Here is a 70,999-nt window from a genome sequence, read left to right as displayed (position 1 = left end):
CAGACCCCTCACCTCACCAGCGCTGGCTTCTATGGCTCTATTCACCTTTTCCCAGTGTGGGGGTACAGGGGGCATTTCCTATCACTTCGATTTAATCTATAAAATGGCTGGAGAGGTTAAACGTCCTTCCAGGAATTTCTGCCTCGCTCTGCGCTGTCTTGGTTATAGTAAGGGTCTTTCCCTCTACGCACGGGGTCCTGCCTTCCCTGGGAATGTGGGAGGGCCGGGACCTCTGCAGCTGTCACCCCGGGTTTCCGTGGTCACCCTTTCTCTGTGGTCCTCGGGGCTCGGACAGCAGAGCGCTAGGCCGGGGAGCGGCCGCCTCTCTGAGCGCCCATCCCATCCCTCCCCTTCCCTTCCCATCCCTTCCCGAGTCAGCACTTCTCCGCGCCCCGTTCAAAGCAGATGTGGGTCCACCTCAGTCTCCGCGGGTCTGAGAAGCGCTCACCCTCACATTTACACACTGGTTTGGCTGAACTTGAAATTTATGTTTGAAGTCATTTTCTTTAATCCTCTGAAAACATCTCTTTGTTGCTTCTGGTTCTCAGCATTTTGTTGGGCAATCTGGTAATCTGGGGCTGGCGCTCTCAGAGGTTAACGACCTTTTCTGAGAATATCTAGAACCTTCTTTCTCTTTGATGTTCTTACCTTTCTTTTTAATGTGAATGTGCTTGTCCTCTGCCTGCCCTTTGTGTCTGAGACCTCGTCTTCCCTGGGGATGAAGAAATTCTCACCGTCTAGGTCTGGAGATACTGACTCCTTCCTGTCTCTGCCTCTGCGACTCCGACCCTCTCTGTCTGTTTCCCGCCTTTCTGCCCTGTCCTGACACCCCGGCGGGCGCCCTGCCTGCCCTCATCTCCCACCTCACCAGGGTGTTCCTGGCGTTGTGAAGCCCATCTGTTAGCCAGCCGGGCAGCTGTTGTGAGTTTCCAACCCAGCACGTCCGCGCCTTCTCGTTCCTGCTCCGAACTCCGGTGTCCCCTCCTCTGGGATGCTCTTACGGGGGTTGGAAAGCCTGGAAAACCTCCTTTCCATCCCGCCTTGCCTTGCCTGTCAATTCCAGACTGCCTGGTGGACAGTGGTGCACGGGGTGGGCTTTCGTGCGGCCTCATCTCCCCCTGTGCATTGACACTCGCGCAGGGGGGTGGTATTGGTGGTGGTGGCCGTGGGAGTAGCAGTGGCCGTGGGGGCGGCTGTGGGGGTGGGCATCAGCCCTGAGGCCACAAATGAGCACCCAAGGGCAGGGCTGCAGCCTGAGAAGGAGACATGCCGGTGGGGGGGTGGATTGCTGGCTGCAGCTGGTGGGATCTCATGCCCTTGCCCTGGGTTGCCATGTCCCCAGAGCCTGGCTGCCATCACTCTGCTGTCTCTGGTGGCCAGCAGAGTGTCTGCTGTCTGACACTAGGGCTCAGCACTGAAGGGCTCTGGGAGCATTTGACTGGCATGTGGTAGTTTTGTGGAAAGGAGGCGGCTGGGCTTTGACATTGATGGGAGGCATTTGCTGTGCCCGTGGCAGGAGGGCCGAGGCCCAGAAGGGAGGCAGGGCCATCTGGAAGGGCGTGGGGATTTGCAGACCCAGAGGCACCCTTCTCTGGGCTGGCAGGAGATCCAGCCATGATACCTGCTGTCTCCCTGAGGGCTGGGCAAGGTCTGCTTCCTGCGATGGCCGTCGGGGGCCAGGGAGGGTGCGGACAGCCAGGCCAGCCTGGATGTGGCTCCCTCAGGGCTCGCAGACCTGCCCGGTGTGTCTAGTACTCTCCCCAAAAGTGAACCCACCACCCTGGGAGGGAAACCTTTGTAATGTTGTCATGTTTGTTGGAGTCCAAAGTAGGTTCAAGAATGATTTTTGGCATCTCTCCTCAACCCTCAGTGCCGAGCTGACTGTGCTCCCTCTCAGTTCTTCCAATCTTCTCCCCTTCGACCTCTGAGTCAGCATGGAAAGTCCCAGCCTCCCATGTTTGGACCCACCACAGTGGCTCAGAGGATGCTGGACTCCTTGTCACCAGCAGGTGCGGCCCAGGATGCAGGGTGCTGAGTTACTAAACCCCCTTCAATCTGGACTCCAGCCATGCTGGGGGTGTCTTATGCCATCTTAATCCTGACATCCCCCCCATCTTCCCAAATGTCTCCGGAGGGAGATTCTGATCAGCTGCGAGTCTCAGTGACTGAAAAGCTCCCATAGAGCACGGCGATTCCAGTGACCTCTGACCTATGCCAACGCCGTGCAGGCTTCCTGGGAGGATGGAAGACGGGGTCTGCCCTGGAGTCCCCAGTCGTCCTGGGATGTAAGATCGCTTACAGTGCCATGCACACCACAGTGGAGGCCGACCCATGCCCCGAGCTGCTGGTGCCTGGGGGAGGGTCGGAGGTCAGGGGTCGGGGGTCAGAGGTGCTGCCATGCCAGCAGATGGCTGTGGCGGAGGCTGGGACACCTGGGACTCCCGGGGCAGAAGAAAATGGTTACAAATGGTTTCCTGTCATAAAGCAAGGACATGTATTTGATTTAAAGGACAAACGTTTGCTGTCCTTGGTGTTTCTCTAAGTCCCACGAGGAACTAGAGATTGTGAATTGAAGCGATCTGGCTACTAGCTGCACCGCGCACCTGCCCCGGAGGCGGGATGATGGCCCGGACAGGACTCGTACAGCCGGGTCTCAGCCATCCACTGGCTGTGGTAACCGTGACGGTGTCTTTGGTCCTCGGCAGCAAGGAGGCGGCCCGCCAGTCTAACCCGGGACAGGCCATGCCCATCACCCAAAGCGCAGGGGCTGAGGGCTCCAGCTGCCTGCCCGCCACAGCCACCTCCATGGGACCCAAGTGGGCATCTGGCCTCTGCTTGCGTGCTAGCATGCCTTCCTCGTCAGCAGGCTCATTACCTCACATGGGACCGGTCCCATTACAGGGGGTGCTCCCCATGTTGGCACTAAGGAGCCCAACCCACAGTCAGCCTGAGTGGTGCAGCCTGACGCAGTCATCTGGTCACCAGCTTCCGGCAGAGTTTGCGTGGCCCCCTTAGGGATGTAGAGAGGAGGGGAAATCCCCAAGAATTAAAAAGGGTTGTTCTAAGGAGAGGGGGCAGCTGATTGCTAAGCCCTAGACCAGACCTTTCCTCAGCGGCAGGGTCTCTGGATTTAGCCGTCACGAGCCGTGCACTGATGGAAGGTGGCAAGTGACATCTCCTTAGCGCCATCTCTTCCTGGCTTCCAAGCAGCAGCGGCTCCCCTGCCAGTCCCTGTTCACCACCCGGGAGCCGCAAGGAAGATGTGCGTGTTCTGCTGAGAATGGCTCCCAGCCTCTGGCTTCCCGTCCCGGAGTGACGGGCTCGCCAGCATGTGTGGCGATCGGCCGGCGTCCAGCCCACAAAGGAGCAGCCACGGCGGACGTGTGGCAGGAGAGACAGCTTAGCGCGGAATGAGCAGATTTCAGCAGAGGCAGCAACTGACATAGGACAGACGTGGCTTGTCTTCATCAAGGGCTCTGGAGAAAGAAATCCAGCCTGGGATCAGGTTCTAACAAGATGCAGACAGTTCGCACACGACCATCAACGAGAGGCGCTTGACATACCGTCTTGCAAACGGTGGCTGGCGATGACAAGGCTCGTCTACAGACCGGCCAACGGGGCTGGGGGTGCGCAGGCGGTCCCCAGGAGCCACGCTCGTGCTGCTGCGATTCATTTTTTCCAAAGACGCTGCATTGACTAAAACGATCTCACTCGTAAGCTGCTATTAACATGCCACAGTTCCCACATTCTTTTTACAAAAATAATTTAAAACAAATGTGTCAGCAGCGGGAGCCCATGAGAGTGTTTGCACATTCTGGTGTGGAAGCATGTGGAAGGTTCTGGTGCCATCCAGCTCTGGTTGCCTTGTGCGTATGTGAAATGCAGTCAACAGGCAGCGTGCAGTTCCAACTCCAGCACAGTTACCAAGACCGTCACCTGCTTGTTTTCCCTGGGCCGCCACCACCACCGTTAGGTGTCCTGCATGCAGACCTACCACGCGTCAGTGTCCTGTTGCTGACCTGACAGATTGCTGGTGGCTTGAACAGCACACATGTATTATCTTACAGTTTTGGATGTGTCCCCAGGGTTGTCTTCCTTCTGGAGGTTCTGAGGGTGAATCTGTTACCTTGCTTTTTCCAACTTCTGGAGGCTGCCGCGGTCCTTGGCTCGTGGCCGCTCCTGCACCTTCCAGTCCCTCTCTGTCACCTCTGCTTCCATTTCCACGCCTCTTTCCCTGACTCTGACCCTCCCACCCCTGCTTTCCTTTATCAGGATTCATGTGATGACGTTGGGCCCACCCAGATAATCTGGGATAATCTCCCCATCTCAAGATCCTTGCCTCAGTCACACCTACAAAGTCCTTTGCCATATAAGGTCACATATTCATAGGTTCTGGAGATTAGGGCATGGGTGTCTTTGTAGAAGCTGTTATTCTGCCAACTATGGGTGGTACGGGCAATGGGTACACTGGAATCTCGTCTTTGTAGCCACGGGGCTGCAAAATGCTATGAGCGTCTTGGTACTGTGAGATGCCCTGACCCTAAAATGGATCTGTGTGCTGTGCACTGATGATGGGAATATAAATTGGTACAGCCACTATGAAAAGCAGTATGTGGGTTCCTCGAAAAACTAAAAATAGAACTACCACATGATCCAGCAATCCCACTTCTGGGTATGTATCTGAAGGAAACAAAGTCACTCTCTTGAAGAGATATCTACACACTCATGCTCATTTCAGCATTATTTACAAGAGCCAAGATATGGAGACCATCTAAGCATCTGGCAATAGATTACTGGATAAAGAACATGTCACAGACACATACACACACACATACATACATACATACATACATACACGCACACACACACAGAAATAGTATTCAGCCATAAAAAGAAGAAAATTTGGCCATTTGTAAAACATGGATGGACCTTGATGGTATTATGCTAAATGAAGTAAGTCAGAGAGAGATAAATACTATGTGATCTCGCTTATGTGTAGGATCTAAAAAAACTGAATTCATAGAATCAGAGAACAGACTGGTGGTTGTCAGAGGCGGGGGCGGGGGTGGGGAAAATGGGTGAAGGTGGTCGGAAAGTCCAAACTTCTAGTTATAAGATAAATAAATCCTGGGGATTATTGTACAGCATGGTGACTGTAGTTAACAATACTGTATTGTATCTTTGAAAGTTGCTAAGAAAATGGATCTTAAAAGTTTAAATTTCAAGAAAAAAATTTGTTGTTGTGTGAGGTGAGGTGTGTTAACTAAACTGATTGTAGCGGTCATATGTATACACATATATATGTGGTCATTATGGTATACACCTTAAACGAATATAATGTCAATTATATCTCAATAAAGCTGGAAAAAAAAACCCAAGAAACACCTCAAATCAACAACCCAACTTTACAATTCAAGGAACTAGGAAAAGAAAATGAAATTAAACCCAAGCTAGTAGAAGGAGGGAGATACTAAAGATCATAGCAGAGATAAATGAAATGGAGAATAGAAAAATCATAGAGGAAATAAATAATATCAAAAGTTAGGTTTTTGAAAAGATCCTAAAAACCAGCCTTTAACTAGATGGACTGAAAGGAAAAGACAGCTACTCAAATAAAAAATGAAGGTAGAGACACTATTACCGGTGCTACAGAAAGGAAAGGGATGAGAAAAGAGAACTATAAACGCTGGGCACCAGCAAACTGGATAACTGGGTTATGTATTCCTAGAAGCACATATTCCTAGAAGCACAAAACCTACCAAGACTAAATCACCAAGAAACAGAAAATCTGAATAGACCTGTAACTAGCAGGGAGTTGAATCAGTAATAAAAAAAATCTCCTGACAGAAAAGCCCTGGACCGGGTGGCTTCACTGGTGAATCTTGACAAACATTCAGAGAAGAAATAACGCCGCTCCTCCTTGAACTTTTCCCAAAAGCTGAAGAGGAGGGAATAAGTCCTCTTGTACAAGAGGCTAGTGTTACCCTAATACCAAAGCCAGGCAAGGCGACTACAATAAGGGCAACTACAAACCAGTATCCCCAATGAGCACGGATACAAGAAACCCAGCAAAATCCTAGCAAACGGAATTCAGCAGCACAGTAGAAGGACTGTCCACCAGGACCAAGCTGGTTTTGTTCCTGGAATGCAAGGATGGTTCAGCATGCAAAACCAGTCAGTCGATACACCACGTTAGCGGGATGAAGGGGGGGAAGTCACATGCTCATCTTAATTGATGCAGAAAAAGCCTTTGACAAAATTCAACACCTAGTCGACAAACTAGGAATAGGAGGGCACTACCTCCACAAATTAAGCCCACTCTGGACACCACACTCAGTGGTGAAACACTGGAAGCTTTTCCTTTAAGATCTGGAGAAGACAAGGATGCCCATTTTTGCCACTTCTGTTTAACAAAGTATTGGAAGTTTTAGCCAGAGCAAGTAGGCAAGAAAAAGTGAGAATAAAAGACATCCAAATTGAAAACGAAGAAGTAAAATGATCTCTCTTCACAGATGATATGGTTTTATACACTGAAAACCCAAAGCTTCCACAAAAAGCCTGTCAGAGCTAATAAGTGAATCCAGCAAAGTAGCAGGAGACACAATCAACACACAGAAATCATTTCTATATGTTCGTAATGAACAATCTGAAAAGGAAATTACAAAACAATCCATTTTTAATAGCATCAAAAAGAATAAAACAATTAGGAATTAACTTAACCAAGAACGTGAAAGACTTGTGTAATGAAAATTATAAAACGTTTCAGAAAGAAAATTTAAAAAGACATAAATAAATGGAAACACGCTACTTTCATGCACTGGAAGGCTTACAATAGTTAGGATGCCACTACTACCCAAAGTGACCCACAATTTTAATGCAATCTTTGTCAAAATCTCAATGACTTCTTTACAGAAATAGAAAAACTCAACCTAAAATTAGTGTGGAATCTCAAGGAACGTAGAATAAATAATCAAAGCAATCCTGAAAAAGAACAAAGCTGGAAGACACACTGATTTGTTTCAAAGTAGTGTGGTATTGGCAAAAAGACAGAATATAGACCAGTGGAATAGGACATAGACCAGAAATCAGCTCTCTCCTACACGGTCAAATGAATTTTGACAGGCTGCCAAGACCATTTAATGGGGAATGGAAAGTCTTTCCAGCAAATGGTGCTGGAAACACTGGCTATCCATAAAAGAGTGATGCTGGACCCTTACCTCACACCACACACAAAAATTATCCCTCCTAGTTCTGTGGGTAGGGCAGACTCAGCTTCCTCGTGGGGTCTTCTCATGTGTCTGTGTCCTGGTAGCAGCGGGGGATGGCCCCTCTGAAGTCTCAGTCAGGCCAGTACATCCAAGGTGGCTCCTCTCACATGCCTGGTGCCTTGTCCTCATGGGATGGCAGGGTTCACCTGAGTTTGCATGGAGGTCTCAGGGCAGTAGGCTCTAAGAATGAGTGTTCCAAGAGCCCTGAGTGCAAGCTACAAGATTTCTTGTGACAAGCTTGGAAGTCCCAGGACATATCTTGGTCAAACAGGTCACTTGGGCCAGCTCCGATCCCATGGACTGGCACTTAGGCCCCAACTCTCTGTGGGAAGAGCATCAAAGAGAATTATCTCAAATTCACCACATGTCCCAATCCATGTCCTAGTCCACCCCTGGCCCCACTGTGTAGCAGCCCTGTGGGCTGGACGGCGGTCCCCCTCCAGCTCCCAGTCAGGCTGTAGAGGCCTGAGCTAGCCCCATCACATAACTCCTCCGGCCACAGGGACGGGCAGAGGGTCCGGCATTCAGTGCACGGTCTGCGTGTTTGTGCGTAGAAATAGGAGCCCTCATCCTCTTGCTTCAGACCAGGGCTGCTCATGACGCAAGCCACATGTGTGCGTCAACCTTCTCTAGGAGTCATACTGAAACAAGTAAAAGGAAATAGATAAAATTAATTTTAGCATTTTATTTAACTCAATATACCCAAACTCTTATCATTTCAACAAGTAACTGGTTAAAACATCACGACTGAAGTGTCTTACATTCTTTTCTATGTCTTCAACTCTGGGGGTGTATTTTATACTTACCACACCTCTCAGTTTCGACAAGCCGCCGTCCAAGTGTCCAGCAGTCACAGGAGACCTAGGGCTGCCCTGTGGGACTGTGCATCTCTTTGGGATGTGGGGGCAAGGCAAGGGCTGGTGTCACACTCCGGGAAACCAGCCTGGAGGTGCCGCTGTCCCCGAGGAAGAACAGAGCAGGGAGCGTGTCTGAGAAGCCAAGGAGAGTTCTCTACCATCCATGCCTGAAGCCTACTTTCCTCCTGGAAGTTTTGGCAAATTCCTAGCCGGGCCCTGGCTGTCCGCCCCGCTTCTGTCTGGTGCTGTGGGAGGGTCTCAAGGAAGGGCCCCTTGAAGGGCATCATCAGGGTCCAGCTGGCTTTGGAGAGGCTTCAAGTTAAACTTTGGGGCTCCGTGGCCGACAGCTCACCTCCGTCTCTGGGTCCGGGGACAGACCGACTCGGCTGGAGGCTGGAATCGCTCTGCGCCTGCTTGCCGACGTCCCTCCTCAGCGTTGGTTACGGACTCCCTCTTGTGTGATCACGCTTATACTTTCTATACAATTTTGACCGGCTTTTATCATTTTACTCTGTTTTTCCTGCCATCACAAACTTGGGAAACATGGTTCCTATGATGCATGGAAGCCACACAGGGGCTTCCAAAGGGAAGGGACAGCTGCGGCAGGCCTCGTATCAGAGGGCAAGTGAGGGGCAGGTGTCCAGGGCTCTGAGGACAGCCATCTGGGGCACGCTGGCCCTGCGGCCTGGGTCACCATGTCATGCCTTTCCTGGAAGAGACGGTGGCGGTGAGCTCTTGGAGGTGACGTGTGCAGGGCCATTTGGTAAAACCAGAGTGTCTCGGGGCAGCCGGCCAGTCTAGACAAGGGTGGGGTGGCCCAGACCCATGGCCCGGGGAGACGGGGTGGGGGTGTGGGGTGGGGGCTGGGACTGGGGCGAGTCAGCCCAGGGGAAAGGCAACTCTGAGGCCACACCCGAGCAGGGGATGCTGCGGCCTCCTGGAACCGAGGCCGAGGGGGTGCTCAGCTGTACCGGGTCCTGGCCTGTGGCCACCTCTCACCACCTGGGTTTGGGGTAACAGGTGGCTTCTGGCATCTGCTAGCCCTCTCTGAGACCAGCTGCCCTTCCCACCTTTCCATCCAGACCTGTGTCCTCACTGGATGGGGGCCGGTGCTCACTAGCAAGGTCCCAACCCCTTTCCTGGGCAGAAGGAGGCCCCTGTGCTCGCAGAGATGTTGGCCCTCTGCCCTCTGTCTTCCCTTCACTGATGCAGACACGTGTGCAGGGGAGGTGACAGTGTCCCCAGTCAGGAGGGCTCTGTGCGCCCCTCACTGGCCTGGGGGGTTGACCAGAAGGCCGAGGCGCCACAAACCTGCTTGTGTCCTGGTTTGCTCACCCTGCTGCTCCTTCACTGAAGGAGACCCCCCTCCCCCGATGTCCTGGCATCCCTGACACACATGCTCTGAGTTTTCCACGTGCCCTGGGTGCCATCTGCAACGCCGACCCTGGACATGTGGTCCAGGAACCAGGAGCTCAAGGCAGGATTCAGCCTTACACAGGATCAAGGGTTAGGGAGGGGTCCCAGGGTCAGAGCACTGCCAGCCTGGGCGGCAGGGGCTGTGGGGCCACACCTGGGAAGGAGAGAGGGTCTGTGGACCCAGACCCTGGGACAGTTCTCCCCAGAGCCTGACGGGGAGGGGACTGGATCTCAGCTCCTGTGTGGGAGTGCCCCCAGCCCCGGCTCCCGGACAGGCCTGTGCCTGGAAGGGGCGCTTGGGGGAAGTTCCATGAGCACGACGGTGAAGTTTAAGACCAGGGTCCAGAGTCACTGTGATGATCAGACATTAAGGCATCGTGGAGAAGGGAAGTGGTGTGTCTGTGGTGGTGGGTGGCCGGCACGGGTGGGCTCCTGCCCTGGACCACATCCTCATGTCTCTGTCACCTGGGACAGCAGGAGCGTGGCCTCGCAGGACCCTGTGAGGGTCTCAGGATGTGGCTCAGGGTCACGGAACTCTCGTCCCTAATCCCCAGGCCAGACCACCCCGGGGTCTCCATCTGCTTTTCCATCAAGCAGAGGGTGGGGACCCCTGGTCCCACTTCCCCAGGCTTAGAGGCCATCCAGGGGCTGCAGCCCTGCTGTGCCTGGTGCACGGTGCTTGTGGGGCGCTGGGTGGTGGCCTGGGGTGGGGACCCGCTCTTGGGTTTGGCCCCCTCCTTCAGGGGCTGGCTTGCGAAGGAGTGCTCGCCCTGTCCTTGAAGGCCACACCCAAGAGTGGACGTAAGGGGCGCCTGAGGCCTGCATCCCAGGCCCTGCCCTCTGTTGCTGGAACAGTGTTCCACTGTCACCCTGGCACTGGTCTCACCCTGCGGGAAAGACTCCTCCATCCTGGGGTCAGGCAGCTCGGAAAGGTCATGCTTGTCTTTGGGCGTGGGTCCCCGCCCTACACACACAGAGTCCCATTCACCCTGTGCACAGCCCTGACTCGGGGGTGGGGGGGGAAGGCTGGCACCCACCGGGGAGGGGCCATCTCACCACACCCCCAGCCAGGGGAGTGCTGACGAGGGGTCCCTTTGACCACACTGTGGTGAGGCGGATGCCGCCCGGGGACCAGGTTCCTGCCCCTCCCCAAAGTGATGAGGGCCCAGCATGGCCCTGCCCCTGGAGTAGGGAGCTGTATGGGCCGGAGGGGAGAAGCCACGCGGGAAGGGCCGTGTCGGAGGCCCTTGCCCGCAGGCAGCGCTGACCACCACCGAGGGAGCCCAGTTTCCCCGGGCCTCCCGGGCCTCCTGGCAGGGACTGGCCCCTCCCCACACTGGGCCCTAAGCTCCTGGCCTGAGACCTCTGGCGGAGACTGGCTCCACCGTGCCCACTGCCCACACTGGCTCCGGGGACGGCCGGTCACTGCTGCGCTCACAGGGGCGCTCCGGTCGTCCTGAGCGCATCGAGGAAGTGCAGGTGAGTGTGACCCGGCTTCACACACACACCCGGGCCACACCAGCCGTCTTCATCTCAGCTGCCACGGCCTGTGAGAAGGAGGCACGGCACTGCCTCCCAGAGGGGCCGCCCTCGGCCTCGTTCCTGTATATCCAGGAGGCACAGTTGAGTTCAGCTCGTAAATACCCACCTTTCAATCCAGGAGTGCACGCAGACCGTCCCCCATGAGCTGCTGCACGCATGTGCACACACCCAGACACCCCGGCAGGGGAGGGCAGGCTCTCCCCGGGGGAGGGCGCGCACCAGCCGCTGCTCCCGGGCCGAGGCCTCTGCACCCCGCCCAGGGGCCTTAGCCATCCGTTCCAGCCCCTGTTACACTGGAAGGAAGGGTGACACCGCAGTCATCTTGATGTCTATTGGCTCGATTGTGACAACGCTGGGGGCACTTGTCCCCTTTGAGGCCACCCGGTAAGCCCCTGGTCTGTCCCCTGTCTGCCCCTGCTTCGTGGCCTGGGGCTGGGGTGACAGCCACGTCATTGCAGCCTCTGCCAGGCGGAATGTGCCAGCCACACCGGAGACTCCACACGCCGGCTCTTCTAAGCCTTACAAACTCCCGTCAAGCTGGAGCTCTCCGTTTTGTCAGTTAGCAGATGGGGAAACTGAGGCTCCAGGTTATGAGGGGTTTGCCTGGAGTTGTGGGGCTGGGAGGGGTGAGGGACAGCATGGACATGCCCACAGGGGGATGCACACACCCACACCCCAAAGCCCCCGCTCCTTGATGGCTCCCCATCGAGGGAGGCAGCCAGTTCACACCACAGTGAGGGTGCCCGTGAGCCCCCCACCCTCTTGTGGCGCTCTTGCCGCTCCGTGACCCCAACTGCCTCAAGCTTTGCCTGGTGATGCTTCTTCCTGTTGCTTTCCTCTGCCGTGGACTATAAATTTTTTTCTTATCCAGTAATACCCCATTGCCTGTCTTTGGAATCCACCCTGAGGTTGAGATAGAACAGGTCCTAACCCAGGAACGCCCCACAGACGTTAGACACAGAGGCGGGGGATCCCGCACACACCCTCCTCCAGCAGCCTTCATCCTCTGCTCCCCCGACGTGGGCTCCGTGACATTTCGATGCCACCCACATCAGAGACTTCCGGGGGCCGCTGGGAGGCTGCTGTCCGGAGTGGGGGCCTGAGCCGTGTGCGCGGCCGGATGCTGACCGGCGTCCTGCTGCACCGTAACCCACAGGACGGCACACGTGGTTTTCGGCTTTCCTCGGCTGTCTGGGCTCAGACTGTGGGCCTTCAGTGCCCATAAATTCCTCAGTCCCGTGATTAAATTTGCTACTGCTCTCTCGGGGCAACTGCAGAAGTAGGAGGAACTGAGCCAGAGCAGGGACGAGGGTCCGAGTCACAGAGTTCCACAAGCCGGTGTCTTCTAGCTACAGAAGCTGACCGTCTCCCAGGTCTGGACGCCAGAGTTCTGACGTGAAGGTGCAGGCCGGGCCGTGCTCCCTCCAGAGGCTCAGGGAGGCTCCTTCCTGCCTTGTCCAGCTCCTGGGGGCTCCAGGCGCCCCCGGGCTTGTGACCGGCTTCACTCCCGTGTCTGGCTCCGTCTCCACGTGGCCTCTCCCTGGGTGTGAGTCCAGGACGATTTCATCTTAGGACCCTTTACTTGATTACATCTGCAAACATCCTTTCTCCAAATAAGGTCACACTCCCAGGTTGTGGCAGTGAGGACCTGGACACGTATTTTGGGGGCCTCTGTTCGACACACTTCAACCGCCAACCCATGCACGCCCACTGGGATGGGGACAGTGCACAGGGTCCAGGGTAAGACTTGACATCCCAGGGAGGCCCCAGCGGCTTTCAGAGCAGCCCTCGGCACGGGTCCACGCTGGGAGGAGCCCCGCACAGTACAGCCACCTGAGTGGGCCGAGCAGGGGCACCACGCTTTGAACACTATCAGAAAACGAGAGGGGCGCCTTGGTGGCACAGCAGTTAAGCGTCTGCCTTCGGCTCAGGGTGTGATCCCGGCGTTCTGATCAAGCCCCACATCAGGCTACTCTGCTATGAGCCTGCTTCTTCCTCTCCCACTCCCCCTGCTTGTGTTCCCTCTCTGGCTGGCTGTCTCTCTTTCTGTCAAGTAAACAAATAAAATCTTTAAAAAAAAAGAAAAGAAAACGAGAGAAGAAAGTGACTTTAACAGGGAGGGGCATAATATTCCCACAGGTGGTGAAAGACGGCAGGGGGCGTTCCCATGAGACAGACTCGGATTGCAGCCTACTGTTTAAAAATGCCCTAAGGGCGTTAGGACGATGACACAAACCACACCAGGTAGACAGACTTCTCAGTGAGAAACGTCCAGAAGTCAGGCGACACAATTCGAGAGAGAATTAGGAATAGGGGGAGAAAATCGCTTCCGAAGCCAAGACCTCACTGGAAGAAACACAGTGTGGTAAACACAGCAAATGATGTCTGAACGAAACACAGAAGGGAGAAGTAAAAGCAAATTAAAATTAAGAAAAGTAAAAGGAACAAGACGAGAGAAATGGACAGACGTTGTTGTTGGTAAGATGGTTCGGGACACGCACAGGAAGTCCCCTGAACTCACGCAGCTGCTGACAAGGAACTCACAGAACCAGAAACACGGTGCAGAAACTCTTCTAAATCGGAAAGAGAGAAACGCCTTGTCTCTCCAGCACGCCACGCGCCCGAAAATGTCAACCCAGCACAAACAGCTGAAGACATAGTCGAACAGTTACTAGGTTTGAAAGAAAAGGAAGACGGTATTTTAGCAACTGAGCAAAGGCTCATGTAAATCACAAGGGAAACAAGATTAGTGTGTCGTCAGAGGTTAGACAGCTACGCTGCGCTAGGGAACGCGGAGGAAAGAAACCGTGAGCCGGAGACCGTCATCCGGGCATCCACCCTGGGTGCCCGTCACCCCGCGCACAGGCTGCCGTGACGGACGGGCACCGACCTGGGAGGATTGCTCTCATGAGTCGGGAAACAAGAATCGCAGTGCTCGAGGCCATCAGCGCCAGGACTGCAGGTGAGATCAAACGCGCCGTTAGCTGTGGAAGGAAAAGTGCGGCTTGAGAGCAAGTGGGCAGGTGCACGGCGGACAGGCTGGATTACTGAGAAGGCGGGGAGATCTGTGGGGTGGGCGTTCGCACACACTGGGAGCCGTCGTCCGCAGTCCTCGCGGGCAGGGCACTGGGGGTACTGTCAGACCGCAGGGCGTGTGCGTAATGACACTGAAATACTATCTCCCACAAAACGGAGTTAGTGAACTTTAGAGAAGTAACTGGTTTGCTGGTTCTGGGTCTGAGCGCAGAGATGTGTGACGCAAGCCCGGGGCACAGTCGTGCAGGTGACAGCGAAGAAGCCGTCAGGACACCCGGCTCGTGTCAGCAGGGCCCAGGCGCCAACCTGAAGAACCCCCACAGCCAAGGCTGAAACTACTGGAGCTTCAGGAAGTATAGAGTAGAGAGAAACCTGTAAAATCCATTCCAGCCCCTGGGCTCTTTATATTGGCACGCAGTGTTATCTCCTGCTGTGCGACAGCTCGCCTCGCCTCCCACCCGATCCCCCAGGATGTCGAGTGAACATGTAGGAGCCAACACTCAGCTCACCTGAGGAAGGCGTGCTCCGGCTGTCACCCCAACGCAGGGAGCGGGGAGGGAGCCAGCCTTCTTCCTACCCACCCGTCAGTCTGTTTGTCCTAAAACACCAGGACAGTCTTAAAAGCTCTCTCTGGAGGTGGCCGCGTGTCAGTGCTGGGCCAGCCGGGGCTCCGGTGAGTAACCAACCTGGGGTAAGAAGCCCGAAGATCACAGTCACCTCTCCTATGTCCACTCTGTCACTCCAACTTACATTTGGTGGCTCGCACAAAGACACCAGCTTGCAGGGTCTCAGAAAAGGCAGGAGCTTCCTCCTGGGTGGGCAGCCCCGAGTGGACACGGCCAGCCCTTGGTGACAGGGATAAGCGGGTTCTGTCTTGCTCCTTTGCCGTCCTGGGTGTCCCCCGCGTGGTCTGAGGCAGCTCATTCCCAGGCCCATGAGCGCGAGTGGGCACAGCCGCAGGAAAGAGAGAGAGGGCCAGAGGGGGTGCGCCTTGTCTGGGAGGGTACGCTCTGGGCGGTTCACACCCACTTCTGCTCACATCCCCGGGGACAGAATGGAGTCACACGGCCACACCAGTGCCAAGGGAGCTGGGGAGCCAGTATTTATTCTGGGTGGCCGTGTCTAGCTGATGGCACTTAATTACCAAGGGAGAGGAGGAGGACGCAGTTCGGGCACACCCATGTATCTCTGCGGCCTGCCCCAGCGGGGCAGACAGTATGAAGACTGGAGACACGATTGTCTCCTTGTCCATCCAAATGCAAGTCCCTCCCGAAGGAAGGATCAGATGTCCTGTGCTGTCCTGACTTTGAGTGTGCCTCGGGACTTCTTTGGTCAACAAAATGTGGGCGGAAGAGAGGTATTCCCTTCTGAGAGATGTTTATGAGTCGGAGCCTGGGGCCCCTGGGCCTCTTTCCTCTTGGCCTCTGAGACTAGCCATGTTTCTAATGGAGGCAGCGTTCCCAGGCTGGCTGCCAGGAAGGTGATGCAGACCAGACCCTCTGACGGCCCACGGCGGACCCTGACACGAGTGAGAAATGGCTCTTGGCTGTGGCAAGATGCCGGCACGTCCTGTCAACTGGGGCTCCACTCAGCCTTCCAGGGCTAATCCACGTGACTCGTACTTCTGTGAGTGTCTACGAGCGTGTGTGAATGTGTTTACGGAGTTGAGAGCGTAAATTAGAGATAGTTCAGAATTGTGCTTTACCAGTTAATTGACCTCAGGGTTTTTCCCATTTCAGTCAAGGTCTAGTACCCACGTCAGTGGCTTGGGGACACATTGGTTCCCAGGTACGTCGTGACGACGTGCGTATAGATCGCAGTTGAGCTTTCGTTGTTTTCTGCAGCGATGAGAAGATTATCTTTGTATAGACATCTTTGAATTCCTTATTATTTATTTAAATTAATCTTTGGAGATGGAATTTCTGGTAGAGGGCATATACACCATTTAAGGCTCTTCACGCACACAGTTGCCGACTTGCTTTCTAGAAATGCTATATTGATTCATCCTCTCACTGGCAAAATATTAGTGTGTGTCTTACCCCATTTCTAAAAGTCTTGGCAAATTTGATACACAAAATGTGCTATTTTGGTCTTTTGTTTGTATTCGTTGACTAACACTGAGTTTAAATAGATTTTAGAACTATATCTAATGACCATTTGCGGGTCTTCTATCGTGAATTTTTTGTTTTCTCTGTCCATTTGTTTCTATTAAAGTCCTAGTGTTGTAAAAAAGTAAGGAATTACTCACATCGCAAATCAATGTATTGAAAGAGTTGAGATGGATCGAGGGGCAGAGAACTACCAGCTTGTGCACAAGCCCCCTTGCCTTGCTCCTGAGGTGACAAGTTTTTAATTTTTTCATTCTAATTTTTTGCTTCAGGTTTCTAGTTAAGTTCCAGTTAGTTAACGCAGAGTGTGATATTAGTCTCAGGAGTAGAATTCAGTGATTCACTGAGATGACAACTTTTACTCTTGGGATCCTTCTGCTTTTTGTCTGTCTGGTGATTAGCCTTGGACTCCCCACGACATGCCCGGCATCTGGAACGATACACTCCCGTCTGTCTCCCTGTGATGGCAGCAAAGAATTCAGCCCCTTGCGCCCTCTGATTGCAACATCCTTATGTTCCGGTGCTCAGCTCTCTCCTTGATCATCTTCTCCCCAGTCGTCACTGTCATTTCTCAAGTCCCCACTTTGTGCGATGACCATCTTGGTCTTAGCTCCCCTGCCCTGCTGTCCAGCTCTTTCCACTCTTTCCTACTCCCAGCCTTTGTCGTCTGGCATTTGACTGTCCCCTTGTCAGGGTGGATGGCATTTGCATTCCGTTCTGAAATCGTGATAAAGTCTTTTCTACTTTACCCTCAAGCTCAAAATCTAAAATCTAAAAACCAACACTGTTCACTTTATTGTGATTATGTAGATACTTATCTCAAAGCCAAAAAATTATTTATTTCAGAGTTAAGATCCCATTTCCTTTAACAGTCCAGCTATTTGGTATTCCTAGAATTATTAGTTGCCCCACCACCACTGTCTTTACCATTCAGTGAGTTGTGTAAGAATCTCAAGGATGGTAACTGATCTTTGAAATGCCCCTTCTCCATGATATTTCCTCCTGGAGCCCGTGTCTGCTCACTTCAGTCTTGGGGTGATGGCCCCATAGCTGGAGTCATGGCATCTTCAGCTTTCCTCCCTGGGTGGCACCAGCTGTGTCATGGATCTTCTCTCTCTCGGTTGCACTTGACGCCTTCATTTTTCAAGAACACATTCTTAACACAAGCAAAGAAAAGAAATAAATTAGACTTCATCACAATTAAAAACTTACATGTGCCAAAGCACACTGAAAGTGAAAAGACAACCTACAGAGTGGGAGAAACTATTTGCAAGTCACATATCTGATAAGGGCCTAGTATCTAGACTCTATTAGGAACACTCACAACTCGACAGTTAAGAGATAAGCAACACAATTAGAAATGACAAAGGATCTAGACAGACATTTCTCCAAGGAAGTCTATAGATGGGCAATAAGTACCTAGAAACATATTCAACATCGTCAGTCGTTAGAGGAAAGCAAATTAAACCCACAGCGAGATGCCACTTCACATCCGCTGGGATGGTTAGAATTGAAATGTCGATACTAAGTGTTGTCGAGGACGTGGAGAAACTGGAACTCTCGTGCATGCTGCTGGGAGGCAAAATGGTGCAGGGACTTTGGAAGACAGTCTGGTATCTCCACAAACCTAACCATGGAATTACCACATGACCCAGAAATTCTGTTCTTAGATACACAGCTGGGAAAATTGGAAATGTACGTCCACACAGAACGTTCGTGGCAGCATGATCCTAAAACCCCAAAGTGGAAACAACCCAAACGAACAGCCCCAGAGAGATGGTTAAACAAGACGTATACCATGCAGTGGAATGTTCTCCAGCTACAGAAAGCAGTGACGTGTCGATGCACGTTGCGACAAGGATGGACCTGGGAAAGATTACGCGGAGTAAAAAAGACAGAAAGGCTGCATATTGTGAGACTCCATTGATTTGAAACGTCCGGAACAGGGAAATCCATAGAAATGGAAAGGAGACTAGCGGTTGTCAGGGGCTGGGGTACAGAAACCTGGGGAGTGACTGCTGTTGGTTACGGGGTTTCAGTTTGGGGTGATCAAAGGTTCTAGAATCAGAGTGGTGGTGGTTGCATAACCTTGAGAATCGACACTTTACAACAGGGCTTCGCGGTATGTTAATTACCTTGATGATACCGACAGGTGCCCTTGTGTGGTTTCTGGGGAATGTCTCTGTTCTCCACTAACGTTGCTTATTGATTGGTTGCCACCCAGGGCGTACCTCCCAGAATGTCTCCCTGGTTAGTGTTTCCCAGGACATGCTCAAAGTTTAGTGCCAAGTGGGAGAGCACACGCAGCTTCCAAAACAAGGTTTTCAGCTGATGCTTGTTCACACAGGGAAGTTGCTGTGCTATCCTCGAAATGCAATTCGATATCTTAAGCAAAACATGTGTGGCAAAAGCGTTGAATCCCACGGCCCACACCAGGTAGAATGTCGGATGTCAGCACAGGGACGGGAGAGATGTTGCCTGCACTCGGATGCCCCCCAGCGCACCTGGCAACCACGTGTCACCAGCAGGTGGAGGGTTTGTGGTGTGGACGTGGTGTCTAACGTGTTGTATTCACACATAATTTGTCATAAGCAGAGGGAGTCTGTCATGTTTTATTTCATTTTAGGAAATTAGTGGGGGTTTGGGTTGATATGTAATGTATTATAATTCTCTTTTTTAAAATAATAGAAAATGGGCTCCCAGGGGGTATTTTCCTGCAGAATAGGTGTTTTCGGGGCTGGATAATTCATGTGGCATGTGAGGTGTTCCCGGCTGGGCTGGATATAGGATTCCAGGTTCAACATGATTATCCTCTGGTTCTTGGCAGGTGTCAGTCTGTTGTCTTCTAGAATCCAGGGCTGCTTATGACAAGCTGGATGCCAGTCTGAATTCTCCTCTGGCTGAGGGACCTAATCTCTGAATGCTTTTGGACGTTTCCTTTCCCCTTGCTGTTTGGACATTAGCCTCGGCCATCTCGGAGGGTTACCCGGGGCAGGCTGCTGAACTTCCCTTGTGAGCTGCGGATGAAATCACTACCCCTCCGGGGTGAGGACGGACCGGACGACACGCCCCAGGGGTCTGCCTGGCCGTGCGGTCTGGCTTGGTCACTGCTCCCCACTTTGGAGGTGACCCCACCTGGCCTGCTGGGGATGGTCTGGCTGGCCTGCCACTGAGTCCCTCTCCAGAGTTCCTGACTTCTGTAAAGCCCACAAGCGTGTCCATGGCCAGGGCTGGGGCTGCGGCCAGCTCTGTGCTCCCTCGAGCAGCAGCCACAAGAGCCCCGACTGGGGGCACAATCTCCAGTTCCACGTTTGGTCCTCCCAGCGTGCCATCACAGCCGAGTCAAGCTCCACTGGGAGCTCACTGAGCGTGAAGCTGGGGGAGGTTCTCAGAGCTGGCCCCCAGCAGCTGAACCAGCTTCCCCAGCCTCTGGTGCCCCGCCCTTCCTCCCTGATCTCCATGACCCCCATTCTGCTGTCACAGCGAGAAGCCCCCTGCCCACACGCTTTAGTGTGCAGGTGGGGGGACCCTCCCGCCGCCTCTCAGCCCGGCTGCCTGCAGTTCCATCTTCTCCAAGTGCCCTTGTCCGCTCTGAACGCTCGGGCGGGGATGGTGCCGGCCACACCTCTGTGTCCCCAGGGGCTGGCCACAACCGAGGACCTACAGACACAGTCAGCCTGGTCTTCCTGCACCGCCACCTCCTCCTCCTTGTGATGAAATGGCGCCCGGATGCCACCCGTGTTGTTGGCGCGCAGTTTGGTTTAAGGCAGTATCTAGGGCCACTATTCGAGCCGGGGCTGGAGGTGGTAAGGTGCCGACCTCAGGCCCAAAATTGAGGGGGGGCATCAAAAACCTCAGGATTCAAGACAAATGCGATTTTAACGCACAATTTCAGAAGACCAGACGCAAAGCATACATGATGAACAAAATACCAAAATTTTTAACAAGGTAGGATTTAGGCAGAGCCGCGTGCCAAGCCTCACGGCTGCCGACACAAGAGGACAAGCCAGGAGCAGAGACCCTGCCTTTCTTTAGGGGTGCCTTTCTTTAGGGGTGCCCAGTTGAGAAATGGGGTGGTTGGTGTGGCAAGGTACCCCAGATGTCTCTGCAAGGAGAGGCCAGGGGAGCCTTCCAGTTCTGGGTGTGCCACTGAGCCCAGGAGCGGCTCTGGGGTGTTGGCAGCACCACCACCAGGCCCGGGTGGCCCGTCTCCATGGGTTTTGTCCACCACACATATTTCTGGAGCCAACGCTGGATTATCGACGGTTGGGTAAGTTGGGATGACAGCATCTTTCTGTATCTCTACCCTGGTCTCCTCTTCTGCCTGTAAGGGTCTAAGGGTGATGAGCAAAGAAGGGGACATTCAGAGGCGCTCTGCTTTGGCGTGGCGGGACCTTCCGCGGACGCTCAGCGTGCTGGGCCGAGTTAGCTGAGACGCTGCTGCACCCCGGGGCAGGAGGAAGGGGGTTCGACTCCCCATTCTGGCACTCACCGCGTATCGCCACGGACCCCTCCTGCCGAAAACACCACCCCAGGCAAACCAGACTCATGGGAGCCCTGGATTCCGGCTCCTGTGCTCTCCACCCGACCCTCAGTCTTCTCGTGCCACATAACCAGAAAGTCTAAGTAGCAGGGACATCTCATGAGTGGAGGCTCAGGTTCTGTAGGCCAAGTCAGACCGAGGGAATTCGAGGGAACCAGGAGACCAGGTGCGCAGACTCGGGATGGGAGGAGGCCGTGTGGAGTGACACTGGAGGGGCCCGGGGAGCCGGGTGCTGCTGCTGGATGGACGCCGGGCCGGGGGCCCCTCCTGCGGGGGGAACAGCTTCAGTCTGCAGAAGAAGACACTTCTGTGGTTTCAAGCTACCCCACGTGTGGCAATTTGTTAGGGCAGCCCCAGGAAACTAACACAACCGGAGTAAAATGTCAACACTTTTCTGAGGACCGGCGAAAATGCTATAAAAATAGCAAGAAAGTGTTAAAAGAGGAGAGTAATCATCTTTTTTCTGATTGCTTCCTTGAACATCAGCGCTGCTGGAGAGCTTCGTAGACCCAGTGGGGGGTGATTATGGCTCAGCTTCCCCCTCCCACATCCACCCCGCACAGATGTCCCAACCCCCAAGGCAGCCCCGGATGGCACACACAAGTGCTGGGTGCGTTATCTCTGCCCGCGTCCGAGATTCTCCTCGAAGAACCCCGTGTCAAGGTGGGTACTGGGACCCTGGACCCATAGGTGGACCTTCCAGAGGGCAAAGCAGTTCTCCAGCGCATTCCTGTTTTGTGACTTTCTTTGGTGAAACACATGAGATCGTTTCAAGTGAAAAGAGGCAGCTGCTGTTACTTTAAAATGAAAAAGCAAAATTCAACAATGCCCGCCACGTGGTCTTCTCTGCTTCACCGTCGACACTGTCCTACTTCCACGACAGAGGGACTGAGAAGGCCAACTTGGGTTTTCTTTCCCATCACCCAAATTCCCAGAGAAGTGTTTTGTTAAACACCAGCTCTCTCCCTCAGCAGGGAGGTTAATAATGCTGGTGTTAATAATGTCTAATTTATACCCATCAGTTGTGTCGCATTCCTGGCAACATCATCGAACAATGAAGATGTTGGAATGCGACAGGCTCCCACCGTCCTGGAGCCACGGAGCCACGGACCCCGTCCTGCAGGTGTCCGTGCCTCCCTGCCGTAGTGCCCCCCAGCACCTGCCTGTGGCATTGAGGGGCTTCACCTGCTGAGCCCCGAGCGGGAGCTCCGTGATGCAGAACGGCCATGACCCTGCAGGCCTCATGGAGCCTTCTTTCCACACCAGGTTCCACAGACGCGCTCTGAAAACGAGCAATGGTTTCCACGGGCACGGCGGTGCCTTCAGAGCCATGGACACCAGAACCTCAGGGGGAGAGTGGCTGGCTCAGGTGTGGCTGCAGTGATGGCTGCTGCTGGGGGAGCAGGGCGGTAGGATGGGGAGGGGGCCCTGCCTGACTTCCTGGGGGCCAGACGACTCTGCCCAGGGCGCGTGGGGTGCCAAGGGGCCTGGCGGAGGCCACACCCACTGCAGCGCACACGCACTTGTCAGGCAGAAAGTCAGACTCTAACACCAAGACGCTTCTGGCCTCCTGTAAGGCAGCCCGGCTGCTCAGGCACGGATCGGGCGTGCTGAGCGTGTGGGCATCTCCATGTGTCCCGGGGGGGCCAGTCTGGATGAGGAAAGCATGTGGAATACAGCTGGTGTGCAAGGGGAGGACCCCGTGAGCTCTGTAAGCGGGAGCGCGGAAGGAATACCCCCTCCCCTCGTCACCCTGGGCACTCTGCTTCGGGCGTCCCGGAGCTGGGGTCACCAGCTCTGCCTTCCCCGTGCGCACCTGCCCAGTGCCCTGCAGCCCTGGGAGCCCTCGGCGGGGCGGACCAAGCCCTCGGCCGCTTCTGTGACCCCTGCGGCGTTGCCGTTGGACGGTGAGATGCTGCCAGAGGCTGTGGTGGAGGGCGGCCGGGCGGCGGACTCAGCGGCTTCCCGGGGCAGAAGCTGTGCTTGCGCTGTGGGGTTTGTTCGGACCACAGGCTGGTGGACTCCCAGGAGGGGTCCCCTTGCCAACTGAGCAGCTCAGTCTAGAGATGAAGACGGTGTCTACGAACAAGAGACGGCAGGGCGGCTTCTGCTGCGTGGGGGTCACTCTGTAGCCAGGGATGAGCTGCACGGCCCTGACTTTGTGTCAGTGTGCCGGGAGGGGACAAAAGGGAGTTCCTCGGCCCCCACCCCACAGAAGGATGCCAGGGAGGGCCACACCTCCCATCATGGCTACAGCCCACAGGGCTCGTCCCCGCTGCCCTGTCCACCACCACCCATGACAGCGCAGGACGGGCACTTGCATTGCTCTGTGTTCTGCCCTCAAGGGACTGAGCACTGTGGGTGCCCAGCACCCGGCCCAGGGCCCAGAACATCTGCTGGGCAGCGGCCCCGTGTGACGCTGTGTCCCCACGACGCTGGGTGTGCAAGGCTTGGTTCCTGGGGCGTTGCATTACCCCTGGAGGAGTAGCTGCCACCCCCTAACTCAGGCTTCTTCAGCCAAGAGACCAACAGTCCTGGAGAGAGTGCCTTGTGGGCAGCTGTGGTCCTCGAGGGTGCTCCCCACGACGAGCACAGCAATGTCCCCTGGGGAGCCCCCTCCAGGGAGCCCACCGGTGACAGCCGGTTCTGCGTGTGTAAATCATCTCTTGTGACCAGGCTTGTGCGTGAGCGGACAGCTCTCTCCCTGCCCCTCTGTCCCTCCAGTGAGATTACAGAAAATCTTCCCCCTTCAACTTTGTGACAACAGTTACACCACGAGCGGTCTGCACATGGTTTTTAGTTCTTTGCCCCGGATTATGGTGGTCAGGCCCGCTCTCGCCCCAGACGGTTCTGCCCCTGACCTCCCACGTCTGTAGTCTCCTTTCCCATCAAAAGTCGTGAATCGTCTACATCCTGCCCTGTAACCAAACCTCGGTCTTTGTACTTTATAGACATAAGTTAGCCTAATTTGGAAATAAGTGAAATGTCCACATGTGGGGAATTTGGGCCTCGTGAGTCACAGAAGAACCAGGGAATGCAGTTCCCTGGGTTTTCCTGGACTTGCAAATCTGTTGTGTTTTCCTTGTTCAACCCCGTTATGTGTTACCGACCCTGTGTTTTAGACGCTCCCGGACGTGGGATGTGTTGTCAGCGCCCCTGTTGCAGAGCCCACTTCCTGGGCACCAGTGCCCACGCGCGAGCCTCCCTGGGTCCTGTGCGGCCCACCTCGGGGAGGTGCCAGGCCTTCTGCCTGTTCCTCTCCTGGTTTCCCGCTGTTTTTGTGCAAGTTCTCGTGTAAGGTTTCAGGAAGGCATGCAGGCAGTAGGTGGGTCTTTATTCTCCCCACCCTTGATGGGCCGTGTTGAAGGATGGGTCTTTGAGGTGTTGGGGGTGGTCCACGCACTTCTGTCTGGAGCCTTCCCGGACGCTTCTCAGCCCTGCTGTCCCCTGTGGGTCACCAGGCTGGGGTCTCCTGACCACTGTCCCTGAGATCTCAGGTCCGAGAAGGTCCCTCCCCTCTTCTCCTGTCTTGTTTAAAACCCCTCCCACAGCTCCAACGCCGTGGACTGTCTTTAACTGCGAGTCCTGCTCTCTTTGTCCTTTGGGAAAACCTGCCAAGTAAGCACACAGCCGCCCACTCACTGATGTGGAACCTGGGGCTGTGAGAACCTAAATGGCCTGTTTGCACCTCCTGAAAATAATCCAGGTAACAGGCACACATGTGTATATCTGAAAATCGGAGGCTGCTGTGTTCTCTTCCCGCTGTACCCCCGGACAAGGGGTTGCCGTGCCGCAAGGCCATCCATCTGATTCAAAACACAAGCGGACCCCTCCCTGGTGGGGAGCAGGACCCCTGGGGACCCCTCGGGACCCCTCCCCGGGCGCATGGAGCAGAGGCGCTACCGGGTTTCCGAAGACATGCTAGGGGGACACGGCGTCCCTGCTCCTTTCTCGTCCCTTGCCGCCGTTTGCCCATCTTCCCACCCGGTGGTGCCCAGGCTGCAGGAAGATGTTTGCCACCCCTGGGTCTGTGGTGTCATGTGGACACAGGCCTTGGAGGCAGCGCGTGCCCGGAGGGACCCCGGACGCGGAGCCTGTGGGCGCTGCCTCTGCGGCTGTCCTGACCCCGAGTTATAACGAATTTCACGGTGGAGTCGGGAAGGCGCTGCCCCTGCAGCTGCTCTTCCGGGCATGACTGGCTGTGACCTTGCCGCGGGGCCCCGGCACGTGGTTCTCCCCGCTCTCACACACGCAATCATCACACGGGGAGGAGCCCACATCCTCCCCTGTGCACATGACACTCTCCAGCCCTCCTGTTGGCCTCGCTGGCCCGCCCCCCCCCCCCCCCCCCGCCACAACCGCGCGAGCCTCGGGGCTGTCTTCCGGGCGGCCTCCTGAGCAGGTGTGCGTGTGCCGTGCAAATTCAAGTGTACACTCGGCCCGCTGCTGGCTTCTTTCCCTCAGCCACGCTTTGGGAGGTTTTCCCATGAGCTGTTCCCTATCCGTGGGCATTCGGGCTGTGCCCATTTTTTCATGATTCCCGACAGTGTTACAGTAAACGTTTTGGATGTGCTTCCTTCAGCATATGGGAAAGTCTGTCTGCCGGATGGATTCTTAGATGCGGAATTTCTAGGGCCAACCCTCATACCTCCACCCCAGTCCTCATTCACAACGTAAACACCCATTTCAAATACCAAATCTACCACATTGAGGATATCAGTGGCCAATGTCTAGCTTTAGGGCCCAGGGCCACCATCCCCTCAGATCCCACCACCGGGCGCTCTCGGAGGGCGCGTCTGCACATTGGGGTGGTGGCTGAAGATGGGGAGGGATCGCTGTGGCTTTGAGACAGTGTGTCTGGGAAAGGTCTCCACTGAGTGGAGCTTTGCAAGGTGTCCTGCTTGTGGGACTTCTCCCCACAGCGACTCCCCCAGCTGGCCACCGCCAGGATGACTTGGATAATGAGCTGCTGGGGCCGGGGCTTTGCAAAGCTGGGGGCTCAAGGGGCTGGGTGGCCGCAGCGGGGAGGGGATGGGCATGTCTCCAGCAACCCAGACAGCTCAGCAGGAAGGAAAACTCTTATGGGGAGAGCAAGCGGGTCTGTGTAAGCCCACACACCTTTCCCAAGCTGGAAGAAGGCGCCTCCCATGTCCTCACTAAGTCAGAGGGGTTTCCACTCACCCAGGTGACTCGCAGACCTAGGGGACCAGCAACACTGACTTAGGGTAGTGGAAGGGCTGCCGAACCCATCCTTGCCCTTCCCTCACAGAGGTGAGGCGCACCTCCAGCTGTCCTCCGTGCCCTGGAGGGAGGCAGAGAGCAGAGGGTCCCAGACCCAGACTGAGAACCACGTAGCCGGACAGGGAGAGGCCCGGGGCCACATGGAGAGACTGTTCACCGTTGTGAGCAGTACAGGGCATTCCAGGGATGCAGGGGACGCTCAGGTTTATGAAGCTTAACCCCACACGTGCCAGACCAGCGCTGAGCAGTGCAGGGACGCTGCCCCCGCCCTTGATGCTCCCTGCGCTGCCAGGCACACGCCAGCTGCCCCGCCTCCCCAGTCCCTCTGCTGCCCCGTCCTCAGCTCAGGGGCTCGCTGGGTGCTGTTGGGCTCCCCCGCCCTGGAGGGGGTCCTCCCTCACGGCCTCAGAGGGAACCAGGCCTGGGCACACCTGGTCTCGGACCTCCCACCCCCGAACCGCGGCAGAGCTAAGTTCTGCTGTTTTAAGCCCCTCAGTGTGTGGTATTTTCTTAAGGCAGCCCCAAGAAACAGTGACACTTACTTAGTCTGGATTTTTCACATAAGCGGAGGCTACACTGTGTGGTGTTTCGGGTCTGGCTCCTTTCACTTATCGTAAAGCTTTTAAGGTTTTTATCCATGTTGTAGTGTGTATCAGAGCTCCAGGCCCTTTTATGGTCGAATAGCCTTCCGTTGAATGAATAGACAGCATTTTATTCATTCACCCACTGATGGGCATGTCCGTCTCCCCCCTTCGGCCCTTACAGGTAAGGTGGCCGTGAGGATCTCCGCAGAGCTCCTGTGTGGACATGTCTCCATTCCTCATGGAGGCGCGCGGAGGAGGGGGATTCCCGAGACCCAGGGCCACTCTCATCTCACACTTTGAGCAACCGCCGAACTGTTTTCCAATGGGGCTGCCCAATTTTCCAATCCCACCAGCTAGGTCTGAGGGCTCCAGTTTTCACATCCTTATCAACACTTGTTATTTTAATTTTTTTTTTTGAAAGAAAATGTCAGCCCTGCTGGTGGATATGAAGTGGCACCTCCTCGTGGTTTTGATTTGTGTTTCTCTAATGACTAATGATGTTGAGCACCTTTTCATGTGCCCATTTTTTAATTGGGTATCTTGTCTCTTGATCATTGAGTGGTAAGAATTCTTCCTATATTCTGGGCGTAAGTCCCTTATCAGAAAAATGATTTGAAAATATCTTCTCCCATTTTGTCTTTAGTTTCTTAAAGGTATCATGTGCTACACAAAAGGTTTTAATTGTGATGATATCCAATTTATCTATTCTTTTCCTTTGCTGTTTGTGCTTTTGATATCATAGTTAAGGATACATTTCATAACCTAAAATCATGAAAATTTACCCTGATGTTTTCTTTTAACATTTATAGCTTTAGCTCATGCATTTAGGTCTATGATCCATTTTGAGCTAATTTCTGTGTGTGGTATTAACGGTCCTACTTTGTTCTTTGGCATGTGAATACCAGCTGCCCCAGCGTCGGTTTGTTGAAAGCAATTGACCACACACTTGAGGATTTAGTTACAGTTTTTCAATTATATTCCATTTATTTATGTCTCTCCTTACACTGGTATCACAGTGTCTTGATTATTTTTGCTTTGTAACTTTTGGAATTGGAAAGTGTGAGTCCTCTTTGTTCTTCTTTTTCAAAATTATTTTGGCTATTATTAGTTGCTTGCATTTCTATATGAACTTCAGGATCAGCTTGTCAATTAAAAAAACCCAGCTGGGATTTTGATAGAGATCAAGTTAAATCTGTGCAGCATTTTGAGGAGTACCACCATTTTAATAATCCATGAACATGGGATGTCTTTCCATTATTTAGGTCTTCTTTAGATTTCTTTTTACAATGATGTGGTTTTCAGAGTACAAATCTTGCACTTCTTTTGTTAAAATGTATTCCTAAGTGTGTAATTATTTTTGATGCTATTACAAATGGAATTTCAAAAATTCAGTTTGGACTGGTTATTGGTAGTGCATGGAAACACAACTGGTTTCTTATGTGAACTTTGTGTCCTATAACCTGCTGAACTTGTTTATTAGCATTTGGGGAATGAAGTGAATGGATGATGAATTCTGACAAATGCTTTTCTGTGTTTATCAAGATGATCTTGATTTTCCTCTTTCATCTGTTAATTTGTACACAAACACATGAATGTCTATATAATATCTATATAATACATAACATGTGTATATACATCTAAAAGATATGCATGCATACATATATTCATATAAATTTTTCTGTCTTTTTAGACAATTTTATTAGATGTATACAAATTTGAATTTCCTTTTTCTCCCTTCTTGCTATCTCTTGGGTTAATTTTCTTTCCATTCCCCCCCCCCCGCCCCGCCTTTTAATCTACTTTTTCAAAACAATTTTTCCCAATGGTTATCCTAAAATTGGTATTAAAATCTAAGATAAATCAGTACTTTTTATTCTTAGTCAACATAAGGACTTTCAAAGTTTAATTCAATTTATCCTCATCTCAACTTGTTTGCAATTGTTTAGACATGTTTACCTATATGCATCTTTTTATATTTCACATGACATTACTATTTTTGTTTCATGCAGTTGATTTTAATTTTGATTTATTGGAATATTTTATTTTTCATTGCAATTTCTTCCTTTTTGCATTTCTTAGTGTTGCTGTCCCTTAGAATTTCCTTCAGTCTATGACTAGAGCACTGAACTCTATCAGTTTTTTTCTGAAATGTCTTTTCTCATTTTCATTTTCAGAGGATGTGTTTTGATCTGTGGAATTAGAGGTGAGTGGTTTTCTGTTTTTGTTTTTCTCCCCCGTGCACTGGGGGAGTTGCATCATTGTGGCCTTTGCTTCTGGCTCCTGCTGGTGCTGTTGGGAACCGACTGTCAGTCCTGTTGGTGTTCTGATGGTCATCTCCATTCTCTGGCTGAGTTTAATGCTTTGTCTTTTCTTTAGAGCAATTTTGGTGTGGCGTCTGCCTAGGTGTGTTTTCCTTTGTATTTATCATGCTTTGCAGTACTTTCTGGTTCTGTCATTTAAATTCATTCAGCGATTTGAAAAATTGTTGGCCTTTCTCTTCAAACATGGCTGTCACACATTCTCCCCATGTCCTTTTTCAGGGGCTCTAAATTCATGCATATTAGGCCCTCCTCCGTGCCTTCTTTTTCTCTTACACTTTTAAAAAATGTCCCCTCCACAATCCAGGTATTTTCTGTCACACCATTAATTCTCTCATTAATCCTCTTCATGTCTCACTGACTATTAAACACATCTAGTTATTCCTTTTCATTCACTGCAGATTTCATTTCTAGAATTTCCATTTGATTCTTTTAAAATACATCCCAGTTCTTTGGTGAAAGTGCCCATCTTGTCATCTATTTTCTTGAATATGTTAATCACAGTTATTTTAAAATTTGTCAAATCCAGTATCTAGACTGTCTATCGTTCTCTTTGTACTGTTTGTATTTTTCGGTTGATTTGCTGTCAAATGATCTTGTCTTCTGATATGCCTGGTGATTTCAAATTAAATCCTGGACACCATGTTTTAAAACTTGATCTATTTAATTGAAATTCTGGATGGTTTTAACTTTTTACAGATAGGATTGCTTTCAGTGAGTCAAGCATTCGAGTTTACTTTTGGTAGGTTATCCTAATCCAGTCTGGATTGTTGACTGAGGTGGGCTTTCCTTTTTGAAAGGGCTGATCTCTTTCTTTCTGGGGAGCTCATACTTCTGAAAGATCCCTGCTAACGCCCTGGGTTGCTTACATCTCTGCCCTGCTGTCTTCTTCATGGGGATGGATAGAAATTTTGGTCCCTCTGGTCCTGTCCAATTACTAGAAGCTCGGCTTAGATTCTTTGGCTCTGTTTGGGTGTCCTAAGGGACAGAGCCCTGAAAATTGGGGACATCTTTCTGAACGTTCCTTTCCTCTGGAGTATTGATCCCTACCTAACTCCTCGCTGGCCTGGTAATTCTCTCCAATTCCTTCACACCATTGATTTTCTTCATGTTGTCCAGATTTTTTGGTTGTTTTCAGCAGAATGGTTAGTTAAGAAAAATAGCCTGCCCTCACTGGAAGTGGAAAATCAGTTCTTACTTGAATACAGTTGAGTGTAGTAATAATTTCCTTCGTGGTTTGTGCTTTTCAGTTGTTGGTTTTATCAGGAAAGTCTTTGCTATCCCTAAATCATAAAAATATTCTCCAATTTGTTTTTCTAAAACATTGTTTCCAGAAACATTTATAGCTTTTCCTTTCATATTTGTCTTTGGCTCCTCTAAAATTGATTCTTTGTGCGGTGTTGGGAGGGGACTGCAGTAACTCGGAAGCATAAAGATTCAGGAGCAGAGCGAGCTGCTGCATCTCTACTTTCTGCCGAGGTCCTCCCAGTCAGGCTGGTAGGCTCCCGCTGTTCGGTAATTCTTTTGTTTTAAAAACGCTGATTCAGGAGAGTGCATGTCTCTCGATGAGCCCTGAGAAATGTATGCTAATGTTGAGTCACCACGCCATACACCTGAAACTAGCAGACCGCTGACGCCTACTACACGGGGATTAAAATGAAAAAAAAAAAATCACAGCGATGACCAACCGCTTTCATCAAATGCCCATGATACACCTCAGGCATTTTGCCAAGTACTAGTCCTAATGCTTGAGGCGAGTGTCACCATGGAGTCGGGACCCCTGTTAATTATCTAGCCATTTTACTCTGAAAGCGGTCTTCTTGCTTTAGGCTCTGACCATTTCCCCATGGTACGTCCACAAATGTCCCCAGCTTCTGGGAGGCTGGGTGGAGTCTCCATAAATGAAAAATCTCAATGATGGCCTCTGATGAAGTTGCATTCAGATTAAAAACAACAGCAACAACAAAGACACACAAAGCTGACTCACAGACGTGCTCCTCTCTGTTCAAGTGGGGTGTTTCTTCCCAGCTCACGAGACAAGTCAATCTACAGAGCTCTTGTCACTCGTGCTGAGACCTGTCCCGTTGGAAGGTGTCTTTCAGGTGTCTTCCAGGGCCGGTTTGTCACACCTAACCCTGGAGGAGTGAGGAGTGAGGAGCAGAGGGGCGAGTGGCTCCTCCTGCAGGGGTACGGGGGAGGAGCATAGAGCTCTGGCAGCGCTGGCCTGAGCGCCTCTGGAGGATAGGCCTGGGTGCAGTAGGGTCAGCTACGGGGATGCAGTAGAGGGAACTGTTTTAACCCAGCCCTGATGCTGGGAATGCGAAAGCTGTTTTCAGGCGGCTGCGGGAACTGGACCCGGGCCCAGGGAAAGTGGGGGGCCTGCTGAGCAGCCCGGACCCTGGGGCCTGAGCGTACCAGAGCCTCGCCCAGAGGGCCAGGGGTCTTTGGCATGCTGAGAAGGACCCCGGGGGCTTGGGAAGGGGCCTCCCGGCACCACATTCGTTCTCCTGTGACCGGTGTGGCCCCACAGTTCTGGACTGCAGCCAGGCATGGGCTGGCCAGAGTGGTGTTGGTGGACAGGGTGGGCTGCAGACTGAGCCATTCCAGGCTCTAGGAGAGGGGACCCTTCTTCAGGTCGCCCTGCAGAGCTGAGGCCTCCACCTTCAGGCAGAGAGAACCAACAGCTAATCTAGAACTTTCCCATCACTCGCATGAAGCCTATTGAAATCTGACGACTGGACTTCCCCAGCAGGCCAGCCTCTTTCCGCCCATGTGGGTGTGAGCCCCACGGGAAGGGGACCCACAGGGCAGGCAGGCCGTTGTAGCAAACATGTCGATGCTCAAGGAGGGATGTGGCCTAAACCTATAGCCAGAATCAGGCTCCCGATTCTTTCTCTCCCCCCCAACCCCCAATGGCCGAAGTGGGAGCCCCGTTGTGGACAGAATGGGGTCTTGGAGAGCAGAGAGCCCAACCTGCTGCACAAACCCACCAGCATCAGTCATGGCTCGCAGACCCCCCCCCCCAGGGCCTGGAGCTCCGGGGTGTGAGAAGGAGGCCTCCCTCCTGAGCAGGGCCTGGTTCCGTTGTCCAGCGCCGTCCAGCAGAGTCATCCCACTCTGCTCCTGGGGAATGGGGGAGGGGAGTGTGGGGTGGGCCATGCGGGGCAGGGGGAGGGAGAGCAGAGGCTCATTTCCTGATGCCATCAGCAGATCTAAGGCTGTAACAAAGGGGGGAGCTCAGGAGGGGAGAGCAATCCCTTCTTATGATGGGTTGGACAGTGTCCCCCAAGTTCACATCCACCCAGAACCTCAGAATGGGGCCTTAATTGGAAATGGGGTCTTGGCAGAGGTAATAGTTCGGTTGGGATTAGGTCGCAGGGGGTAGGCCCTAATCCAACCACTGGTGTCTTTACAGCAAGAAAAGACAGAGGCAGGCACGCACAGGGAGAGGGCCGTGGGAACACGGGTGGAGGTGGGGTGACGTCCCCACAAGCCGAGGAACACCAGGGGTTGTCCGTGACCGCCAGAAGCCGGGAGAGCCTGGAGGGGGTCCTCCCTCACGGCCTCAGAGGGAACCAGGCCTGGGCACACCTGGTCTCGGACCTCCCGCCCCCGAACTGCGCAGAGCTAAGTTCTGTTGTTTTAAGCCCCTCAGTGTGTGGTATTTTCTTACGGCAGCCCCAACAAACAGTGACACACCCATGCTGACCCTCCCCCACCCCCGTGTGGCCCCAGAAGAGGGTCAGGGCCATCTGCAGCTCACCCAGAACACCCCAGGTCAGTGGGGGGAGAGTAGCCTTGGGCTGATTAAGGGTCAGCAAGGCTGGGACGCTGTGACAAAGGTGAGAGCCCAGGGCCAGATGCACTCCGCCTCTGTGCTGTGAGGCCAGGCCAGGGAGGGCCAGGTCAGGGAGGGCAGGCCAGTGAAAGTCAGGTCGGGAAGGTCAGGCCGGGGAGGTTCAGGCTGGGAGGGTGAGGTCAGGGAGGGTCGGGTCAAGGAAGGCCTGGCCAGTGTAGACAGGCTGGGTTGCCACGTTCTCAGTGAGAACACTGGCCTGTACTCTCCAGAGGTGTCCTGCAAATGAGATCATCTTCAGAAACCTCCAGAGAGAAGGTAAATGTTTAGAAATGCTGGGGTCCTTGGGCCTTTCACGGAGAAGGGAGGGTGAGGACGGGAGTGGGGCCTCATCTGTGGTAGCCGGTGACCAAGGCCGTTCTGAGATCGTGGGGCCCGGCATTAACTGACGGGTCAGTCATATGAAGGGCAGACACCCACGAACAAACTGAAACACCCGAATGCAAGGTTGAAGGAACCATCAAATGGTCGTGGTACTTCTGGGTAGTACGATTTGATTTGTTCTGTGAATTTTGTGTATTTTCTATAATAATGATGTGTCTCTTTGCAAATGAAGGGGTCCTGACAAGAGGGGATGAACACTGAAGTGTGCGAGTCACAGGTGCCCGCAGTTACAGGAGAAGATGGGGTGCTGGCGGCACCTGCGGTGGGGGGTGGCTTCCCGCCTGTTGCCAGACGTGACCAAGCAGTCCGTGGGCAAGGTGCAGTTATTTGCTGGCTGGGAGGCCGGTGATTCATGGTTTTAGGTCAGCAGCTCCCAGAACAGTGCTCAGCGGACTGCGGCCCACGTCAGGGCCTTTCATGCGTGCAGATTTGTGTCATGTCCACAGCATTAGAAAGGACCATCAGGAAACCATGTAAATATTTATTTGTTAATTGTTGAAAAATGAACTGTAACAAACCCACCCCATGTCAGCACAAATCACATACTTTTGATGAAAAATAATTATGTTTTCCAAAAAGACAAAAAGAAAAGGAGAAACATGGCTTGAACATGCTTTCGTGCTGCAGGTGTGGGTACCGCGTGGCTTCGCCCAGAAGACTTTGCATCTGTTTCGGCATCCCGAGCTGCCGCGGAGCGTCGGGGTGGAGGCCTGTGAAGAAAAGCTGGCCTCACACAGACGTGTGGTTAGAAAAGAGGAGAATGTCTCAATTGTGTTTGTGGGTGATTAATTGTACCGCCCTGGATGCCACTCTACCCGGGCAGTGGGAGTCTCCTGGAGGCCCCGAGCTTCCACCTGCCGCGCAGGCCATCAGGGCGGGAGCTGGGGGAGCCCAGGGACTGGCTGTCTGGGGAGCAGGAGCAGAAAGCAGCTCTGCTCTCCCTGCGCCTCTTCCCTCCCTGCTTGTGTGCGGCGTGGATCGGGTCCCCGCAGCTCCCAGCGCTGGCTCCGCAGAGCTCCGCGTTTCTGTAGGTCCCCGTCGAGCGCGGCGATGGTTTCTCAAGCTTCACAACAGCCCCAATGAGACCAGTACTAAACCTTGAGCTGGTTTCAATTCATGAATTCTCTTCTCCCCCAGCGAGGGGCTGCCCCAGGCTGGGAGTGTGGGGGCTGTGCTGGGGGCAGAACAGGCCAAATGGGCTGGAACCCAGGAGGGGAGTGGATGTGTGGGCTGGGGCGCTGCCGGGAGCCCCCTTCCATGTGGATCTCTCTGTTTTCATCCCACTGAATTTTATCTCCTCCCGTTGGCTGGGCCAGCTTCTCTCCCTGCCTCTGGATTCAGCCGCTCCCCTGCAGGGTGGCCCGACTGATCCTGGTGTCCACCCTCCCCTCTGCAGGGTCCACGTCTGTCCTCTGTCCTTGACCAGGGCAAGTGATTCAAGCTGTTCCTGCCGCTATGGTTTCTGTGAGGTCTCCTCATTTGGCTTACAGTTACAGGGCACCCCTTTCCCCAAGTGCCTTTGAGGGCAGGTGGGAGCGAGCACCCTGACCGCTTGTGTCAACCTCTTGTGAATGCTGGCTGCCTCCCTGTGGCTGGAGGGCCTGGGGGTGAGCTGGGAGAGCCAGCCCCAGATGTTCCAAGCATGCTCCATGATGGGAAGGGACTCGGTTTAGATTCTGTCACCATGCTGTCCTTCCATGACATATGTTTTCTGTCAGACACCAAGAGAACAAGACATGACTTCTGAAAGTCCTCCAGGGCTTGACAGAACCTGGTCAAATCTCTGTGTCTGTGTTCTCAGCTGGTCTGTGGCCCACCTTTGCTGCCCTGGCTCAGAGTGACCAGGAAGTAACTGGTCATTTCCAGCCACCTCAGGCTGATGAATTGAACAACTAATGAATGGAAGCTCCAGTAATTAGAATTGGACCAGAGCAGGTGATAGGGATATGCAGGAAGCCTCAGGCAAGCAGGCCATTGTCTCCTTTAGGAGAACAAAGACTGGACTTACCTGGAACCTGTCCATGGGAAGCCGTGTTCTGATGGAGCAAGGATGATGGAAATAATCCATGGGATACTGCACTCTGATAGAGCAAGGACCCAGGACCGGGTCCACGGGATGCCGCACTCTGATGGAACAAGGACACTGGAATGGGTCCACGGGATGCTGCACTCTGATGGAACAAGGACCCAGGAACGGGTCCACGGGATGCTGCACTCTGATGGAACAAGGACTCAGGAACGGATCCATGGGATGCTGCACTCTGATAGAACAAGGACTCAGGAACAGGTCCATGGGATGCTGCACTCTGATGGAATAAGGACACTGGAACGGATCCATGGGATGTTGCACTCTGATGGAACAAGGACACTGGAACAGGTCCATGGGATGTTGCGCTCTGATGGAACAAGGACGCTGGAACGGGTCCATGGGATGCTGCGCTCTGATGGAGCAAGGATGATGGAATGGGTCCATGGGATGCTGCACACTGATGGAGCAAGGACTCAGGAATGGGTCCATGGGATGCAGCGCTAATGGAGCAAGGATGATGGAACTGGTCCATGGGATGCTGCATTCTGATGGAACAAAGACGATGGAACAGGGCCATGGGATGCTGCACTCTGATGGAACAAGGACGATGGAACGGGTCCAATGGGATGTTGCGCTCTGATGGAACAAGGACGCTGGAACGGGTCCATGGGATGCTGCGCTCTGATGGAGCAAGGATGATGGAATGGGTCCATGGGATGCTGCACACTGATGGAGCAAGGACTCAGGAATGGGTCCATGGGATGCAGCGCTAATGGAGCAAGGATGATGGAACTGGTCCATGGGATGCTGCATTCTGATGGAGCAAGGACTCAGGAATGGGTCCATGGGATGCTGCACTCTGATGGAACAAGGATGATGGAACTTGTCCATGGGATGCAGCGCTATGATGGAGCAAGGATGATGGAACTGGTCAATGGGATGTTGCATTCTGATGGAAGAAAGACGATGGAACAGGGCCATGGGATGCTGCGCTCTGATGGAACAAGGATGATGGAACTGGTCCATGAGATGCTGCGCTCTGATGAGCAAGGACTCAGGAATGGGTCCATGGGATGCTGCACTCTGATGGAACAAGGATGATGGAACAACAATGGTGGAGCTGGTCCACGGGATGCTGTGCTCTGATGGAGCAAGGACTCAGGAACAGGTCCATGGGATGCTACACTCTGATGGAAGGAGGATGAAATGGGTTCATGGGATGCTGTGCTCTGAGCCCCACCAGGGGCCCATCAGGGCCCCCTGAAAAGATGAATCAGCACACCAGTGCCTCTTGAATATTAAGAGCCAGGGCTTTGAGAGGGCTGGTGGGGAAAGTCAGGCCTGGGTCCTCCTCCCCAGGAGGCACCCCCCTTGCTGGCTCAGCTTGGGTTCTTATTTAATAAAAGTAGTGGATGCACATGGAAGAAAAGGGAGAAGAAGGAACGAAGGAGGGAAGAAGGGAAGGAAGGAAGGGACTGAAAGCAGGAAGGATGCGTGTGGACCCTCAGAGAGCCCCCCTCGGCCGGAGGCTTTAGCCCGGCCCCGTGGGTCCTGTTGTTACGGCCCATCCCGCGTGTCTTTCTGAGAGATGCGGGTTTTCAGCGCGCACGCTGCCATGCCACCATACTGATAGATGTCTAGACGTGAGCGCTTCTGGAAATCTGTCGTGTGGGGTCTTACTGGGCCTGCGCTGCCCCAGGGCGGTCTTGCACGCCCACACCCGCTGGTCTGCTGATCTGCCTGGGTCATCATTTATAAGCCAGATCCTCTGGAGAACATTTCCAGGACAACATTTGCATCACAAAAACACTGCAGTAAAGGCATGAGATGCCAAACCCCAGCTTTATTCTGCCTGAGAGGCTTTGGTGGCCGTGTTTCTGGGTCAAAGGGCATGTGTACTGGCGATTCTGGGGGTGGCCGAGCCATGAGGGTGGCTCTCCGAGAGGCCGCGCCCACAGATCCACGCATGGCACGAGTGAGAGGCCGTTCTCGGGGCCTCGGGCTGACCTCGCCCAGCTGGCCCCTCTGCCAGGAGCGCCCAGTGGTGCCTGGCCACCTGACTCAAGTCTCTAACTCTGTGTGGAACTGAACGGTTTCTTTTTTTCATATTTACTGTCTCTGGGCTAAGTTTCAATTCTCGTTTTTTTGTCTGGACTGAGAAAGCCTCCCTCCGGAGCAGGACAATTTAATCAAGTTAATTACAGTGCCTGGAGATACAGCATTCTGGGGTGAAAGGCCCGAGGGGCCTGTTTGCGGCAGGACCCCGGCGTCCCGCAGGTGGGGCCTCATCAACTTTCTGTGTGAGGCCTTAGCAGTTTATCTGGAATGAAAGTGCTTGGGCTCAAGGGCCAGTGCCTGGGCCTCTGCTCTGACCCCACAGCTGTGCCCCCTCCTCTGGGGAACAGCCCTCCTTGGTGCCCCCATGCACCGTCCCTGAGCAGGAGACCCCTCCTCCATTCTTCACGGCACCGCCACGCCCTCCCGCGGGCGCCGTGTGTGAAGGGTCAGGGCCTGGTCACCAAGGCTGGGGGCCACTCAGACCCCAGGAACACACATCACTACCTCACAGCAGCTCATCTCCAGGAGCAGGAGGAGAGGGCTGAGGCCTCCCTCTGGCTTTCTCTGCCACTCCCGCCTACCCAGGCCCCACCCACCTGGATGGCTGGTGGAGAGACCCCCACCCCCGTTTGCTCAGGGTCCCTCTACCCAGGTGGGTGGGCCCCACCTCTGTCCCTGGCGCCGGCTCGTCCCTCTGCACGGAGTCAGACCATGCGTGTGTTGCGCTCCTTCACTTGGCCTCTTCGACGGCCGCCGCACGTGGCCCGTCACCTGCCCTGTCTTTTAGCAGCTCCTGCTCCCTGATGGGTATGAGTCACCAGTTGTGTCCCTGCTGGAACTAGGCTGTGCAGGGAGGCCTGACTGTCTCCTGTGCTGCCCTCCGCAGCGTCCCAAGGCACAGAGAGTGCCCAGGAGGGCCCGGGCCAGGGTGAGGCCGACAGGACGGCAGAAGGAACAGAGGCTTCTGCCATGTGGGAGCCACACGCGGGATCCGGGGCAGCAGGCTCGCGGCAGGATGGGAGGGCTGTTATCATGGGAGCTCAGTGCACGGGGCTGAAGACTGATCGTGTGAGACGTCGTTTAAAGGTGGCAAAGCCGCCAGGAGGAAGGACACAGCGTCCTCGTCTATAGAGGAGGAAACTGGGGACAGGAGAGGTGAAGCCCCAGGGAGTCCCCCACTTCCGGCCCTGGGGTGTCCCCAGGGCCCACAGGATGATGTCAGCAGAAACCAGGAGCTTTCTGTGGGCCAAGGCTCCCTCTCTTTGGAATCACGGAGGCGGCTCTTTCAGGCTGGCCTTCTGATGTTGAGGGGGAGAGCTGCAGTCAGCCCCCCAGCTCAGTGTTGAGCCCCTGGGCTCTGTCCTCTGCCCTGCATACCAGGGATGGTTCTAGAAGGCCTGGGGAGAGAGAGGGTGCCCCAGCAGAGGGACCATGCCCAGACCTGTGGGGGGACGTGACCTCCACCGCAGCCCACCCCTCTCCAACAGTGGGAATCTGCTCCCCCCTCCCCAGGGTAGCCCTGCCGCCCCATTCGTGAATGCCATCAGGAGTCTGCTCTTCCCAGCCCTCCCCCTCGTGCCACCTCTCCCCAGACACGGCACTGGTCTCCGCCGCTGAATAGGGTTACTACTGTGGGCAGGGCTGCAGAATTTTAATGACTTGCAAAATATAGTTAATTATGTAAAAAGACCTCTTCTGCACATTTTCATGTAAATGAGACAAATTAATTGGCGTTGGTAGTTGTGAGAAGGCCCTGGTCCCAGGAGGGGCGGAGCAGGGGTCCTTGATGGTTCTGAAGTGGGTGCTTGCCAGAGAGCAAGGTAAAGAGGAGAAACAGAGAAGGGTAATTCTGACCCATCCAATTAATCCCATCCTGGGGCCGCGCGGCTGTAACCCAAACCGTGAGAAAGCGCTGCCCGCGGGTTCTCGCCACTGCTGCCACCACTGAGAAGCCAGGGGACCCTGGGGCTGCTGGGAAAGTGGCCCGGGGGGGTCCCCAGGGCCCCGGGGAGAGGACCAGCCTCTCCCTCGCCCCGCCGGTCCTTAGCCAAGTTCTAGGAAGTGGCCCTAAGTGTCGGTGACGGCCTCGCCACTGTGGGGAGATGGGCAGTGTCCACACTGGCTCCAGATCAGTCAGAATGTTTTGAGTCGAAAAAATCTGCCACTTCAAAGGACTGGAATAGACACTTCTCCAGAGAAGATACTCGAATGGCCAACCGCACACGAGAAGCGCATGAAGAGACGCTGAGTATCGCTGATCATCAGGGACACGCCAGTCAGAACCAGCGAGGCAGCGCCTCCGGCCGCGAGGACGGCGGGGATCAAGCAAACAGGACAGCAGGAGCTGGCGAGCGCGACGGGAACTGCGGGCCGTCTGTGTCCTGCGCGGAAGCCTGCGGAAAGCAGTTCTGTAGCTTCTCCAAAGGGAAACAGGGCCTCGCCGTGCGGCCCAGGGGTTCTACTTGGGGCTACCTGCCCAAAAGCATCGAAAGCCGCCCTAGCTCACAGCAGCAGTCCTCACACTAGCCCGCGGGTGGGGGCTGCCCAGTGTCCGTGGTGGACGAAGGGATAAAGAAGACGTGGTCCGTCCACACGAGGGAAGACGTGGTCCGTCCACGCGGGGGGAGATGATCCAGCTGTAATGACTAAGGAAGTTCTGCGCCTGCCACAGCGCGGATAGACCTCAAGGACATCGTGCTCAGTGACGAAGCTGGACACAGAAGGGCAGATAGTCTATGATTCCACTCTTACGAGGTCCCCAGAGTAGCCAAATTTGTAGAGACGGAGGAAGAGGAGAAGTTCCCAGGGACTGGAGGAGGGGGGCTAGAGTTGGATGGGTACACGGCTTCCGTTGGGGATGACGGAAGGTTTGAGGTGTAGACAGTGGTGATGGTGGCATGACATGGCGAAGGTATTTCATGCCACCGGCCTGGACACTTATGACCACGATCATAGTTTTTAAAAATATCTGCCTCTTGGTCAGCACTGGCAGAGACCGCGTGTCCAGGCCTGTGCCCATCCGTGCAGGTGAGGGGTGGACTCCTCGTCTGATTTCCCCATGGCTGTGGGGGGCGGGGGCGCCCTCGGTCTCAGCCCTTCCTCCTGGCTCTGCTTCCAGAAGCCACCAAGGGTCACTTAACCGCATTCCCAGGCCTGAACCAAACCTGATCTACCCCACATGGCTCATCTTTCTGAAGCCCCCGTGGCTCCCCCAGATGAGCTGGGGGAGCCCAGGCCCCAGAGACCTCACTCTCCCTGGGAAACAACGCGGGAGAGCCGCCAACAATGGGCTTCTGTCTCCCGGGAGAAACCCGACACGAGGCTCCGAATCCACCATGGCCACATTCTTATGGGGCCGCGGCCCAGCTAGCTCCACTTAGGAGGAAACCCGACCTTCCCTGGGCTGTCGCCCGCCTGAGTCTCCCTGGCTTTGTTAACAAGGACGGGCCAACCACACCCACCCCCTCAAGGCCTGACAGGCAGCAGGGCTCCCTGAATCTTTTCAGAAAGCACCGGAAGCCTTTGGGGATGGTGGTGGGGCCCTGAGGATCTGCGGGTGGTTTGTAGAGATGATGCTGGCTCCCGGGGCACACCACACCTGCTGCCGTCTCGGGTTTCCAGCCAGAGCTCTGGAGACTGTGTTCCCGAGCGGAGGCCTTGCTGCCACCCAGACTCACAGACCCGGGCCCTGGACAAAAGCCACAGCTGGCACCTCGGCAACCAACATGGACGGGTGCGAAGAAACCCATCTCATTTCTCAGGACCCCTGCCCCATGTACCCCGCCCTGCGTGGGGAGCGCTTCCCTAGCCAAGACCCGGGCCGCTGGACACGGGGCCCTCCCCGAGCATGTGGCAGCTGCACCCCAGGACTGTCCTCTGTGCCTGCGTCCCAGCACCCAGCACCAGGCACTGCAGCTAGACCCGCAGGGCTCCATATCCGAAGCTCAGGCTGCTGGAGGACCAAGCTGACCGGGGCCTCCCTGGGCATGGCCCTGCAGCTCCAGGCCACCTGTGACTCGGCCTGCCCCAGCCCCTCCTGGTGCCCCTGGCTGGGGTCCCTGCTGGGCTGGGCCGCTCCCAGTGATGCTGAGAGACAATTGGAGGGCCCCCCAGCCGCAGCTGGTTCCGGGCACTGCAGCCCTGAAGACCATAGCTGTCCGCCAGCACAGCCTGCCCTCAGAGCCAGAAGGACAGACTGTGGGCAAGGGGCACCTCCCCCTCTCCCCTTCCTTTCGAAGACCCCAAACACAAACGCAGACCGGCTGGGGGCCACCTGAGCTCTGCAGGCCATAGGGCTGCCGGGGCCAGAGCCGCTCACCCAGACAGAGGGTCCCCAGCGACGGGACTGCTCTACCCACACGGAGGGGTTCGCAAGTCTAGACGGTCATTAGCCATAATTGCGCTAATTTCCTTTTGCATGATGCTCCCGGGTGCGAAATCATTGATGCAAAAGTCACAAACAGACCATAGTGAGGGACATTTACATATATGGAAGATGCCGGAAAGCAGAGCCATTTCCGGAGCCCATGACGCGTGGAAACAGGACATTCTAGCGAACTTTGTGAGGACAAGGAGTGTGGTCAGTGCAGTCGCTAAGGCCGTTTCTCCCCAAGATGCTCATTGGCTTTTTGCCCTTTCTCTTCTGTTACCGGTGGACAGAGACAAGGCGATCTGAATATGGTCCAATGTACAAAATATCATTCTTTGCTAAAAGTTGGATTATTCCCGTTAAAAACAATCCCCACCAGCGTTGACTACCTTCTGTGTGTTAAAGGGTAACTCGAGGTAGTTTGGGTTTTGTTCGAAGCTTATGAAAAGCAGTGCTTGCCCCAGAGCTGTGGCTCTGGCCTCTGCACCCCCGGCCTCGGCCCCCTCCAGGCACCCCTCCCCCGGTTAGGTCCCCATGGTCCTCCTTGGAGCACCTTGACCTGGAGGCTGCGGAGAGACAGCCCTTCCCTAGACAGACCCACAGCTGGGGGAGAAGTCGCCTGTGTTCTGCACGGGCCTGGGATCCTCCGAAGTGGCCCTGTGTCTGTTTGTTGTGGTGTCACAGCCTAGCCCCCTGGAAAAGGGAAAGGACAGGGAGAGCTGTCTGAGGAACACGTCTGGAGGGGTGTTGGGGCACCCCACCCACTCCCCTTCAGGTGAGGAGCAGCCTCCGGAAAGTCCCCACGCTGCTCAGGCCGGGCCTCTCCTCCAGGAAGGACGCTGGGCTGCCCCGGGGCCTGTCCCAGCCCTGCCCTCCCTGAGAGGGTAGCTGGTGGAGGCAAGGGAAGGCAGACAAATGCGTCCCTGCAGAGCTTGCTCTCCCACTCCAACCCTGCTTGGTGGAACTGAGAAGGCCTGTGAGCGAGCAGGCACGTTAATGGGCCTCCCGATTTACGGGGTGTTGTCTTCAGCTCCGGGCCCTGTGTGTGAGCCCAAGCCGGCACTGGAGCGGTTCGTGTTGTCCGGCAGGTGAGGGGCTTTCCAGAGTGTGCCAAGGGCTCACGTGGGGATGAGCGAAACCAACTGAAACAAGGGAGAAAGGGAAGTGGGGTGCAGGCTGTGGGGTGCAGACCTGTGTGATGTCTCCTGCCCTGAGTTTCTGGTCGTAGGACAACGATACAAGTCTTGCTAGGGGGTCAGCCTCTGAGCCCCGGACCAGCAGCCTTTGGCCTGGAGGGCCTGACCTGCCCCTCTGCTCAGGGATGCAGCGGGGCCCACACATTGGGAGGCCCCCGTGAAACGGTGACACAGGGCCCGGGAGGGGCACAGGGCTGCCCTGAGTCCCAGCCACAGACAAGGACCCCACAGAGTGCGCATTCGGGAGGCCGTGGAAGGGCCTGGAAGCTGCCTGGAGGGCTGGGACGGGTGGGGCAGCGATCCACCATCGGAGTCAAACACCAGGGCTCAGAGCCTGGCCCGAGGGTGTAGGGCCACTGCGGGGAGGCGTGTGCTCACAGCAACGACACTGTGCTGCAGGAGCGTGTGGGGTGAAGCGCAGGGCCACCCCGCGGGCTCCCTCCCGGCCCTCCTGCTCGTGGAGGCTCCTCGCAGCGTACTTAGTATGCTTCAGGGCCTGCGCTGCGAACTGGAATCTCAGTTCACAACGCACATGTGTGCCGGCGCTCTTGATGTCACAGATCGGAGAAGACCCCTAACTCTTTTGTGTTGCCCCCACGGCGCCCGGGCGCCCTACTTCCTTCCGTGGGTGCTTGTACTCGAGCGTCTTCATCGCCACGAGGTGCCCTGGGCACCTGGGGAGCAGCCTGTGACGTGAGCTCTGCCCCGTCGCCAGCCCCGTGGGGCGTGGGGTGTGTCCACTGCGTCCTGTCCCCCCGCACGTCCGTCGCACACGCGCAGCCGGCCGCGCTGCGGGAGCACAGACGTCTGCACGGAAGCTCTGGGTGGAAGGGCGGGTCCGTGACGGATTTGGCGAGACGCAGCCGTCGCGTCTCCCAGACTGTACGCTCTGCTCTGCGGGGACCCGTGAGCACCGGCCCTGCACCTTGGTGGATGGCGGTCTGCACTCTGGCCAAGCCCAGGGCCCCGCAGGGTTGCTCTGGCTGCTTCTCCTGGCTCCCTGTGAAGCTCTGCGTCTTTCTGGATGTTTCTGGGCACTGGCCTTTCTCCTCCGCCCGTGAGCTTCAGCCTCACGTTCTTTGCCACTTTGTTTTGAGCCATTTGGTTTTTTCTCAGTGATTCCAGCGAGCTTGCGCCCGGGTGCGGATCTTCTGTGCGCTGGCCCTGCCACAGACCTTTCTCCCTCCACCGCGTGAGGAACTACTCCTTTTCCATCCAAAATACTCACTTGCAGGGATTTCTCATCCTCTGGAGGCTGCTAATCTTCACGGGGTCGGAATCTCCTGGCAGCGGGACACCTCCCCCCGAGGTCACAAGCCGAGCTCTGAGAGGTCGCCTGTACTCCACACTGACCCTCACTCGCCCCACGGTCCAGAGAAGACAAGGCCCCACTGCTTACCAGCCCGAGTCCACTGGGCTCCCCTCCGGCTCTGCACACCCTGACCCCTCCCCAGCGAGAGCCCTCCCCCAGGCCTGCCTGCTCCTTCTGGGACCCCCACGACTGAGAGCTCTCGGCTCAGCACCCCCTGCGAGTCTACCCAGAGTTGGAGCAGCGCCCAGCCTCGTCAGGACTGGAACGCAGGCCTCCCGGCTCCCTGGCAGGACGCTTGCCACTAAACCACTCACAGAATTAAAATGAACTTTTATGGAAGATTGAAAACACTGGTGGCCCATGCCGAGGTGATCCATCACCCAAACAAGGCCGCGGGCGGCAGAAAGAAGGGCGCTCAACCTCGCAGCTACGCCACAGCAGGCAAACCTGCGTGTCCACGTAGGGAATGCTGACCCAGCCGTTAGGGGAGATGCTGCGCGGTTCCCGGCGTGAAAGGGGCTTGAAGAAACAGCCACTGTGTTCGCTGTAAGCTTCCGGTCCACCAGGACCTCTCCCTGCGTTCTCGGATTCAGGAGCCGGTTGGTCCTGCCCAGCTGGGTCAGTGGCTGCATTGCAGGTGCCTGTTTGCCTCCACGGAAGATTGCCCACGGGACTCTGCTCGCCCCTCTGAAAATCCCCAGTCAACTTTTGTTATTGAGGTATGAACGACAACTTTAGAATCGCCTACGTTTTAGGCGAACGCCTGGATGATCTCACATGTGCGTGGGTCGCCACGGTCAGGCTAAGCAACGTCTCCATCCTGTCGCGCTGTTGCTGTGACCCTCCTTCTCTCCCTGTGTCTCTCTCTTTTTCTGGGGTGATGACACTGAAGGTCTACCCTCCCAGCAAGCACGCGGTGCCGTGTTTCGAGCTGTAGTCACACTGCTGTGCGATGGATGCCGTGCCCCTGTGTGGCCGTGACTACGGACCCCATGGCCTGAGCTCCCGCACCCCTCCCAGCCTCTGGCGGCCTGCAGGCCACTCTCTGCTTCTGTGAGTCTGTCTCGGATTCCACACGCAGGGGACTTCACGCCGTGTCTGTCTGTCTGCATCTGGCTTATTTCCCTCAGCATCACGTCCTCCTGCTCCGCCCACCGCGTCACCACGGCAGGATGTCCTCTTCATGGCTGGATGACACTGCCCTGGTCTTACAGACCTGTCGTCTTCCTCCATCCACCGCCCCTGCGCACCTCACTGCAGCTTGACTAGAGAGAGCCAGGGAGTGCCAACAGCTTCCATGTCCCTGGTCACCTGATTGCTTTCCTGCACTTTCAACAGAGCTCCTGCCTTCTTGTAGACTGCATCCCAGCGTCCGTTCCGCTCCGCCTCTTGGAATGTTCTCTGTCCCCAGACCTCCAAGCACAGCATGCCCACCGGCGGCTCTGCAGCCCCGTCTCCTTGGTCTGGCGGCAGCCAGATCTGGATCAGGCCGGGCAGCACTGGCTGGCCGGGGGCAGAAGGGAGAGGCTGTGGCTGGGCGGCCCGGAGCTGCAGGTCGTGGGTAAGGTGCTAGAACATGCAGATGGGTATCAGGGGAGGGGGGTAATCCCCCTCCAATCCAGCAATGTCTGGGTCTTGCATCAACCCAAGCGACGGGGTCTTTTCAAGATGAATGCATCCTCCAAAGCTGAGGGGCGGGGTGCCCTAGGACTGCCCGGAGAGCCCCACCCACAAAGCTCCCCTTGCCAACCTGACTGCATGTGCTCAGACTGGATTCTTTCCATCCCAGCGGCGGCAGGTCGGTTCTTGATCACTGCACTGCAGTCAAGCCCCAACCATATTTCATGGAGTTTTTCAATAACGACACTGTCAGCTTGCCAGCCCGCCCCCATAAATGGGCCAGCAGCAGCCCCGCAGAGGAAGTCCCTGCACACAGGGCTGGAGGCACAGAGCTGGTGCAGGAGGCAGGAGTGCGGCCGGCGGGGCACGCTCCGCCCCTGCCCCATCCTATGGCACACGGGTGCCCACATACGAACTGGAAGCCACATTCTTGGGTCTGAGGAAAACGGGCCAAGAGTCATGTCTTTGCTGTGACTTTGCCAGCTGCCAGATCCTTTGGGAGCTCAGTTCAAGCTGTTTTCTATCTACCTTCCTTCCCCACGTGCACCAGCATGGCTAAGTAGCTCCCCAGCCCACCCCAGGCCTGCCGGAGCCTCGGGGACGGAGCCCCCCAGGTCCCCATTCTCTGCTGGGCAGCTCTGCCCTGTGGCTGAATGAGATGCTGGGGACACAGTGTTGCTTAGGCTGCAGACAAATGCTGTTTTCTGTCTGCTGTTACAAACTCGAAAGGATGAGCCTACCCTCCTTTCAAAGGAGAATTCTGCAGAGTCTTATAAATCAATCGTTTTAAAATTGCTGGTAGGCTTTTCGCTATGCTTTTCTGAAGGAGATCATACATACAGAGAAACACACAACACGTAAGTATTCAGCACGCCAGTTAACAAAGTGACCACGTCCATGTGAGCAGCCCCCAAGTCAAGATACAGAACATTTCCCGTGTTCCGGAAGGCTCCCTCCCACCTGCTGGTGGTAGCCCCCATCCCAAGAGACGAGTCCCGTCTGCTTTCAAACTTCTTCCCTTGGAATAACACGGGGTGTACCATTCCGGGCGGGGCTTCCATTGCGCGATACGCGTGGGGGGCGTGGCTGGCGCGGCGACAGCTCGCTGCTGTATCGCATTGCGCCGTAGAAGTGGGTGGAGTCAGGCACCTGCTACTCACCCACGCCGGCGCTCCAATTACCAACAGTTTGGGGCCGCGATGATTCGTGCTCCCGTGCACCGGACTGACCCGCCTCTCGGCGCACAGACACGTGCGCGTATGGGGAACATCTACGTACGTGTGCGCGCCCGATCGCGGAGCCGGAATACGCATTCAGCTTTCAGTGGCTGCTGCCACGCTGTTGTGTGAAGCAGTTGTAACAGGTTCGCTCCGTCAGCACCGCGCGGAGATTCCAGTTGCCCCACATCTCCGCGTGGGTTTGTCTGCCGTTCTAGTCGTGCTCGGAGGCTTGCGGTGAACATGTGCTTCCCTGCGGCGAGCCGATGCGGGGCACCTGTTCGCGTGCGCGGGTCCGGTCAACGCCCGGGGCTCAGAACTGTGTCTGTAAGGCCTGTGCCCCCGTTTCCACTCCCTTGTGCCCCTCTTCCCGACGGTCGGTTCTTGTCATATTCGGGATGTGAGGCTCTGGCCCCTGTACGTTTTGTAAACACTTCCTCCACTCTGCACTTTGGTTTCGCTCTTACTGGTGTCTTGTAATGAAATCAAACGTGATGTTTGGAAGTAGCCAGGGCAGCTGAATCGTGGGGAAGGAAGTGGGGGCTCTGCAGCCAGGGGAAGCTCTGGGCCCCCAGGGCCTGTTCACAGGGTTCGGGCACCACTGCCCCTGGGCCATGTGAGATGAGGTCAGACTGGGTGGGAGTAGGACTGAGCAGAGCCCCCCCGGGGGTCCTCTGGGGCAGAGGGCCTGCTGTGCAGCCGTGGGGAGGGGAAGTGAGCTGGCAGGGCTGGGAGAGAGTGCGTCATAGTGCCGGCCTCCCTGCCACGTGTCATGGCCCTGGGCAAGTGACCCCTCTCTGGACCGCAGTCTCCCTGCCCGCCCACCCAAGGTGTTGACATAGAAGACTGTTGAGCGGCTCCCAGCCCCCTGGCCCGACTGTGACCCTTCTCCCGCGTCTCTCTGGCCACTAACAGTGCGGCTCAAGGACTCTCCAGGCTCCCTGGGGCTGACTCCAGCTCTGCCTCTTGCTGGCCCTGAAGACCACTGAGCCCTCCTTGCTTCGGTGTTCTGAGCTATAGCATGTAGGTGACAAGAGTCCAGCCCGGGGCTCTAAGTGTTCGTCCTGGCAGCCAGGGGCCGTATCACCAGGGCTTAGGAGCCACGCCGATGGGGTCAGCACCCAGTTCTCTCAGCGTCTGCTGTGTGTCCTCCGAGAGGTTACTCAGCCTCTTTGGACCCCAGCCCCCTCACCTGTAAAATGCAGGTAACAGTCACACCATCATGAGCAAGTTAACGCACTGAAAGGCCCTTGGCTCCGCCCCAGCCCGCATGATGTCAGCAGGTGCTAAACCCAGACTTCCCAGTAAGGCTGTCAAGCTCGGCGTTGACTGTAATGATCTCTTTGTAACTTCGGTGCAATAGTTTATGAAATAACAGAAAACATAGAGGATATTTGTGGATGGGGTGGGGAAGGAAGCAATGGGCTGCCTGCGGTGGGGAAAGTGGGGGGAGGAGTGGAGAAGGCCTGGGGCGCAGCACGCAGCCCGGCACTGGCCTGGCTCCCGGAGCTGGGAGTGCTCGTGGCAACACCCCCTTGGACTGGGTGTGACGTCCTGGGGCCTGCGCCCTGCCTGCCCACATGCTGAATGAGGGATCCTACGGCTCAGACTTCAGATCCGGATGGTGTAGGACTAAGAGTGGTTGCCTGCTCAGAGACACGTGGCTCTAGGAGATGGAGCTGGATTGAGCCACAGGATAGGGCTTGTGGGCGTGGCCGGGGTGACTGGGGCAGATCCAAGTGTATCCAGGTGGATGGGCAAGACTGGGGTCCATGGCTGGGAGGGCATGAGCAGGTGTGGCCGGGGTGACCGGGGGCAGATCCGGGGCGTGTCCAGGTGTGATGGGGTGAGCAGCCCCAGGCAGAGCAGCCCCTTCTCCAGGTTCCAGGGCCTGGCTCTCCTGTGGGGGTCCACAGCACAGCCCACCCCTCTGGGCTGCCGTGGGGACTGTGTGAGGACACCTATCCCCAGAGCTATACGAGCAGCTCTGCAGTGTTTGCCAGTGTCCTGGTCACTCCATTTTCCATTGTGCCATCAGCAGGGCCTTGGCTGGTACCATCCGGTGTCCTGCATGGAGCCCGGGACCCTCCCCGTGCAGCACTGGCTTCTCCTGGCCCCGGAAGGGTGACTCAGCAGTGCTCCTCAGTCCCAGGGCTTTGGAAGGCACCTGGGCCTGGGCCCGCAGCAGGGATGTCTTGGTTGGTCCAGGGGTGGGCCTGGGTGCTGGTCAGAGGCGCCCAGGACGGGGGATGGGAAACAGCTCCTCCCAGGCAGATGTGCAAGGAGCCAGGCAGAGGGAGGTCAGAGCTGGGAAAGCATCTGGTGGCCCTGAGGTGTCTTCCGAGTCAGTTTGGTTTTGAGGTCCTTTTTCTCTTTGTATGTGGTGAGAGCCAGTCCCATCCTAACCGTGCTCAGGAAAGGGCAGGGAAGGGTGTAGGGGTCTGGGTCAGGGCTGAGGCTAGCATGGGCAGGACCATGGCCAGCCGCCCAGGGTCAGGGGCCAGAGCTGCTGGGAAGATGCCTTCAGGTAGGTCCCCTACCAGCAGTCCTCGTCTCACTATTTTGTCTGGTTGTCTTAGTTCAGTTACTGGTTCAAAAGCCCGACTAAACAGTAGTGGTGATGAGCGGTACGGTTGCTTTATTCCTGACTTTGCAAAACTTAAACTTCATCCCTGTCTGCATCACAGCTGAGCTTGGTGCGGGCATCAGTTTACCCGAGTCCGGCTGGTGCAGATCAATGCTTTGTTCTAAGGACTTAAAACCAAAGACCGATTTCATTAAACTCCATGACAGGCCTTTCAAGGCACAAAGTTGTAAACCTCGTGCTCGCCACAAATATTCAGCGTTCGATATTCAACAAATGTGTTGATAAAAGATTAACAGTTAGAAATGGATTTGATTGTAAGTAACAGAATGAAGAATGGTGGCTTATTAAAAAAGGGGGTATATTTGTCTTGTGATAATAAGACAAAATATAAATGTTTTAAATATACAATATATAGTATGATACCTAATAAGAAATTATTAATGTAAAATTTAGTTATATTTAAATATAAATATACAAATAAGCCAGAAAACCAGATGGAAGGTGCCACCCATGGTTGACTCAGTGGTGTCATCAAGGACCCTGGTTCTTTCTGTGTTATTTCTTCACTAGATTTAGCATGTGGCATTTGTCCGTGTTGTTACAATATGGTTGCAGTACCTCCAGGCATCACCTCTGAGTTCCAGGAAGGGAGAAGAAGAAGGAGAGTAAAGAGGTGTGTTGTTTTTTATTATCAGGAAAATAAAAATTTTCCTTGGAAGCTTCATCCAGAAGGGTTTCTGCTTACGTCTCATTAGTAGGAACCTATCAAATGGCAGCTCCTTTCTAGAAGGAGGCTTGGAAAGTCAGAGGTGAGGGTGGTGCTAGGGGCAGCCAATTCCCAGGGCTGCCCTCATCTCTTTGTGTGATCACTCATGGTAAGAAATATCCCACTCCCAGAATCACTGTCATTTGTGCAGAGTGCATAGTTATCCCAACAAACTGCTGAATTTCTAGGCAGGATTTTCATATTTCTTCATGGGAAAATTTGTCTTTGATTTAAATTTTTTTTGGCATTCTGCCTGGTTTGGTATCACAATTACATTTGATTTGAAATCATAGACTTAACCGTAACTAGATAGAGAGTCTTTGGGGAATTTTTTAAATAACTCAGTATTTTAAGAGAATCCGTCTTTATGGGTGTCTTACCTCTTCTAGACTTACCTGGGGTAAGTTACATTTTCCGAGAAAATGATTTAGTTCATGGAGACTTTAAGATTGTTTTCTCCAGAGCTGCACACAGCATTCTGTTATGATTAAAGACCAGTGTCTTCTGTTTCTGTGGGTAAACCTGTTCTCTTTCCTAGCAGTATTAACCTATAATAGATTTTAGCTTAATAGATAGATAATATAATAGATTAATAGATAAGATAATAGATAATAGATCTGTAATAGATTTGTTCTTTTCCGTATTTACCAGCTTTGCTGAAGCTTTACATCTTCTGTATTTTTTGTTTGTTTGTTTTTTAAATCTCTTGTTCTGTTTTTAAGGTGCCTACTCTTGAACCTGTGTCCTTTCTACCCACGTCCCTCAGCTTCTGTTTTATTCCCATCCGCTCTTGTCTGTACTGGGTAGACTCCCCCCCTCTCCTGATTAATTAGCTGCTCTCTCCCAGCTGCCCACTTAGTCACATCAACTTCTTTCTTGCGAGCGCTTAAGGCATTTAAAGGTGTGAATTTTCTGCTGATGACAACGTCAGCCTCATATCACAGGTTCTGATGTGGGGCCCTGTGGCTGCCATAACTTCACTGGTTTCTTACAATGTTTTATTTATTTATTTTTTTCAGCACAGAGTTAAGAGTTTTGATATTTTCCTGTTCTCCCCCTTTTGGGGTCAATTTCTGATTTTATTGCACTGTGGTCAGAGAACCTGGCCCAAACCATTTAAACATTTAAAAATATGTGATTTTCAAGATGTTCCTTTTGGTCTGGGATCTGATTTAATGCCCCAACCCAGCTCTCCCAGGCAGATATAATTAAATGATTCACAGGGTTTGAAAAACCCCATGTGATGTGTTTGGGGGCGCAGTCTGCGCCACAGAGCCAAGCGTGTTAGTCACACCACTGGCTTAGAACATTCCCTTCATTGTTCCGCTGCCCTTGATTCCTCCGAGGCTCGGGGGTGTTAGCCGCCGCTCCCTCGGCTGCCCCCGAGCTCCGCGCCCTGGTTGTGGGATGTGCGCTCGGGGCGCCGGCGGGGCGGACTCGGCCACCGCCGCGACTCCGTGTCCACGCGCCCAGACGGAAGGGCGGTGCGAAGGAGTCCGGAAGACGGAATCAGCACCCTGACCGCAGGTCGCGGCACGGGGCAGCTGGTTGTGGCCGAATCACAATTTTCATACGAAGAAAACCTTTGATGCGCTTCTCCACGTTTCCAGGTGCTCTTGCCCCGTTTTCTGACGATCATATTCGCTCCTGCGTTCATCCCTTATCGTGCTTCCACCTGGCTCGTTCATTCATTCACGCTGGACACTGGGGCGCTGCCCCCTCCGAGGCCCCCCTGCACCGGCTTCGGAGTCCATCCTGTGGGCTTGGTTCTTCTGTTCCCACGGCAACAGGGACTTGGATTTCATCTTTGAGCCTGTTGGATGGTTGGTTGCCCTAATCAGGGTTTACTTTGCCTGCTTTTTATCTCTTACTATGCTCCTGGTGCGTAACATTTCCATATTTTACTATTATTGCTATTATGTTTCTTTTGTTACATTACTCAGGTTTGTCTCGCTCACTCTTTTTCTTTATTTGAAAATGAAACATTTTTATTCGACTAGTGGCTACCTTAAGATACCAGCACATATTTATGACGATTTCTCAGCCAGCACTAAGACTCCATCAGTAACCGTTTCTCTCCCGATAGACTGAGACGTGTTAGCATACTTAATTTTCTCCTTCCTTGCTTCCAACCCTCACATTTTGCTTGAATAATGTGGGTGTTTCGAGCTCTATTTTGTTAATATATTTCATGCTTTGCGATAACTATTTTGGTGCTTGTACTCTATTCTGTAAACATATTAACAATCTAAACATTAATGTCTGGCTTTCTGGTCTGGATACCTACCATCATTCCTTTTGTTCTGTATCTTCTCTTCCTGTAATCTTAATTTTCATCCATTTCCTGTTGATCTGATCTTTTTACCTGAGCTGTATTTTCCAGGATACTTTCTGAGTCCTGATATTCACGAACATATCTCTTTGTTGCACACATGTGAGCACTGGCTTGAGAGAAGAAAGAACTCGTGGGTCATGCATGCACTTTCTACTCCCCAAAAGTCCCAGCTGCTACCTGATCAAATGGCTGTGTTTGGGGTCCTGAATGGGGACTGTGGTGCTCACACTTTCCCCTCCATCATGAGCCACCGAGGTTTCTCCGCTGACCTGGATGCCTGCAGGACTTCTTCCTAATTTCTGAAACGTGATGTCCATGAGGTTACCTTTCTGGACCTTGACCAGCCCCTGCGTCTGTAGGAGGCCAGTGGCCATCCACTCACTTTGCTGTGCCACTGAAGTCATGTCTCCTTGAGCAGTGGGCCCTGTCTATGTCTCTCTCACCCTTTCCTCCTCGTGCCCATGATCCTCGGAAAGGTTCTTTGCCCCATGAAACTTTTCTTTCTGTTCTCCTACCCACCTCTTGGGAAGTGGAGTGAGGAACATCTTAGCTTCTGAATATATCTTCTCTGTCCACTTTCTCAAGTTATTCTGTCTTGCTCAGGGCCTGTGAGCATAGGCTGAGGCCCGGGGTGAAGGTGATGGTTCTCCACTTAGCCAGAATGGCTCCCTTTTCTTACCCTGGCCCCCTCCCCATAGCCCTGTTGAGGGCATCTTCACCCATTGTGGTGATTGGGATCCTATACAGCCCTTAAGCCCACTGGAAACATCTCTGCAGCTCAGAACCTCAATTCTGGACATGGTTGACCTTATTTCTTGCAGTGGTTCCACCCCCATAAACTAGAGGTTGTGGTGAGAGTCCTCTGTGTGGTGTCCTGTGAGTGTTTGATGAAGCTGTCCATGACGCTCCAGCTCACGGATGACCTTGGGGGGTGACCTTGGGGAATAAGAGGCCAAGGGAGAACAGAAGAAGGTAAGGAAGAGGACTACCAGGAACCTGGAGCAATAAATGGTTCTTGGGAAGTGACTCTTGCCTGATAAGTCTGTAGCCAGGACATTCCATTCAACATACTTAACAAAAAAGTTATAAAGTTGGATAATGGTGAAATACCTTGTACTGGACCAATTTTCCCTAAGACAACAATTATACACTTTGAACAAATAAGCACACAAAACCGACACTATCTTTTACGCATTGGAGCGCAACCTAAAACAGAAAGTAAAGAAGGCAGAATGTTTGAGGGCATCCTCGTCTGCACAGTGCGGGCCAGGTGAGCTCAAGCAGGAAGCACAGTCTACTTGGTGTCAAGTGTCGGAAGGTGGCGTTTGGAAATGGAGAAAGGCAGTCCGAGAAAGCTGGGAGCCATGGAGGGAGAAGCCAAATCTGTGTTTAAGCTCTCCTCCATCCTCGTGACACACATAGGGGTTTTCTGGGAAATCACAGCTTGTGGAGGTGAGTGGAGATTTCAGCTGCAGCCCACCCACCATACAAGCCAGAATTTGGAGCTTCAGTCCTGTCAAATTACAGGGGGTTGGTAAAAACCTCAGATTTTCCATTGAAATTCCAGAAGGATCACAACTGAAGAGCAAAAACTGTCCCAGGACTAAGGATTTTCCCTAAAACTACAGGAAAAGTCAAAATAGATTCACCCCAAAAGAGTTTAAATGAAGTCTCCACAAGTTCAAGGTGATTATCTAGTGAATTAACTTCTTATTAGAATGAAAGTTAATAGTTTTCAGAGGAAGATAATAGAGCCCAGAGTCTGAACAATGTAAATAAAGATTCCTAGATATGTAATAAATATGATTCCTAAATACAAAACAAGAAAATAAAGGCCATAGACAAAAGAAAAAGCAATCAATATAAATATATCCTGATTTGTCCAAAATGTTGGAATTAGCAGATAAAGTACTGATATTAATACGTTCAAGGAACTCTGGGAAAATTGGTCATAAGAGTGAAAAAGTGGAAGAAACCTCAACAGAGAAAGGGAAAATACAAAAAAAACCCCAAATAGATATTTTAATCCCAAAGGGTAAAGTATCTAAAAATGAAAAATGCACTGGATAGGTTAACAAAACTGGAGAAAACATAAGTAAACCCAGAGAAAGATTTTTAAAAAATGGCCACATTTGAAAAATAAGAGGGAGAAATATATATATATAAAACACCCAAACAGACAGACAGACAGACAGCACCACAGTGAGGTGTGGCTGTTACTAAGCTGCCTAACATACTTGTAACCGGAGTTACAGAAAGAAAGAAAACACAGAATGGGACGGACAAATATTTGGGGAAAAAAGAAAAGGCAGAAATTCCCCTAAATTTGGTGAAAAGCACAGGTTTATAGATCCAAGATCAGTGAGCCCTAAACTGGGTAAAGATAAAGAAAATCACCAGTAAGCACACCACAGTCAAATTGCTGAAGAGTAAAGAGAGAGAGAAAACCCTGACTGCAGCCAGAGAGCGAGCTGAGACCTCCGGAGGAGGACGGTACGAGTGACAGCTAACTTCTTGCTGAAGTGATGGTGGCTGGGATACGATGGAACTACATCCTCTGAAGAAAAACTGTGAACCCCAAATTCTCTATCCACCAAATCACGTGACACGAACAATTCCTTCAAAACCTAACTTACCAACAGCGACACTAGGAGGCATAGAAAATCCGGGTAGCTGTATACATATTAAAGAAATCGAATTTGCTATCAAACACCTTTCCACAAAGAAAATCCCAGGCCCAGATGCTTTCATTGTTAAATTTTATCAAATATCTAAAAAAAAAAAAAATAATGCCTACTTTACACAAACTGTTTGAGAAAATCAAGGAGAAAGGACACATTTAAATTTATTTTATGAGGGCCAGGATGATCCTAATAGCAAACCTGACAAGACATGACAAATACAGACCCAAATCCTTAGGAACACAGATGCAGAAATATCTCTTTTTTTAATTAGAAAATCAAACGCAGGAATATATACAAAGAATAACGTATCAGGACCCAGTCAGGTTAATCCCAGGAATGTGAGGTTAATTTGTCAGAAACCAATCAATGCAATTCAGCACATTAAGAGAAAAAAGAGGAAAAGATGTGTTCACCTGAATCGATCCAGAGGAGCATTTGACAACAGTCAGCATTTATTTGTGATAAAAGTTCTCACAGCCTGGGGCATCTGTGCGGCTCTGTCAGTCAAGCATCGGACTCTTGGTTTTGGCTCAGGTCATGATCTCAGGGTTGTGAGACCGAACCCCACGTCAGGCTCCGTGCTGAGCATGGAGCCTGCTTGAGAGTCTCTCTCTCTCTCTCTAAAAAAAATTCTCATAGACTAACAATAGGAGGAAGTCTCCTCAAGCCAATAAAGGGCGTCTCTGGAAACTTACAGTTAACTTCATATGAACACCGCAACATTGAGTGGTCTGCCCCCGTATCAGGAGTCATGCAAAGATGTGTGTCTCTGCCCCTTCTATAACACTGTGCTATCGGTCCCGGCCAGTGTCACAGGGCAAAGTCTAGAAAGAAAGAAGTAAAACTATCTCTGTTCACAGCCATCATCACTGTTTACGTGGGAAACCCTTAAAAAATCAACAACAAGGAACTACTCTAGATACAATAAGTGAATTTAGGAAATACACAGGATACAAAGTCAACGTAAATAATCAGCAGTATTTCTAAATACAGCAGCAGATGCTTGGAAAAAATAAAACTTAAAACTCTAGTATAAAGAATACAAGTACTTAGGAATAAATTTAACCAAGAACGTGAAAACCTCTCTGCTAAAAACCTAAAATATTGCTGAGAAATCGAGGGAGACATAAATGAGTGCAGATATACACTGTTCCTGGATTGTAAGACTCCGTATAGTGAAACTGTCAATTCTCTCCAAACTTATTCCTTCCCAGTCAAAATCCTGAGTCATTTTATAGACATTCACTCTTAATTCTGAAAAGTATGTGCAAATGCAAAGAATCCCAGACAGCTAAACAGTCTTGAGGCACAACAAAGTTGGAAGGTCCCCACTACCTGATCTCCACCCCAACGGTGGGAAGTTGGTGTAAATATGGACATTTACATTAATGGAACCAGATAAACAGATGGAAAAAAAAATGAACTTCAGCTCTTAACTCACACCACACACTAAAAGTTAGAGATGGAGCCTAGACAAAACGGTAAAAGGAAAGGAAAACAGGGATGGTTTTCTTAGGAAGGGCACAAAAAACAATACACATCAAAGGGAAAATGGATAAATTTAGCTTCATTAAGATTACAAACATCTGTTTGTGCAGAGACACTTGTTCAGAAAATACAAGGCAAACCACAGACTGGGAGAAAGGCTTCAGTGCGTCTCTGTAACATGGGACCTTCATCCTAAACATATAAAGACCCTACTAATCACCAACAAAAGTAAACACCATTTGAAATCATCAGACATCCTAAATCATCAGGGATGTGCAGTAAACCCACAGGGAGATAGCATTTCTCTCCCACTAGGCGGCTGGAATGAAAGTCCCTGACAACACCCAATATTGGCAAGAACGTGAAGCAGGCAGAACTCTCGAACACGGCGGTGGGGCCGTGAGGTCGCACAGCCGCTTGGGAGAATGACCATTTCTTATAAAGCTCAATACACATTACCCTAGCACACAGAAATTCCATTTCTTGATATTTACCCAAGAGAAATGAAAATACATGTCTGGGGAAAGACTTGTAAAAGCCTGTTCATAGCAGCTCCGTTGATAATCGCTAAGAACCGAAAAGCAACTCAAGTATTCTCGACGGAAACCTGGGTGAGCGAGTTGGCGCTGGGCACACAATGGAACCTGGCCTGGCAGTGACAGGGGACAGGGGACGTCATGGGACAGCCTCAGAAATTTAAGCGAAAGAAGACAGACCTAAAATAATACATCGTATAATTCTATTTCTATGAAGTCCAAGGAGAGGCGAAGGGAGCGAACAGCGATAGAAATCCAAGCGGAGGTTGCCTGCAGGGTGGGGCCTGACTGGGAGGAGGCATGAAAGAACTTTCTGGAGCTGTGAAACGCTCCATGTCGCAGCCATGGTGGTGGTGTTGGGTGTATCCAATTATTACGACTCATCGAAGTTGTGCTTGAACGTGTGTGACCCCGCCCTTCCACAGCAGCGGGGGGGTCACCTGTATATATATAGACTGTCCCGTAACTTGACCTGTCTCAGAGGTATCTTGAGAGCGGAGGTCTCGCCCAACCACAGCACCAGCTTCGTGGCTCCAGCGGGCTCGGGCGTCTGGAGTTGCCATGGTTGTTGCCACGAGCCCCAGGAACGCTCTGGTGAGCAGGGAGGGCGCTGCCCCTCCCGACAGGTGCCTCCCTGCCTTCCAGGCTCACCGTTGCAGACCACCTGGCTGTGCGTGTGGAATGGGCCCCCATCTTGCCCGTGACCCCGACTGATAAGCCGGAAGCTGCAGACCACGAGGACCCGAGGAAGAGGGGTGGGGACACAAGCCCCATGTCAGGCTTTGCTCTGAGGGACCCGAGGAAGAGGGGCGGGGACACAAGCCCCATGTCAGGCTTTGCTCTGAGGAGCAGAGGGAAGCCCTGTCGCAAAGCCCCTCGCTGGAGCACCGCCACCAGGCGTGGCCGGTGTTGTCTGCCGTGGGCTCCGTGACCCCAGCATGGGCCTTGGTGGGGTGAGCTCAGCTGCATCGTGTGGGCTCGGCCCCTGGGACCAGCCTGGGAACACTGCAGGCCGGGAAGTGGCAGCCGAGAGCCCGCAGACCAGCAATCCGAGACCTCAGTCCACGTCATTGAGGTCCTCTGGGGTCACAGGGGCTGCGGCGTCGCGTCTGTCCCCAGCCCCGCCGGGCCTGGCAGGGGCCTGCCCCTTTAAGGCTGGCCGTGGAGGAAAGGTGACCACGTCTTCCGGCAGGGGCTGGGGGTGCCAGGCTGTCTCCTGGGGCCCTGACGTCTGCGACAGTCTTAAGCCGGGCTTGCGGGGTGCAGCTATGTTACAGCAGAGGATGCCGCTGGCCCAGGAGGGCCGCCAGGTTCCCCCTCACGTCCAGCAGCGCTGCCCTGCGTCCGGCTCAGCCTGGACCCCTCCAAGCGCGCACGCCCCGGTCACGGCTACCCCAGGGCTGCGTGGGGGCGGGCAGGGCCGTTCTCCTCCCCAGCGGCAGGAGTGGAGCTGGTGCAGGGCTTGGGTTTGCGGTCTCTGAGACCCTGACTCCGGGCCCTCCAACACCGGGGTGCAGTGGGGGTCTTGGGTGACCCTGCCCGGAGAGGCTGGCCCTGCCTGCAGAGCGAGGGCCCCACGTGGGCTTGTGGGAGACTCTCTGGGGCTGGTGGGCGCTGGGGCCTTCTGGGAGGCGTTGACTCACACAGACAGGGGCCGCCGGCCGAGGGCCTGCGGGGGCCTCATTGGGCCCTCCCCCACCCAGCCTGACTCCAGCTGGGACTGTGGGGGTGGGGGGCTGCAGAGCCCCAGGGCACAAAGCCGCCTCTGTGGCAGCGCCCGTGGGCAGCCGAGATAAGTCGCAGCGGCTGCTTCTGTTGTGTTGTCAGACAGCAAAAATAGACCAGGTCTCGTTTCCCAGAAAGGCCCTGGTGTGAGTCTGGGCCAGGCTGCTGTCTGCCCTTGGCCTTGTGCGGGACGAGGCCGGCTGTGCAGTCGGGAGCAGGCACGGGGCCCTCCCTCCTGCCACTACTGGCTCATACATGGTCTCATCCGGGAGGCCCGCCCCGTCTGTCCTCCCTTGGGGTTTCGGGGTGTGAGGGCTGGGGGACCTCTGTACCCCGCAGCCACCTCCATGGGGTCTCTCAGACGGGGCTCCCCGTGAGTGCTAAGCAGCAGGGCCCGGAGCAGGGTGGTCCGTGCTGGGGGTGCAGGCTCCGGGCTTAGGTGACCCTTAGGTCAGGCCCTCGAGGTGACCCTGGGCACAAGCCAGGGGCAGCAGGGAACATGTGGCTACCGGAACAAGGCAGGTGTCCTGTCGTAGGAACAGGCTACAACTGCCTTGGCCTTAGTGCTGTCCCTCCCGGCCTGAATGTCACCGTCCATAGTCTCCCTGCCCCGGGCCTTCCCATCCGGTCCAGCTGCTCACACAAGTGCTGCAGACTCGTGCAGGGCCCTGATTAACCCCAGAGCCCCCACCTGGCTCAGGATGCAGGACCCTGCATGTCCACCAGCTCCTGCCCCAGGCCTGCCCCAGCCTCAGAATGCAGGGTGCGGGCCAGGAGGCGAGAGCAGACAGGCCCAAGTCTCAGACATGGCAGCTCCCCTCCCAGGGCTCTTCCCCTGCTCGCCCAGACCAGGAGAGGAGCTCCGTGAGGTTCTCCTGGGCAGTGGGCACAGCTGGGGCGCTTGGGGCTGGACCTGGGAGCTGTCTAGGGAAGAGGCCGCCTGCTGCTTGCTGGTGAGGGCCCGCCCCCAGGGACCCTAGCTGAGCACACGCTGCTCTTTCCAGGCCACAGGCCACACCAGATTGCCAAGGGGCTCCCCAAGGGATTCTGGAACCCCCACTCCTGAAGTAAAGGAATAGGTGGGTGGGCTGCCATGCCTGGGAGCAGGTGTTCACTGTCCCTCTTTGGGACACTGGAGCCAGTGTGACCACATGGCAGGGGACACGTGATGGGGACAGGCCTGGCCACGTTGCCTGCATGGCAGCTCCCTGTCCTGCCGCCTCAGGGGAGAGGCTCCCAGCCCCGTCTGCTCAAAGAACATCCCACCTGTAGTGTGGGAATTGTCCTCCAGACGGCCCTAACACGCTGTTTCACCAAGCGCCAATGGCAGCCCTACTGTGTGCTCAGACTCACTGAGGGACAGGGGCAGACACCTTGCCCCCAGAGCTGGAATGTGAGATGCCCCCGTCCCAGGCAGCAAGGCTTCCCCTGGGGCACAGGGGCTGGGCTTGGGGAGGCAGTGGGCGGGGGGGGGGTCTAAGAGGACAAGCTTGGGCGCGTCCAGAGGCCTTGAGAGGTGAGCTGGGGGCTTCTTGGCCTGGCCAACACCAGTAGGCTGCTGCTTTTGCAGAGCCCGGACTCACAGCAGTGACTACAAGTATTAAAAGAGATGGGTACGCCGTGTGCACACGCACCTGTGTGTAGGGGACAGAGAGGTTCTAGGCGGGCATGAGCAGTCCTAATTCCAGACGGTGACATTACCGTGCTATGGAGTTATCCTGAAGGGCTTCCTGGAAGAGGCAGGCCTGGGAAGGAAGGAAGGAATCTAGGTGGGGATTTGACCACAGGTAGAGGTACACAAGGTGAGCCGCACAGCACGACCCCGAGACTCAGGACCCTAGCAGAGTCTAGGGCTTGGGGCACTGTGGTGGGCCCTTTCCAGCAGGCTAGGCCAAGGTGGGCTCCTTGCCAGCAGGAAGCTGAGGCACCAGTGAGATGGACTGGATGGACTGAGCCATGTGACGGGGGTGGGCCCAGGGGGGCTTGGTCATCTCCAGGACTCCGGAATGGAAGCAAAGCAGGAGGCTCCGGGTCTCAGCCCCACTCACCCCTAGGTGGGAGATGCTGATGCGCTGTGGGGACAGCCAGCCGGCGTGTAGGGGGCCGGTCTGGTAGGAAGGGATGGGCTCCCTCCTCACCTCCCCAGAGCCTCCCTAGAAGAGCAGCAGCAGGGGCTCCGGGGTGGGGGGGTCTCAGCGCACCCCTGCATTGGGATGTCAGCCCTTTGACCTGTGAGCTCTAAGCAGGATGCCCCAGGCCTGGCAGAAGCCCAGCCTAATTAGCCGGGGTGACCAGCACCCGGCCCCGCTGCCCTCCCTCCTGCACCTGACTTCCATTTAGGCACCATGGATGGGGTGAAGGGGTGGGGTGCATCACGTACTCCCCGGCCGAGAGGTGGCCCCGGGATGCCAGCTAGACCAGATGGGGGTACCTAGTGGGCGCTCGGGTGGCGGACAAGGACACAGACTAGCTCCCTCTCGGGGGCCACCACTCTGCCATCATCCAGTCCTTCGGACAGAGCTGCTTGGGGCACCTTCCCAGGCTGGCCTCCACAGCCTTCCCTGGACTCTTCGAGCCTCCAGGTGTCAGGGCACCTCCCTCAGGCGTAGGCTGGAATTCTCCCGACCCAGGGTTCTGCCGCGGTGGGGCAGGGAGGGGGGCTGTGGCTGGGCCAGGCTGTGGGCTCACAGCTGGCAGCACCCCAGACAGGGAGGTGGGACCCCAGGCCCAGGTGGAGAGCCGAGGTGGACACTGAGTCACCCGCTGACCTCCCCATCGGCTCGCTCCGGGGCCAAGCAGGGGTCCAAGTGCATGGTGGGAGCACACCAATGCCAGGCTTCACCCCTGCGCAGGGGACTGTCTCCGCCCACAGCCCCGCCCTGGTCTCAGGACCATGCCCCCAGAGGAAGTCCACGGAGACGGGTGGGGGGCCTGACAGAGCCGTGGGGTCCGACACTGGAGTGCTGCTGTACTGTCATCACCCCCGGGGGGGGGACACAGGTGCTTGACTAACCAGACCCCAGCCGGGGCTGCAGGTCCCCCCCCACCAGTCTCCCACCGCCCCGCCCCCACCCTGGTCTGTTTATGTCCCACTTACCTCCCGCAGCACATTTCGGAGGAGGATGTAAAGAAAATTCTGATCTTTTAAAATAGATTTCACAGAGGGGGTGGAGGAAGAGAAAGGAAAAGATGAGTTCATCGAGCGCTTGCTTTTAAAATAGGCCAGCCTGAGCCCGGGGTGTCTAGGGGTGGCCGGCGGTGTCGCCACGCCTTCCGTCCCAGCCCCCGGGACGGTCATTTCTCCTAAGCCTACACACTATTTCTAGGCTTTTTGGCCGCTTGCTGGAATAATATTTGTGGTTGGGTGTGTGTGGTCGGGAGGTGGTGAGCTGGAGGGAACATGTGACCGCCCAGCTCACCCTGCAGCCTGTGTCCTCACACGAACGTGAACAGGAGAGGGGCCGCCGGCAGGTGCTGGTGCGGGCGGCTGGAGATGACCAGGCAGGGGCTGGCCAGCGGCTGGGGGCCTCTGTGCTTGTCAACAGACCCCCAGGGCTGGTGTGGGCCACGCTGTCCCTCCCACACATCAGGCACTCCCATGGGGCCCACAGAAACTCCCGAGGAACGAGTCCAGTGAAAGCTGTGACCTGTTCGCAGGCCCTGTAGGTACAGACCCTAGTTTATAAGAGCACTGCTTCCCGGACTCAGTCAGGCTGGGGCTCAGGTGGGGGCTCCTCCTGGAGAGTCCTGTTTCAGCAGGTGGTTTTCCTTCCTGGGGACACCCCACCTGTCATGGTCTCCAGGCCATGACTACTCCCTGTAGCACGAGGACCCCACTGTGGACATTGCAGGGCATGGCACAACCCTCCCAAGGACCAGGCCCCTGGCAGAGAAGCTTCTAGAAGCCCCGAGGAGTAGCTCCTCACACCAGGCTGCCGTGTCACCCGGAGGTCAGCCGGCCAGCTGCCCCACTCCAGTCTAGTCTCTGCAAGAAGGCGTTGTTTAGTTGTCTGGCATCTTCTGTGGGCCAGTGACAGACACCCTCCTCAAAACCTGCTCAAAGAAATAGGATGGTTGATTGGATTGTAGAATTGGAAGATGTTAGGGGCTTCAGGCACAGCTGGATCCAGGAGGTTAGACAAGGTTATCAGAGCAACCTTTCTCTCTGTTCAGCTTTCCCTGTGTAGCTTTATTCTTAGGTAGACTGCCTGTCCAGGTCATATAAAGCTCCAGGCATAAAGCAACCCTCTCTTTTCAGTATACTTCTAAATCTCCCACAGGACTGATTGGCAGCCTGGGTCCATGCCTGTCTCTGGGCTGGTCCAGGCTCAGCGGCTGGGCAGTGCTGGTTGGCTGGCCTGGGTCATGTGCCCACTGCCACATTTACAGTCCCTCTAGGACCCCTGGACTGGGGAGAGGGTCGTTTTCAGAGGAAACTCAGGAGTGAAGTGTGGGCATGCAGACACCCCACATGCACGGTGCACGTGGCCTTTGCAGGGGCGGCCAGCAAGTGCTCCGTGGAGGGGTGTCTACAAGGGCAAAGCCCTATTAGGAAACCTCGGGGCTCACCTGCCACGCTGTGGCTGCCAGGACCTGCACCTCAGGATGCCCCAGCCAACTTCAAAGGGACCTGTCCCCCTTGCCAGCTTTGATCGCGGAAGGGGACTTGCTAAGACTCACGATCAAAAGGAACGTGTAGGATTCCAGGTATGCGCAGACGCCGTCTGGGGTGCAAATCAAGGCCCTTCCCGCTCAGACTGCAAGAGTCACCGTCTGAAGAGACTTACGTGTCCCTAAAAGCATTTTTCTTTTTATCACGTTAGAAAGACAGCAACACGAACTGCTCCTATGTCTTCTCTGGAAGTTGTGAGGGATGAGAAAGGGGAATGTGGTCACAGATGCTGGCCGAGGTTTGGAGATACAAGAACAGTGTCAGAATAGCACGGATCCGGCGGGATCAGGACTGTGATCGCTGAGTCCCAGCACAGCCAAGCTGCTGAGTCTCCGGGCCCCAGTTTGGGTGTCTGTAGTACTGCACACCGTTATCCCCTTACCACACATGCTGTGGTGTTGGGGGGCACGTGATCCCTGCGGGTCCCTCCAGCCCAAAGTTTCAAGGTTCCAAGCTCTGGCACAAAATGACCAGTTGAGACCCTTGGATCAAATAGAGTACACACTTTATAGTCCTCTCTAAAAGCCACTTGCCCAAATTCCAGATTCTAGTCTGGGAGCAGAGAAAAGCAAGTGTTTCTTAAGCACATATAAGATAGGCATATGTTTTAGAGTCGGTGAGGTCTGGTCACCTGTCCCAAGTGTCCTCGGCAAGTGGTCACCAGGTGGGAGGGAAGGAGAGATTCCTTTACGGAGCTTGACTATGGGGGCTGGCAGAGGGGCCCCCAGCTCCCGGGAGGCAGGGCCCAGGGAGGGTGCTGAGAACGGGGACACCTGGGGCAGCCTCATGCCAAGGGCAGAGTTCGCTAGTAGTGCAGGCCTGGGGCTGTGATTGGCCCTGGGGGGAGGATGGGCCCCTCTTTGGCTGCCTGGGGGACGTGGGGCAGGTGCAGCTGAGCCTTGATTTTCTCGGTGGAGTGGGAGTCAAGGTTGCAGCTATGGAGGGGAGGGGAGAAGGGTGTCAGAGCCCTGCCGGGGACTCCAGCCTGGAGGGACCCTGGGTCTGCAGGTTTAGGTAACCCCTGCATCGTGTTCCCCAGTCGGCACCGTGGTGGGTACCAGGGCAAGGAACATGGGGTTGAAGGCGAGCCGGGCCTTCCATCGTAGGGCCTGTGTCTGGGAGGGGGCAGGCCTGTCCCCGGGCACATGGTGACTGGCTAATGGGATTTGAGGCTGAGGACCCGGGGAGCCTGGGGCTGGGGGTCTCCATGACCCAGGCTCCCTCTCAAGCGCTGACGCACACTCACTTCTGGGCACTCCCAAAACTGACCTGTGATTCCAAGACCTCCTCAAAGTCAAACTTGACTTCTCAAGGTCATGAGACTGGTAAATAGCTAAGATTCCGGCCCAAGAATCTCTCAGCCAGTGGATTTGAAATCGTGCCCTCCTCCAGAAACAGGGTTTGCTTGCTCCCGAGGAAGTGCCCGAATTGGGGACATCCTGTGTCCCACCCCCTTGATGGGGGAGAAATCATCCCCATGCCTGTTTCAGAATTTGCTGTGAATAACTCTGATTTCAAGGCTCTGAGTCCGAGAGAATATTTATTAGAGTGTGAGAAGACACAAGCTTGGGATAAGAGAAGAAATTAGGGTTTGGAGGTTAAGCTCAGTAATCAGCAGGAGACAATAAGAGAAGCTGACGTGTCAGAAGCAGACCGCATGGGGCTGAGATTTAGATCAGATGCAGTTCTCGGGGCCATCAGGAAACAGGTCTCATTCTACTCTCCTTTCATCAGGGGGAGAGAGCACTCAAAGGGCTTTAAATTAAAATCAATTCCTGTTAAGTCTTTGGTAATTTGGTTTGCAATGTCTTTCAGCTTGGATGGAAGTGCCGGAGAGAGGGGGCATTTTGGTTGGAGATCTGGAAGGACCCTTGGAAGTGACCTTGTCCTGCCTTCCTCCAGGGGTCCGGGGGATGCCTGCACCTGGCCCGGTGATAGACAGGGCTCCTCTGCCCAGGGCAGTTCCCGGGGCGCTTCGGGCATCAACAGCCTGTCCCGTGGGTCCCAGCTCTGCCGAGTCCCTCTTCCTGGGACCCCAGCCCCAGCGAACCTGGATCTACATGTGGGGGGGGGGGCGCTGCTGTGGGCGAGTGCCCCGTCAGGCCTGTGACTCCTTTGGTCCATCCAGCATCCCCTCCCCCGCCCCCCCAGGGAAGGCTCAGGGATGAGTAAGGAGAGGCTCAGAGAGGAGCACTGATGTGCAGCCAGTTACAGTTTAGGGCTGCACGTGGGTTAAAGTGTCCCCCCCAGATGACACCACTGTGTCACAGTCCCTGCTGACGGTGCCTGTGGCTTTACTTGACATGTGCGGACGGAATCAAGCGTCTCCGGTCTGAGCACCGTGGCTTAGGGCTGGGCTCTACATCCAAGGCCAGGGGTCCTTAGAAGAGGAGCGGAGGGAGATCTGAGACACAGATACCCACAGAGAGAGGCCGGAGCGATGCTGTCACAGCCAAGGGAGCAGGGCCCCCAGAAGCCAGAAGAGGCAGGAAGTATCCTCCCCTAGAGCCCCTGGAGGGGGCACTGCCCTGCTGGCTCCTTGGTTCTGACTTCTGGCCTCCAGACCTGCTGTTTAACCCATCGAGTTGGTGGTCATTTGTCACAGCAGCCCCGGGACACTAATATAGGCCACGTGACTCCGGGGCTCATGGCTGCCATGGAGACCGCCATGTCATAGGGCTTTGAAGGTTCCAGACAGGCGTTTCCAACAATAGAACCTTCTGGCAACTTTGATGACAGACGTGGGATCAGGCCTGGGCCATGGGGTTGACAGGGCTGCGCTGTTCCCGACAAAGGCTCCTGATCCTGAAGGGGGGACTGGGGGTCCCTGCACCCCAGTGCTGGCCACTGCCTGGTGCTGCCCTGTTTGCGGGGGTCCCTCCTGGATTTGAGCTGCAAGCCCCAGATTGTTTCCAACCCGGAGCAGGTCACAGAGCCCCAGACCCAGACAGGCCCTCCGCCTGGGCCTGGACCCCGGGCCTGGACCCCGGGCGTGGTTGGCTCCGATGGGGCCTCAGAGCACTTCGGCCACGACAGAGCGGAGCCGAGGGGCAGAGGACGTTTGGCTGGACAGAGTTCCCCCTGCCTGTGCTTCATCCGACTCGGGGATGCTCGACCCAGGCCCCGCGAGTCCTCTGGCCCCACGGTTAGGGCCGAGCGTCCGCCGGGTGCTGGAACTGGTGGAGGTGGAACCCAGGACGTAGCCCTGAGCTCATGGAGCCGGAGATCCCATGGCAGGGGGTGAAGACGCAGTGACACCAGGCACCCGTAAGCGCTAAGAGGAAAAGTATGTTGGGCACAGGGACCCTGGGGTCTCTGCCAGAGACACACGCCTTTCCAGGCTGAGGCTTGCTGCCAGGAGCAGCTGTGACAGGACCCCTCAGGCCTTCGGGCTCCCCGGGGTCAGGTGGGGACTCCCAGGCCAGGCTGACGGCTCTGGCACCCCTCTGTCCACTCCCTGTCAGCCTCCTCAGGGCCTTCGTGGTGCTGCGAACGCACTGTGGGCCTGGAGCTCAAAGCCACCGCCCATTCCGTGCGGACAGGCCCTGTGACAGGAAGGTCCCTGCAGCGCGGGAGAGAGAGCGGGAACCCCTGCCCGAGGCCGGAGGCTTGTTGCCAGTAGGGCCCCAGAGCAGATGGCTGGGCCCCACCCACGCCCCAACCCGCAGCCTGGGGCTGTTCCCGCACTCGGGCTTCCGCACCTCCTAACCCCGTTAGCTGGTCAGCCTGCAGGAGCCGCAGTGTGAGGCCCGCGTGCTCCCCATTCCCACGCCCTCTGCTCCCAGCTGCAAGGCTGCCCACCCCCATCCCCCTCTCAGTGCCGCCCGTCCAGAGCGCTGAGTTCAGGGCCACATCTCACTCATTTCCGGAGGTCCCACCCTGGGGACCCGGGGCGGCCTCAGGGCACGCTCCCTGCCCGGGTGTGGGCCGGCACCGCTGCTCCCTGGGCGGGCCTGGCAACATGGAAATGCTGTGTCTTGTTCCAGGTTTTAAGGATGTTCCCATAGTATCAGCAGCACATCCGGGCTGGGGCCTTCTGAGCGAGGCCGACTGACCACACGGGTGGCATTCTGGGAGGCTGGCTTCAGGTCGTGCCTTCTGCCTCGTGCTGGGGGCCAGACTTGGGGGTACACCACCTCCCCTTCCTGACCTCGCCCCGGCAGCTCCCACCACCCACTCCAGTCTTGGAATGTTCTAATCTCTCGGGGTTTCCGAACAGGGAAGTGTGAATGGTACCCATTCGGGTCGTTGACTCACCCGTGTTGTCAGCTGCTAATTATAGTTAAATCTTTGATGAGCTGTTTCTTATCTTCCTAATTAAATAATTATGATTAATGGAGTGGACGGCACCTAACTCTGATGTGTCTCCTGGAAAGTTCTGTGCAGCTCAGGGCCCATTCTGAGGTGGGAGGCAGCCAACTGAGAGGCTGGCCCGCAATCCTGGGGGGCTGTGTGGGGGACGGAGGGAGAGAGGGCAGAGCTGCTGCGTCTTTCCAGCTGCTCAGCGCTTAGCCCGGCCCTCGAACCGCACAGGAAGTGTGTGAGCAGGAGGGAACCCTGGGGGCACACCCCCTCCCATCTCTGACCCTGGGGCCCGCTCCCAGCCCGCTGAGTGGCACAAACCCCAGGGCCCCCCAGCTCCTGGGTGCTCTCCCTGCAGGCCAGAAGGGGGAGGGGGGCTCACTCACCGGGTGGTGAGTCAGGCCAGCAGGAGCCCAGAAGGCCACCCACTCTGCCCTGGACCCAGACGCGCTCGGGAGGGAGGTGGAAGGACGGGCTGTTCCAGAATTGGCCACAGTGAGGACAAGCTGGGCCCCATGGGGGCCTCGGTTTCCTTCTGTGTGAGGCGAGGGGCAGTGAGGAGACCTCTGAGGCCGCTGCGAGAGGGACTGTGAAAGCAAAGGTCTCCGAGGGGGTGTGACTGGCCCCGGCCTGTACTCAGATCTCGGCATGACCCCAGGGACAGCTGCGCGTGAGTCATGGCATCCGGCTGGCTGACCCTCTCTCCGTGGCTGAGGGTCACGTCCCGCCTCTTCCCAGGCCTAACCTCCACCCAGCGTCCCCCAGCCCTGAAAGCGGAGCTCCGTCCCTCTGTGGCTGCTGGTCCTGTCCTCCCTGCAGCCTCTCGTCCGTGTGACCCGACCTACCGCAGGCAGTCCTGGCCCCCGTGACCCGCCCTCACCCTGAGAGCCGCCGGGGCGAAGGCTCTTCTCCGGCCTCACCCTACCATGGGGGCTCTCTTGGCTTCCCCCTACACTCGGGGCCTCCTTCACCCTCAGTCTTCTTCCTTCCATGGCTCCCGCTTCCTCGGAAATCCCCTTCATGCAGAGACTGAGGGGTTCAGGCTGCTGGGGGTGGCCCGTCATTACACGTTCCCCGGGACAGAAGGACTGCGTGCTTGTCTGTCCAGCATCCCTATCAGCATTTCACCCCCAAATCGGGCTGACTCCCCCAGCGGTCATGCTCGGGGGGTCCCTGGGAGGTGGGGTGGCAAGGGGGCATCCTCTGGCTGGCCGGCCCTGAGGGAGGTAGGAGGGCAGGTGGTGTCACTGAGAGGAAGGCCCAGTGACTCCCACAGTGGTGGTGGGGGGCAGGTCCCCCAAGGCTGCTCTACCAGGAACCCCAGCCAGACTCGCCTACAGTAGCACCCCTGCACTGTCGAGGGGGGACGCCCCCCCCACCCCAGAGGTCAGCCAGCTGTGCCAGGCTGTAGGCTGTGGTGTTAGAACCTTCCTGGAGTCCCCGAAGGCTAGGTCTGGAACGGCCTCCAGAGAAAACCTGCTCCAAGCACGGGTTTGCAGACGGTGCGGGAGGCCCAGGGAGGGGAAGCTGGGCAGCTGGTGAGGGGCTGAGCGAAAACAAGAGCCCTCTTCTCCTCCCGGGCTGGGCCCTGTTTGGCTCTGTCTCAACTCACAGAGCAAATGTGAGACAGTAAATGCATTCAGTGTAGGACAAATGGCCTCAGCCCCCACTCAGAGGTCAGGGGGGCCAGGAGGGGCGGGGCTGGGGGTGCCCTGAGAAGGCACACAGGTGGAGCTGGGGGAAAGACCCTCTGGGCCAGGTCAGCTGAGCTGGGGAGGGGGTCCTCCCAGGACGGGGGAGCAGGGGGAGGGGCTGGTGCCTGCACAGCGGGAGTGCAGCCTGGGGGGCTTCTCTGCGGGAGGGTCCTCCGCGCAGACCCAACTGTTGGGCCCAGAAAAGGGCCTGTGATCACAAAACAGGCCGAGAGCACAGTTCAGGTGGGCAGTGGGTCTGGAAAAGTCACCCCGTCACGGTGCGGCAGACAGACCCTCAGATGGCCCACGACCCCGCCCCCACGACCCTGGACCGTCCCTTCCCCTTGAGCGGGCTGCTTGCAAGAGAACATGTGGGGGTGGTGGATGTGACCCTCCATGGTCTGAGCCGACGGGAGCCGGAGCCTGGAGGAGGAAGTGGCGTGCTGGAAACATCACGGGGCAGGGAGCTGCGGTGGCCTCGAGGCCCCGGCGCTGCAGGCCACAGCCAGCGGATGTCCGGGTCCCCAGTCCTGCGGACATACTGGGAAAGGAACTCTGCTGTCCCGGAAGCCAGCTTCCAGGGGACCGCAACTGGCCAACGCCTGGGATGTGGCCTGTGGGGCCCTGTCGTCTCAGAAGCCGGCAGGGCCGTGCTGGACCGTGGCCCGTGGACGCCATGAGGTGGTCAGAGGTAATCCATGAGGCCACTAAGGTTGTGACCTTGTTACGTAGCACAGACCCCGAATACACGTGGGCCCCAGACAGACACGTAAGAGCCTGTCTCTCCGCTCGCTGGCCGGTTGCCAGGGCCTCTCATCCACGGGCCCTTCTGCTGCCCTGCCGTCAGTGACCGCACTGCCCCCGGCTGCTGTTGACGATGTCCCGGGACAGGCACAGGCAGCTCTGCACAGAGCCGTAGGGAGCGGGGTCCCGGCTCCTCATCCTCACTCCTGCGCTGCTGAGGGAACTGGGCCCCCCGCCTCACGTCCTCGGGGGTCTGTGAACTAGAGGCAGGTCTGCGAGGTGTGAGCCCCGCATCCCGGGCAGGATGGTGGCAGGGGCGGGAAGGCCCTGGACGGCCAGGAGATGGCTCGCTGTTCCGGCTCTTGGGGCAGCTGGGGATGGAAGCTGGCTGGCAGCTCCCAGGCGACACGGGGGGGTTTGTGGGGAGAACGGAGGGGCCGCGGAGAGTGGGCAGAGCCCTGGCCTGGGGTGCTGCACACAGTGACTCCTCCTGGTAACTCCTGGATCCAGAC

Source organism: Ailuropoda melanoleuca, chromosome 2 (genome assembly GCF_002007445.2).
Source record: "Ailuropoda melanoleuca isolate Jingjing chromosome 2, ASM200744v2, whole genome shotgun sequence".
In the NCBI taxonomy this organism is placed as follows: domain Eukaryota; kingdom Metazoa; phylum Chordata; class Mammalia; order Carnivora; family Ursidae; genus Ailuropoda; species Ailuropoda melanoleuca.
The sequence above is the reverse complement of the archived record's forward strand: the minus strand, read 5'-3'. Positions refer to the sequence as shown.